This window comes from Zingiber officinale, chromosome 5B (genome assembly GCF_018446385.1).
Source record: "Zingiber officinale cultivar Zhangliang chromosome 5B, Zo_v1.1, whole genome shotgun sequence".
In the NCBI taxonomy this organism is placed as follows: Eukaryota; Viridiplantae; Streptophyta; class Magnoliopsida; order Zingiberales; family Zingiberaceae; genus Zingiber; species Zingiber officinale.
In genome coordinates this window covers 34935311-35005878 of record NC_055995.1, presented here as the reverse complement: position 1 = coordinate 35005878, position 70568 = coordinate 34935311, and the positions used below count along the sequence as shown (strand labels likewise).

Here is a 70568-nt window from a genome sequence, read left to right as displayed (position 1 = left end):
TCGCACGGATCCATGGCATGGGAATTTCGGGGTTTCCGCAACGCAAAAAGCGGTTTTTACGGTCCGAAAAAACCCAACAGTGGTATCAGAGCCACGTTTGAAGCGAGTATGAGTTTTAATTTGTATTTTTTTGAAAATTACAGATCTGTAACTTTCTGTGAATTTATAATTTTTGGTGTTTTTATGGGTATTTTTCTCGTAGAAGCGAAGCATAAGTGTTTAGACACTTGTAGGCTTCGACTACCGAGAAAATATTTCCGAATCGGCATAGTGTCACCCCAAATCATTTTGGGACAGCGGACTAAGGCGCTGTAGGATCGCTTAGGAACACTCGCGATGGTTATATCGTGGGTAGGGGTGCTGCCCCTGACCCTGCAAGGGGATTCGTTATGCGATTGCCCTCAAAAATCGCTAAACGGGACCGCCGGAAATTTTTACTCATAAAAATTGTAAAAAATTATAAGAAAAATTACAGAAATTTATAGAAATTACATAATTTAGAATTATATATTATTTTGTGATGGTCATGGCTCAAAAGACCCAATTAGATTGGAAATTTGTGTTGTAATTCATATTATGGCCTGCGTGCCATTTTCTGTGATGTGCGTGTTGTATATGATACACGACCTGCGCGTCGTGCCTTTCCTATTTTTATATTCCTGTTGTAAATAGTTTAGACTCGAATGTAATTCGAGTTTCACCTTTGTAATGTACAAATTGGAGCGGTGGAAGATCCACTCTAGACGGAGTTACGAGGAGGGCGCGAGCAACACAAGGTGGTCAAGGAAGGAGCTTGAGAAGCTGTTGACCTTAGGTTGACCATCCGATCTTCTCATTGGCTTGAGAAGATTGTAGTAGGGCCATGACTAATCACAAAATATTTAATTAATTGCTTGTGTGTGTATATGTGATGCATGCTAGAATAGTAATTAATTAGCGCCTTAACGATTAGGTTGGATCTAAATCGCGTACATGATGTGCCCTAACGATTAGATTAGATCTAAATCGCGTATATGATACACCTCGTCAATTAGATTAGATCTCAATCGCGTCAACTCGTAATGCCTATCATGCCGTGATACCTATCACTACCTCGATCACATGTTGTTGTTGAATCTGCCAAAGCAGAGCAACACATATTATCTTGGTAGGGTACGGAGGGATAATTTTGGTCCCACCTATCAACGCATGGGTGAGTACAACTCAATTAGATTGAGTAACTAGTTAACTCAATTGGATCGAGTTTAACTATAGGCATTTTTCCAATGGTTGATAGATAGGTCAAAATCACGTTTATATTAACTCTTGGGTGTATTAGCCAAAGCTAACTTGAGTTTTAATATAAATGTGGATCTTGATCATATAAACAAGAGTTGCATAGAGATGTAATCGGTAATTAGTTACCTATCGATCATACTAAGTCTTGGGCGATTTAGCCAAAGCTAACTCAAGGCATAGTATGATGTGGATCTTGTCCCACATGAATTATAGAATTTAGTGGGAGCATCATTTAATTAAAAGGCCTAATTAAATGATTAATAGAATATGATATTTATTTATTCTATATTTTTCTGTTGTAGATAACCATGATGTCAAATACGAACTCTTTCTCCATGCGTTCCGTCCTTGAGAAGGACAAGCTCAACGGAGTAAATTTCCTAGACTGGTACAGGAATTTGAGAATCGTTCTCACACAAGAACGTAAATTGTACGTTTTGGAGCAGCCCATTCCGGAGGCACCTCCTGTCACTGCCACGCGAGCTGACCGTGATGCTTACAAGAAACATCAAGATGACGCATTAGATGTGTCATGTCTTATGCTTGCGACCATGAACTCTGAGCTTCAGAAGCAACACGAGTTGATGGGTGCTTATGATATGGTTAAACATCTTCGTCAACTATATCAAGGACAAGCGAGGCACGAGAGATTTGAGATCTCTAAGGCACTGTTTCAGTGCAAGATGCAAGATGAGACTCCCGTAGGCCCATATGTACTCAAAATGATTGGGTACATAGAAAACCTACAGAGGTTGGGATTCCCACTTGGCCAAGAGCTGGCCACTGATCTGATCTTGTAATTCTTGCCAGATAGCTATAGTCAATTCGTTCTAAATTATAACATGAACGAAATTGACAAGCCACTGCCTAAGCTGCTTAGCATGTTAAGAACTGCTGAGCTCAACCTTAAGAAGGTTGAGCCTAACTCCATTTTGATGGTGCAAAAGGGCAAAGGCAAGGGAAAGCCTAAAGGTAAGGGAAAGTCCCAAGCCAAGGGCAAAGGCAAGGCATTGAAACCCAAAGGAGGGGTCGCCAAGGATGCTACCTGCTTCCACTGCGGTCAGACCGGGCACTGGAAGAGGAACTGCAAAATGTACTTGGAAGATCTTAAGAAGAAGAGAAGTGAGACTTCCACTTTAGGTATCTATGTTATAGAAGTTAATCTATCTATTTCTTCATCATGGATATTAGATACCGGATGTGCTTCTCACATTTGTACTAATGTGCAGGTGCTGAGAAATAGCAGGGCATTGACGAAGGGCGAGGTGGACCTACGAGTAGGAAATGGAGCACGGGTTGCTGTTGCTGTAGGAACTTATCATCTATCTCTGCCTTCTGGGCTTATATTAGAATTAGATGAATGTTGTTATGTGCCTGCTTTAACTAAGAACATAATTTCAGTCTCTTGTTTGGACAAGAAAGGTTTTTTATTTATAATAAAGAACAAATGTTGTTCAATTTATTTAAATGATATGTTCTATTGTAGTGCACCTCTGATGAACGGACTCTATATTCTAGACCTTGAGAACCCTATCTATAACATAAGTACCAAGAGGTTCAAGTCAAATGACATGAACCAAACCTATCTCTGGCACTGTCGCTTAGGTCATATAAATGACAAACGCTTATCCTAGCTCCATAAAGATGGTTTGCTGGACGATTTTGAATCATATGAGACATGCGAGTCATGCCTTCTAGGCAAGATGACCAAGACTCCCTTTAGTGGACATAGTGAAAGAGCGACTGACTTGTTAGGTCTTATACATAGTGATGTATGTGGCCCTTTCAATGTCACTACTAGAGGTGGTTATAGGTACTTCATTACATTTACTGATGACTTTAGTAGATATCGTTATGTATACCTAATGACACATAAGTCAGAATCCTTTGAAAAGTTCAAAGAATTCAAGAATGAAGTACAAAAATAGCTTAGCAAAAGTATTAAGATACTTCGATCATATCGAGGTGATGAATACCTTAGTCATGAGTTTCGTGACTATCTAGCTGAGTGTGAGATTCTATCTCAACTCACTCCTCCTGGAACACCACAGTGGAATGGTGTATCCGAAAGGAGGAATCGTACCTTATTAGATATGGTACGATCTATGATGAGTCGCACAGATCTTCCTATGTATCTTTGGGGCTATGCTCTAGACACAGTAGCCTTCATTCTTAACCGAGTTCCATCTAAGGCTGTAATAAAGACACCATATAAGATATGGACTGGGAGAGATGTCCAGGTGTCTTTTATGAGGATTTGGGGTTGTGAGGCTTACGTTCGACGTCAAGTCTCGGACAAATTGGGACCCAAATCCGACAAATGCTATTTCATTGGATATCCCAAGGAAACGAAGGGATATTACTTCTATATTCCCAGTCAACACAAGATAGTTGTGGCTAAGACTGGGGTTTTTCTAGAAAGGGATTTTATTTCTAGAAAGATTAGTGGGAGTACGTTCGATCTTGAAAAAGTTCAAGATGTGGACCATAGCACTAAAGCCTCGATGGAAGTTGAACTGGAACCACAAAGTGTTGTGGATGATGTTTTTTCACAAGGAGTTGAGGAACAACAACCAGTTCAAGTAGACCTACCTCTTCGCAGGTCTGATAGGGTACGTCGTCAACCTGAGAAATATTCATTTCTCTTGTCTGACCATGATGACGTTGTGCTCATTGAGGATGAGCCTACCTCCTATCAGGAAGCTGTGATGAGACCAGATTCCGAGAAATGGCTAGAGGCCATGAGATTCAAGATGGAATCCATGTATACTAACCAAGTATGGACTTTGGTTGATCCACCTAAAGGGGTCAAACCCATTGGGTATAAGTGGGTCTTTAAGAGAAAGACTGACATGGATGGACTTATTTATAAGGGTCTCTTGGTAGCTAAAGGTTTCAAGTAAATTCATGGTATTGACTATGATGAAACCTTTTCTCTAGTAGCGATGTTTAAATCTATTCGGATCATGCTTGCTATTGCAGCGTACCACGATTATGAGATCTGGCAGATGGATGTCAAAACCACGTTTCTGAATGGAAACTTGCTCGAGGATGTGTACATGACACAACCTGAGGGTTTTGTAGATCCACAGCATACTAGCAGAGTATGCAAGCTGCATAGGCCCATTTATGGACTAAAGCAAGCTTCTCGTAGCTGGAATCTTCGATTCGATGATGCAATCAAATAGTTTGGTTTCATCAAGAATGAAGATGAACCTTGTGTCTACAAGAAGGTTGTTGGGAGCACAGTTGTCTTCCTTATATTGTATGTGGATGATATACTACTTATTGGGAAAGACATCCCTTTGCTGTAGTCTGTCAAGACTTGTCTAGGGACTTGTTTCTCAATGAAGGACTTAGGTGAAGTATCCCGCATTCTAGGCATACAGATCTATAGAGATAGATCTAAGAGATTGCTTGGCCTAAGCCAGAGTACATACATTGACAAGGTACTCCTACGGTTTGCCATGCAGAACTCCAAGAAGGGATTTCTGCCGATGTCACATGGTGTGAGTCTTTCGAAGACTCAAGGTCCCTCTTCTAGAGAGGAGAGAGACCGCATGGATCAGATCCCTTATGCCTCAGCCATAGGATCTATCATGTACGCCATGCTATGTATTCGTCCTGATGTCTTGTATGCTTTGAGCATGACGAGCAGAAACCAGTCAGATCCAGGTGAAAGTCACTGGATAGCGGTCAAGAATATTTTTAAGTACTTAAGAAGGACTAAAGAATATTTCTTGATATATGGAGGTGATGACGAGCTAGCTGTAAAGGGTTACAATGATGCCAGCTTCCAGACCGACCAGGATGATTATCGATCGCAGTCAGGGTTTGTGTTTTGCATAAATGGTGGTGCTGTGAGCTAGAAGAGTTCAAAGTAGGACACAGTAGCTGATTCTACGACAAAGGCCGAGTATATTGTTGCATCAGAAGCAACAAAGAAGGCAGTTTGGATCCGTAAGTTCATTGCCGAGCTTGGGGTGGTTCCTAGCATAGCTGATCCCATAGAGCTCTATTGTGACAACAATGGAGCAATAGCACAAGCTAAGGAACCTCGCTCACACCAGCAGACTAAACACATACTACGGCACTTCCATCTCATTCGAGAGATTATCGAGAGAGGAGATGTGAAGATTTGCAGAGTACCCACAGAGGCTAACATCGCAGATCCCTTGACCAAGGCTTTGGCACAGAGAAAGCATGATGGTCACACTAGGTCATTAGGCCTTAGAGCCTACACTGATTGACACTAGTGCTAGTGGGAGATTGTCAGTTAGAGCCCTAGAGCCAATCATTTGATGATTGTTGTTTGGACTCGTTGTATCATATTCTTGTATATAAATAAAGACATTTGTTTTGGTTATTATACTTACTTGTATTGGTGCCAAACAACTAAGTATAATAGCATCCTTGAGTAGAAGGTTCTTACCTATATCAATTGATTGGTTGAATCGATAGTGAGATGATATAGGGAACACTACTCTCAATCATTCCTAGTCAAGTATTAACATTCAGGGACAATGTTAATGTGACGAGACTAGTATGTAGGTCAACTCGATGACTTGATCTCACAAGTCATTGATATGGAGATATCAAGTTGACACATGGTTATACATTGGAGAATGTATACTGAATGACCCACCATGAGAAAGTATCATGGATCGTTATATGAGTGTCATATACTTTCTCATGTGACTATTAGTATGACTACTAGTCCTTGGACCTGAAGTCACCATGGTTCCCTACATAAGGAGTTACGTACTTTGGCTTCGTCAAACGTCACCCATAACTGGGTGGACTATAAAGGCGATTACTGGGTATGTAACAAATTATGCGGAGGGATGTGAGTGATGTAGATGGGATCTATCCCTCCTATATGACGGGAGTGACATCGATATTCTTGATAGAGTGAGACTACTAAGTGCATGGTCATGTCCAAATGAGTCAATATGAGATGTTGAGCTCATTTGATTGAGTGAGTCTACTTGGGATTCAAGATTTAGATTGATTAGAGGATGGCACGGTCTATGCCTCACATTGATCAATCTAGATGTATAGGATAGAAGGACAATGCCATATATTATGAGGAGTCACAATTAGTAGTCACAAGGTGATGTTGGATCTCAACATTCTTATAACTTGGGTAGTAATGATGTGTTGCTAGATACCGCTCATTACTTATACTTCTAAATGGGTTTAGGAGCATTGCCAACATTATAAGAACCTATAGGGTTACACACATAGGGGAATTAGATGGAGATTAGGTTCATTTGATGAACCTAAAGGATTAGGTTCATGTGATGAACCGAATTGGATTAAGAGTAATCCAAATTGAGCTAATTGAGTTGGACTCAATTTGGTTCATGTGTTAAGTGAGTCTAATTTGGACTTAGACTCATTTAATTAATTTAATTCAATGAATAGAGATTCATTAAATTAAAATTGACTTGAACCAATGGTTAGATTAGATCAACCAAGGGAGAGAAGTGGTCAAGTTTGACTTGACTTGAGAGGAAGATGAAGGGTCAAGTTTGACTTGACCATTTGCCACCTCATTAGTGAGTTGACATTAAGTGGGCTTATGATGATATGCCACATCATCAAGACCACTTCATAGTGTGCCACCTCATGAGGGAGATCAAGAGTTTTTGACTCTTGAAATTCCATGGAGTATATAAACACTCACTTGAAGGTGGCCGACCACTTTTTTGTGGAGTTACAAGCTTGAATTGATTTTTCATTCAAGTCATCTTCTTCCTCAAGCTCTTCTCTTCTCTCCCTCTCCTCCCTTGGTCGAACCCTAAAAAGGTGCTAGCACACCTTTTGTTTGGTCTCTCCATCTCTTGCTTGTGTGGATACACATAGAGGAGTGTCTACTTTGACACTCTCGAGATCCGGCGAACTTTGGACGAGCGGGATTAAGCGAAGGGCTTCGCATCAAGGGTAAAGCTCTTCTCCTTTGTAGATCTAGTTTAGATCTAGGTTAGAAAACTCATACTTGAAGTTTTACGAAATTTTAATCTTCGCACGGATATGTGGCATGGGAATTTCGGGGTTTCCGCAACGCAAAAAGCGGTTTTTACGGCCCGAAAAATCCCACAATGTTATCTACGTATAGTACAAGAAATACCACCATGTTTCTGTCACTCTTCTTGTATACACAAGACTCATCCGGACACTAAATGAATCCATAAGACTGGATCACTTCATTAAATCAGATGTTCCAAGATCTCAAAGTTTGCTTCAGTCTATAAATAGACCGGTTGAGCTTACATACAAGATGCTCTTTGCCCTTCGTAATGAATTCCTCTGGTTGCTTCATATGGATGTTTTCTTCAAGACTTCCATTAAGGAAAGCTGTCTTGACATCCATTTGCCAAATCTCATAATCCATATGAGCGACAATAGATAAAAGAATCCGGATAGATTTAAGCATGGCTGCCGACGAAAAGGTTTCCTCATAATCGATTCCCTTTTACTGAGTATACCCTTTTGCTACAAGTCTTGCTTTGATGGTTTCTACCTTCCCATCTGTCTCTCTTTTCCTTTTGTAGACCCATTTACACCCAATGACTTTTACACCATTTGGTGGTTCTACAAGCTCCCAGACCTGATTAGAATACATAGATTCTATTTCAGAGTTCATTGCACTTTGCCAATATGCTGCATCTTTATCTTGGAGTGCTTCATCATATGTGCAGGGATCATGTTCATGTTTACCAGGGATCAAGTTCGAAGACTCTCCAAAAAACATGAATCTATCAGGTTGCCGAACAACCCTCTCACTACGACGTGCCACTGCTTGTAATTGTGCATCATTTGTTACACGTGTTGTAGCTTCTTGTGGTATCTCATCTTGTACCGTTGGTACTAAGGTAGACGTGTATTCTTTTATTTTTTTCAAGAACAATTTTACTCATGGGCTTGTGGTTCATTACATAGTCCTCTTCTAAAAATCGGGCATTGGTGCTAACAATGACCTTTTGATCTTTAGGACTATAAAATAAACTACCTTTCGTTCCTTTAGGATAACCCACAAACAAGCGAACTTCTGTACGTGATTCCAACTTATCAGTGTCTCCCTTCAGCACATGTACTGGACTACCCCAAATCTGAATATGCTTCAGACTAGGCTTACGCCCATTCCACAATTCCGTCGGAGTCGATGATACTGACTTAGAAGATACCAAGTTCAGATTGTATGCTGCCATTTCCAGAGCATATCCCCAAAATGAATTTGGTAATTCTGAATAACTCATCATTGATCTAACCATTTCCATAAGAGTCCTATTCCTTCGTTCCGCTACACCATTCTGTTGGGGTGCACCAGGTGCAGACAGTTGGGATTAAATCCCGACCTCTGATAAGTAACTCCTAAACTCTCCTAAGAGGTACTCGTCACCACGATCAGACCGTAGTGTCTTGATACTTTTACCATGACGTTTCTCCACATCAGCCTTGTATTATTTGAACTTATCAAAGCACTCAGACTTGTGGCGCATTAAGTAAATGCACCCGTATCTCAAATAGTCATATATAAAAGAGACAAAATATTTGAAACCACCTTTTGCCTGGATAGTCATAGGTCCATACAAATCAGAATGAACCAATTCCAACACATCTTTGGCTCTATACCCCTTGGCCTTAAAAGGTCTCTTGGTCATTTTTCCTTTCAAGCAAGATTCGCAAGTTGGAAAATTTTCCACCACTAATGAACCCAAAGTTCCATCAGCTATTAACCTTTGAATTCTACTTAACTTAATATGACCTAGCCTTAGATGCCAAAGATATGTTTGGTTCATTTCCGAAGGTTGCTTTCTCTTATTAGAATTAGAAGATTTGTTATTAATTTTCATTTGTTGTATCGTGGGAGTTATTGGATTTAGAGTATACAAATTGCCAACCAATGTACCAGAATAGATAAGTTCCTTATTTTTCTTGACAACTACTTTGTCATCAAAAGAAACAGAATATCCATCCATAAAGAGTTTAGAAATTAAAATTAAATTTTTTCTAAAACTTGGTACATAAAGACAATTTCTCAAAATCAATCTTTTATTTCAATCAAAAGATAAATAAACATTTCCCACTGCAACAGTCGTCACTCTTGTAGCATTGCCCATGTAGATGGTAATCTCCCCTTCATATAGTCGTCGAGTTTCCTGGAACCACTGCAATGAATTGCAGACATGATCACTGGCTCTCGTATCTACACACCAGGTACCGGTAGATAACACCACTAAATATGTTTCAACTACTAGAGAATAACATATACCTTTATTGTTCTCCTTTCTGCGAGGGTTGTCCACCTTCTAAAGTCCAAATTGCTTGCATGTGAAGTACTTGCCCTTTGGCTTCTTCACACCTGTTTTCGGTCCAGTCCCTAGAGATCGATTCACTTTCATTGCTGAACCAACTTGTCTCTTTTTCTTCTTTCTACCTTTCGGTTTAGAAGTAGAAACGTTTTCAGCAATGTGAATTTGAGAGCTTTGACGAAATAACCCTTTTGCTGCTTGAAGTTCTGTCAGAAGTTCCGCCATCGAATAAACCCTTTTGTTCATGTTGTAGTTCAAGCAGGACTGCTCAAAACTTTTAGGCAAAGATTAGAAAATGATATCGACCTGGGGTTCCCCGTCGATTTCAGCCCCAAGGATTTCTATTTCATTTAAATGAGTCATCATTTTGAGGATATGATCCCTTACGGGTGTCCCCTCAGTCATGGTGGTTGTCATCAAGTTTCTCATAACCTGTTGCCTAGCAGCCCGATTCTAGTGTCCGAAGAGTTCCTTGAGATTGCTCATCATGTCATAAGCAGTAGGCATGACCTGATGTTGATATTGTAGTACATTTGATATAGAAGCCAAAATATAACACCGCGCCATCTCATCCGCCCTGACCCATTTCTTATGACACTCAATCTCCTCTTCACTAGAATCGCTATTAGGCAAGCTTGGACAGATCTCATAAAGTACGAACTTGTAGCTTTTAGTAGTTAAGACAATGTCCAAGTTTCTCTTCCAATCTATATAATTGGGTCCAATAAGTTTTTTCTCTTTCAATATAACAGCAAGTGGATTGAAGGTCATCCTAAGAATCACAAAATAAATTTTGGTCAAAACTTAAGAATTTAAAATAATATTGATTCCTCAAATAATATCATTTAAACTCACCAACACCTCAAAACACCGTAAATTTTGTATGCCACGATAGTGTGGACATATACAAATTCAAACATTTGTAAGAGGAGGTTTTACCCATTAATTTTATTATCTTGTCATGCTAACTTTATGACAAATAAAATTAATAGTTGGTTTTCTTCGGTCACACAAATAATAGCAGTGACTCCGATGGGGAGGATACTATTAAATGCGCCTAAGTGTATATCATTACTTGATACTTAGTCCATTAAATAGGATTGTGCCCCTTCAGATGGAGAAGATCACACAAGCCTAAATAATTTTCTATAATCATCCATAAAGGAAGTTTGATCTAGTGGTCTACAAACAAACCCATCCAATGTGGAGGAAGGCACTTAAAGCCAACGCGCAAGTTTGAGTGCATCACTTACAAACCAGTAATGGAGACCGTGGAATTTGATTAAATTCCTCTCCCACTTAGTTATTTAAGACGAGGAATTTTAACATGCAAACACATCACACATGCACAGCATAAAAGACAATAAATATGAAAAATATTTTTCAACTATTATGGCCTTATCCATAGCTATCCTCCATGTGCCGCCAACCCTAGCCACCAACCCTAGGGTTTATGTTGTCGCGTCTATCGTGTTTCCTTCTCCACTGCGCCTCTAGTCCTCAACTAGTACCACACCTTGCAAGGATACGATCCGCGATAAAAATAAAATTTTACATTTATCGATCCTATATTCCACAAGAGAATGTACATGCAACCATAATAGGGTCATAATAGTTGGATTTAGAATGCCTGCAACCACAGAGTTAGTCTATTTGCACATCCTACTATTATCTTGCCTAAATTATGTATGACTTGTGCATAATTTAACTGAAAACCAAACACACAGAGGCAGAAACCTTGCTCTGATACCACTTGTTGGATGCTATTCGGAATTCTGTTCTGCTTCCCCTGTACAAAAATTTGTACAATCATAGAACTTTCCTTACAACCTATGTGTTCCTCATGAGTTAAACTTAAATTATAAACGGAACTTAATATTTTTACTTCAAGTTCAACTCATGTGTTCTTCAGTAGTTAAAACTTAGATTGCAAACGATACTTAACATTATTAATCCAAGTTCATCCTATGTTACAAAAGCTGATTAAATATATATTTCAAGGATTGACTTCCAGGTTAAACATGGCGAGACCAACTGAGAGTCTGAGTGAATGAGGACTTTTGTGGCTCCAACATGTCACGTTGCCTATAAGTTGGTTGTCAAGGCTTCATACTCAGCTTCATTATTGGTGGCCTGATAATCCAGTTGAACGGAAAGTTACATTCGATCTTCTCGTGGTGAAATGAGTAAAATGTGGATCCTGCTCCCTTGTCGAGTGGATGAACCATTGACATATATTCTCCAAGTTGTTGTTGGCTTAGCGTTCTGGACCTCTGTGGTGAAATCAGTCAAGGCTTGAGCTTTGATCGCCGTTTGGGGTTGAATATCAAACTCGCTTAGTTTGGTTGTCCATTTGATTAGCCGCTCGGATGCCTCTGGGTTGAGGAGGACTCTTCCCAAGGTACTGTTGGTCATGAAGATGATCGAATGAGTGAGGAAGTACGGGTGGAGTCTCCGAGCGGTAAGCACCAAAGCGTAAGCTAATTTTCCATACCAGTGTAGCGGGATTCAGCGCCTTTCAATATATGGCTTAAAAAATACACGGGTTGCTATTCATGGTCATTCTTCTTGACTAATACTGAGCCGACCACATACTCGGTGGACGACAAATAGATCCAAAGCGGCTCCCCAACGCTCGACTTAGCTAATATAGGCAAGGAGTTAAGATACTCCTTGAGCTCTTCCAATGCCCGGTCGCCCTCTCACTAGAATCTTGTCGCTTGGCACAATACCTTGAAGAATGATAGACTCCGATCAGATGACCTGGATATGAATTTGGATAATGCTATGATCCGTCCGGTCAACCGTTGGGCCTCTTTCAAACTACGAGGCGGGGGCATGTCTTGCAGTGCCTTTACCTTGCTCGGATTCGCCTCGATCCCTCGCTCGGTGACTATGTAACCCAAGAATTGCCTGCTTCTCATGCCAAACAAGTACTTTTTTGGATTCAGTTTTATTCCATAGGCCCTAAGAGTTTGGCAGGTCTCGTCGAAATTTCCATAGAGGTCGACAGCTCGAAGGGATTTTATTAAAATATCATTCACATATACCTCCATATTACGACCGATCTACTGTCGGAACACCTTGTTTATCAGTCTTTAATAGGTGGCGTCGGAGTTCTTCAGTCCGAATGGCATGATATTGTAGCAGTACATCCCATCAGCCGTAATGAAGCTGACCTTCTCTTAATCTTCTCGAGCAAGTGACACTTGGTGGTATCCTTGATATGTGTCGAGCATGCAGATTAGCTTGTAGCTTACCGTAGAGTCTACCATTTGATCTATCCTGGGTAGCGGATAAAAGTCCTTCAGGCATGCCTTATTCAAATCGAGGAAGTCGATACAGACTCGCCACTTATTGCTTGGCTTGGAGACCAGCACGACATTAGCCAGCCAACTTGGGAACTAGACTTTTCGAATGTGGTCGACCTCCAGCAGTTTCTCTATTTCTGCACAGATGATCAGGTTCTGCTCCGTGCTAAAATCCCTTTTCCGATGCTTAACGAGTCGGGCATCTGGTCGGATATGAAGCTCATGTTGGACGACGTTCGACAAGATTCCGGGGAGCTCGTGGGTCGACCAGGTAAACATGTCATGATTCCGCCTAAGGCAGCTCTGCCTGTCTCTCACTCTCTAGATCGGCGGCAATGAAGGTAGTCGCTTCTGACCGACTTGGGTGAAACTGGACCTCTTCCTTTTCTTCATAAACCATCGCAGGGCGCTTCTCAATGATGGCGTTCACCTCCAAGCGCGGATTTTTTCGAGCGGCACTTTAGACTTGACCATCTCGACGTAGCATCGTCGAGCAGCCATCTGGTCTCCTTTGACTTACACTACCTTATCGTCCACTGAGAATTTAATCTTCTGGTAATAGGTGGACACCATCACTCTAAACTCATTGAGTGCCGGTCGACCCAAGATGACGTTGTAGGTCGAAGGTGCATCCACCACAATGAAGTTTGTGATCCTTGTCCTCTTCAAGGGCTCTTCTCCAAGCGAGATAGACAGCTTGGTCTGTATGATCTGCAACACTTCGTTGCCCATGAAACCATAGAGCGAGGTCGTCATTGGCAGCAGCTCACCCTGTCAATTTATAGCTGATCGAACGCCTTTTTAAATATGATGTTCGCCGAGCTCCCTGTATCAACAAAAGTTTGATGGATTGTATAATTGGCGATTACTGCTTGGATAATTAGTGCATCGTCGTGAGGAGTTTCCACTCCCTCTAAATCTCTTGGGCCAAAGCTGATTTCGGGTTCTTCAGCTTTCTCCTTGCTGCATCCAACAATGTGGATCTCGAGCTGCCAAGTGTGCGACTTCCTTGCTCGATTAGAATCTTCGCTGGTCGGCCCACCGACGATCATTCCTATCTCTCCTCGAGCAGCGTTACTCCGGTTCTCTTCCTTCCATGCCGATGGTTTGTTCTGCTCGGCAGAGACTCGGGCGAGACTTGGATTGCTCCCACGCTGATGCCGATGGTGGTGTGGTTCGGTTGTTGTCCTTTCTTCTTCCTTTCAGATAGTTGATCAGTGCCTTTGTTGCAGATCAGGTGATAGGGAATAACAACGATATCCTGGCAGGGCCAGCCTGTTAGCTGTTAGGTCATAGCAGTCCCAAGTGTTGTGCGTTGTCGACTAGTGGAAGGAGCAGAACATCGGCGTCCACATCTTGCCTTTTATAGCCTTTGGACGAGCGCCCGCCATATGCTGCACGACATGTGTCCTGGGCTCGTGTGGTGGGGCTCCTCCTGATCGAGGCCTCTTGGGGGGTTGATGACTGCTCAGCTGCCACCGTTCAGACGCTCCTGCGGGCTCGACAGGCGTCTCCTTCTTCCTTGCCGCCCGGGCTTCTTCCACGTTGATGTATTCATTGCCCTTCTTTTGTAGGTGGACAAAGTCCCTCGGTGACCTCTGAATGAGCAACCGGAAGAATTCTCCTTCTGTGAGCCCTTGGGTAAAGGCGTTCACTAATACGTCTGAGGAGACCGCCGGGATATCCATCGTCACCTAATTGAAGCGCTAGATATAGGCCCTTAATGCCTCTCGGGGCCCCTGCTTCAACGAGAATAGATTCACACTCGTCTTCTGGTGGCACCGACTGCTAGCGATGTGATGTAGGAAGGCCGCTCGGAAGTGTTTGAAGCTATGGTCGAGCTACTCAGCAATCGTTTGAACCAATGTTGCGCCGATCCAGATAACGTGGTGAGGAAGACTCGGAATTTCACCCCCTTCGTGTATTGGTGAAGTGTGACCGTGTTATCAAACTTGGCCAAGTGGTCGTCGGGGTTGGTCACTCCATTATATTCCCCAATCGTCAGTGGGGTGTAATGCTTTGGCAGAGGATCATGTAGAATCCCCTCCGAAAATTGCTGATTGATCGGCTCGAGCAAATCATCCTCTCTGGGTGCCTTCCTTTTCCTTGTGTCTCGAGTGGGTGCCTTATCCGAGGAAGTTCCCTGATCTCTGTCCGCTCGGCCCCTCCTTTTTGCTGGAGTCCATAACAACGCTTGGTGGAATGGGACCGGTGCATTAGAGGCTTCCCCATAGGTGTCGTTTGGCCTATTGTTCTGTTCCCGAGTGGAGAGTTGTTTTGCTCGGTCCCCTTGCTTAGGCTAGCATCTCGCCGTTGAGGCTGCAGGCTCTTGCGCTTGGCAGTCGGTCAACGCATGTTGTTGCTGTTGTTGGTTGCTACTCGGAAAACCTAATGGTTCCACTGTACAAAAATTTTGTACAAAGGTCTGAACCTTTTCCTAGCTACCATGTGTTCTTTTAAATTAAACTCGGATCGCCTGCGGAACTTAACACGTTTGATCCTAAGTTTAATTTATTTGTTCTTTTAGGTTTAGACTTGGATCTCCTGCGAAACTTAACACGTTCGATCCAAATCACCTAGGTTATTAATTCCATTAAATATTAATTTCCAAAATTGGCTTCCAGGACTGCATGGTGAGGCACATGGCCTTCTTGGATATGGGAACAACCACCACCGCCTAGACAAAGCCCTTTAAGGAAAGCTAATATTTAATTTCCTAAAATAACTTTAGGTCAACAAAAAAGAACAATCAAATCACAAGGAAAAGAAAAATAAAAGAACACAACATCGAAAACTAATTCGAAATACTAAAATCGCATGCCTCTTGTATTTGGTATTTTTACAAAGAAATAAAACTAGTATGATGCGGAAAATAATTACTAGTTATACCTTTCTTTGTGAACTTTCAATGACCTCTTGATCTTCTACCGTATTCCTCTTCTAACCTCGGACATTGTGTGGGCAATGATCTTCCGAGATGAGAACCACCAAGGCACCTTCTTCTTCCTTCCTTCAAGTTTCGGCCAAGCAAAAACTTCCAAAGGATGAAGAACTTTTTCCACCAACCAAGCTCCAAGGGATGTAAGAAACAAGCCTCCTTTCTCTCCTTTTCTCCAAGCTAGATCCGGCCACATCTATGTCTCCAAGAGGTGATGAAGTCTCAGCCACAAGAAGGAGAAGAGAGAAGGGGAAGGGGAAACTCTAGGGGCCGGCCACACCTAGGAAGAAAAGAGAGGAAGAAAAAGAATAGAGTCGTTCACCATGAAGGCACCTCTACCCCCTCTTTTATAATCCTTGGCCTTGGCAAATAAGGAAATTTTAATAAAAACTTCCTTAATTCTTTTGCTATGAAAAAGAAAAATTATTTTAATTAAAACAATTTTCTTTTTTCAATTACAATGGCCGACCACCTCTTTCCCTAAAACAAGGAGAGTTTTAATTAAAACAAAAATTAAAACTTCCTAATTTGTTTCCAGAAATTTATAAAAATTTCTTCAATAAATTTTATCCCTTCATGATTGGTTAATAAAAAGGAAATTTTATAAATTAAAATCTTTCTTTTAAACATGTGGATAATATCCAAAAAGGAAAGTTATCTCTAAAAATTAAAATCTCCTTTCAATCTACAAATAAGGAAAGATATTAAATCTTTTCTTAATCTTTTGTAGAAACTAATAAAAGAGAATTTTTAATTTTAAACTTTCTTTTAAATCATGAACATGATTAATAGGAAAGTTTTTACCAAAATTAAAATCAACCTTTTAATCTACAAATAAGGAAAGAGATTTAGCTCTTCTCTTAATCTTTTGTAGAATCTTATAAAAGGAAAGATTTAAATTTTTAAACTCTCTTTTAAATCATGTTATCCACATAAGAAAAATTTTTAAAATTAAAAATTCCTTTTTATTTTAATAGGGCCGGCCACCTAAGCTTGAGTTCAAGCTAGGGCCACATGAATTCACCCATGAACCAAGCCATGGCCGACCCTAGCTTGGTCTCCAAGCTAGCTTGGTCGGCCCCTATAGGATGGGTAAGACGGTGGGTATAGGTGGGTATAGTACTCTATAATTAAGAGCTACGATAGGGACCGAGAGGAGGAATTAGTTTTGGTCTCCCGATAAAATTAAGCATCCCGTGTTCGCCCCGAACACACAACTTAATTTTATCAATAATAATTCATTCCACTAGAGAACTATTATTGAACTACCGCACCAATCCCAAATTACATTTTGGGCTCCTTCTTATTATGAGTGTGTTAGTCTCCCTGTGTTTAAGATGTCGAATGTCCACTAATTAAGTGAGTTACTGACAACTCATTTAATTAATATCTTAGTCCAAGAGTAGTACCACTCAACCTTGTCGTCATGTCGGACTAAGTCCACCTGCAGGGTTTAACATGACAATCCTTATGAGCTCCTCTTGGGGACATTCTCAACCTAGATTACTAGGACACAGTTTCCTTCTATAATCAACACACACTATAAGTGATATCATTTCCCAACTTATCGGGCTTATTGATTTATCGAACTAAATCTCACCCATTGATAAATTAAAGAAATAAATATCAAATATATGTGCTTGTTATTATATTAGGATTAAGAGCACACACTTCCATAATAACTGAGGTCTTTGTTCCTTTATAAAGTCAGTATAAAAGAAACGACCTCTAATGGTCCTACTCAATACACTCTAAGTGTACTAGTGTAATTATATAGTTAAGATAAACTAATACCTAATTACACTACGACCTTCCAATGGTTTGTTCCTTTCCATCTTGGTCGTGAGCTACTGTTTATAATTTATAAGGTACTGATAACATGATCCTCTGTGTGTGACACCACACACCATGTTATCTACAATATAAATTAATTGAACAACTACATTTATCATAAATGTAGACATTTGACTAATGTGATTCTTATTTCTAGATAAATGTTTATACCAAAAGCTAGGCTTTTAGTATACATCCTAACAATCTCCCACTTATACTAAAAGATTAAGCTGCCATATCTGCTGCCATACATCTGATTCCCAACCCTTCAACATGCCCATCAAAAGCTCTTGCCTTAAGGGCCTTAGTGAAAAGATCTATAGGTCATCATCTGATGTAATCTAGGCAGCAACAACTTCTCCTCATTTATACGATTTCTCGTATTGGGTAGTACTTGCGCTCTATTGTGTTTACTTGCCTTATAGACTCATAGTTTCTTCGAGTTTGCTACTGCACCACTATTATTACAATAAATTGTAATAATCTTTGGATAAACCAGAAATCACATCTAAGTATATCTTGAGGTTATTGAGTCATTCAGCTTTTATGGCTACCTCAAAGGCTTGTCATATACTCAGCTTCTATGGTGGAGTCCAGAAAAACACCTATGCTTATCACTCTTCCATAGTTATGACTTTACCTCCTAAAGTGAACACAAAACCCCGAGGTTGACTTAATATTGTCCCTATCCGATTGGAAGTCAAAATCCATGCAACCCACAGGGATCAAATTAACTGCCTTGTAAACTAGCATATAATCTTTAGTGCCTCTAAGGTACTTCAATATATGCTTTACTGCAGTCCAATGTCCTTGTCCAGGGTTACTTTGATATTTGCTAACTATGCCTTTGGCAAAACAGATTTCTGATCTCGTGCATAGCATACATTAGGCTTCCGACAGCCGAAGCATAAAGAACTGCCTTCATTTCCTCTATCTCCTTTGATGTCTTCGGAGACATCTCTTTAGATAAAGCTACTCCAAGCCCAAAAGGTAAGAATCCTTTCTTGGAGTTCTGCATGCTTAAAACGAGCAAGGATTTTTTCGATATATGAAGTTTGGGATAAGTAAAATATGCTTTTCTTGTGATCTCTTATTACTTTGATCCCAAGAATATATACATTCTCCCAAGTCCTTCATATCGAATTGTTTAGACAACCATACCCTTACTTCTGACAACACTTTGATATTGTTTCCAACTACTAAAAAATGTTATCTACGTATAGTACAAGAAATACCACCACGTTTCCATCACACTTTTTGTATACAAGACTTATCCGATTACTAAATAAATCCATAGGTCTGGATTACTTTGATAAACCAGATGTTCCAAGACCTTGAAGCTTTGCCTCAGTCTATAGACTGATTGAGCTTGCACATAAGATGCTCTTTGCCCTTTACAATGAACCCTTCTGGTTGCTTTATATGGATGCTTTCTTCAAGACTTCCATTAAGGAATACTGTCTTGACATTCACTTGCCAAATAGATAAAAGAATCCGAATAGACTTAAGCATGGCTACCAGTGAAAAAGTTTCCTTTTTCATCAAGCCTTGCTTTGAAAGTTTCCACCTTCCTGTCTATCCATCTTTTTCTATTGTAGACCTATTTTCACCCAATGGCTTTTACACCATCTGGTGGTTCTACAAGCTTCCAGATTTGATTAGAATACATATATTCTAATTCTGTATTCATTGCTCTTTGCCAAGATGCTGCATCTTTATCTTGGAGTGCTTCATCATATGTCCGGGATCAGGCTCATGTTTATTTGGGATCAAGTCCAAAGATTTTTCCAAAACATGAATCTTTTAGGTTGTTTGACAACCCTCCCACTACAATGATGCACTGTCTATAATTGTATATCAATTGTGATACATGTTGCAGTTTCTTGTGATATTTCATCTTATACAGTTGGTACTAGATTAGACGTGTCTTTTATTAAGAACAAATTTACTTATGGGCTTGTGGTTCATTATATAGTCCTCTTCTAAAAATCAGTCATTGATGCTAACAATGACCTTTTGATTTATAAGACTATAAACCTACTTTCGTTTCTCTAGGATAACCTATAAACAAGTGAATTCCTATCCAACTTATCATTATCTCTCTTTAGCATATGTGCTGGACTACCCGAATCCGAATATGCTTCAAAATAGGCTTACACCTATTCAATAATTCTATATGAGTAGAGAGTTTTGACTTTGGAAGGTACTATGTTCACTTTCTTTTTCAGAGTATATCCTTAAAACGAACATGGTAATTTTCTGAATAACTCATCATCAGTCTAATTATTTCCATAAGAGTCCTATACCTTCTTTCTACTACACCATTCTGTTGAGGTGTACCAGGTGAAGTTAGTTGGGATTGAATCCCTACTTTTGATAAGTGACTCCTAAATTGTCCCAAGAGGTACTTGCCACTACGATCTTACCATAGTGACTTAATACTTTTACTTTAACGTTTCTCCGCATCAGCCTTGTACTCTTTGAACTAATCAAAGCATTTAGTCTTGCGGCACATTAAGTAAATGTATTTGTATCTTGAATAGCTGTCTATAAAATAGACGAAATATTCAATACTACCTCTTGTCTGGATAGTCATAGGATCACACAAATCAGAATGAACCAATTCCAATGTATCTTTGGCTCCATACCCCTTATACTTAAAAGCTTCTCGATTATTTTTCCTTCCAAGTAAGACTCGCAGGTTGGAAAGATTTCCACTACCAATGAACCCAAAAGTTCATCAGCTACCAATGAATTCTACTCAAGTTAATATAACCTAGCCTTAGATGCCAAAGATATAATTAGTTCATTTCTGAAGGTTGCTTTCTCTTAAAGTTAGAAGATGTGTTACTAATTTCCATTTGTTGCATCGTGAGAGTTATTGGATTTATAAATTGTCAACCAACGTACCAGAATAGATAACTTCCCTCTTTTTCTTGATAACAACTTTATTAAAAGAGGAAGAATATCAAGTTCTTTGAATAGTTTAGAAACTTAAAACTAGTTCTTTCTAAACTTGATACGTAAAGACAATTACTCAAAATCCATGTTTTATTCTTATCAAAGGATAATCATCTCCCACTGCAACAGCTGCCACTTTTACAACAGTGCACATGTGGACGGTGTTTTTATTTTCATTTAGTTGTCAGGTTTCCTGGAACCCTGCAATGAATTGCGGACATGATTAATGGCATCTGTATCTACACTCTAGGTTCTGATAGATAACACGACTAAACATGTTTCAACTAATGAATTAAATACACATATATTGTTCTTAGTTCTAAGAAGACAGTCTACCTTAATGTCCAAGTCCTATTTTCAATCATTACAATTGGGACTACTAAGTCTTTTATATAGTATAACAACTAGGGAATTAACAAACATTTTAAATCCTAAGAATCATAAAAATATTTGGTCAAGATCAATTCTTTAAAATCCCCATGAATTTTGTATGCCACGATAGTGTGGACATATACAAAATCAAAGAGGAGATTTTATCCATTAATTTTATTATCTCGTCAACTTTACTTTATAACGAATAAAATTAATAGTTGATCAGTCTTTGATCAAATATTTGGTCAAAACTTTTTGAATTTAAAATAACATTGATTCCTCAAACAATATTATTTAAATTCACCAACACCTCAAACACCGTGAATTTTGCATGCCACGATAGTGTGGACGTATACAAAATTTAAACATTTGTAAGAGGGGGGTTTTACCCATTAATTATCTTGTCAATAAATCTTTATGACAAAATAAAATTACCTCAAACATCGTGAATTTTGTATGCCACGATAGTGTGGACGTATACAAAATCAAACATTTGTAAGAGGGGTTTTTTAATTTTATTATCTTGTCAACCTATTTATTTGACAAATTAATAGTTGGTTTTCTTCGGTCACACAAATAATAGCAGTGACTCCGATGGGGAGGATACTATTAGACGTGTCTAAGTGTATACTATTACTTGACACTAAGTCCATTAATAAGATTGTGCCCCTTCCGATGGGGGAAGATCACACGCTCTTAATTAACTTCCTATAGTCATCCAAAATGGAAGTTTAAGCTAGTGATCCGCAAACAAGCTCATCCGATATGGAGAAAGGCACTCAGAGCCAACGCACAAGCTTGTTGCATCACTTATAAACCAGTAATGGAGACCGTGGAATTTATTTAAAAAATAAATCCCTCTCCCACTTAGTTATTTAAAGTGAGGAATTTTGACTATGCTAGCCTACTTAGCATGCATACTAACAAGCACACATAACACAGCATAAAAAGCAATAAATAGAAAAACTAATTTTCAACTATTATGACTTTTATCTATTGCTGTCCTCCGTGTGTCGCCAACCCTAGCTACTGCCATCTTTGGCCACCGCCACCGGGTCTAGTTGTCGCATCCATCTTGCTCCTTGTTCCGCTGCGCCTCTGGTCCTCAAAAGGTTCCACACCTTGCAAGATTCGATCCGTGACATAAATAGAATTTTACATTTTTCGATCCTATATTCCTCGAAGGAATATACATGTAAACTAGATCGAACATAAAATAAAATTTACATCCATCGATCATATATTCCATAAAAGAAATGTACATGTAACTAGATCAAAAAATAAAATCCTAATAAAACTAAATACAGCTCCTGCTGTATTTTATAATATAATCATCCACACACAATAAAATGCCCTTGACATGTCCAAGGGTCCAATCACATACACAATATCTATAAGCCATAATAGTTGGATCCTGCATCCACAAAGTTAGCACATCCTACTATTATCTTGCCTAAATTATGTATGACATGTGCATAATTAAACTAATACCAAATACACAGAGGCAAAACCCTAGCTCTGATACCAATTGTTGGTTGCTACTCGGAAAACCTAATGATTCCACTGTACAAAAATTTTGTACAAAGGTTTGAACCTTTTCCTAGCTACCATGTGTTCTTTTAAATTAAACTCGGATCGCCTGCGGAACTTAACACGTTTGATCCTAAGTTTAATTTATTTGTTCTTTTAGGTTTAGACTTGGATCTCCTGCGAAACTTAACACGTTCGATCCAAATCACCTAGGTTATTAATTCCATTAAATATTAATTTCCAAAATTGGCTTCCAGGACTGCATGGTGAGGCACATGGCCTTCTTGGATATGGGAACAACCACCACCGCCTAGACAAAGCCCTTTAAGGAAAGCTAATATTTAATTTCCTAAAATAACTTTAGGTCAACAAAAAAGAACAATCAAATCACAAGGAAAAGAAAAATAAAAGAACACAACATCGAAAACTAATTCGAAATACTAAAATCGCATGCCTCTTGTATTTGGTATTTTTACAAAGAAATAAAACTAGTATGATGCGGAAAATAATTACTAGTTATACCTTTCTTTGTGAACTTTCAATGACCTCTTGATCTTCTACCGTATTCCTCTTCTAACCTCGGACATTGTGTGGGCAATGATCTTCCGAGATGAGAACCACCAAGGCACCTTCTTCTTCCTTCCTTCAAGTTTCGGCCAAGCAAAAACTTCCAAAGGATGAAGAACTTTTTCCACCAACCAAGCTCCAAGGGATGTAAGAAACAAGCCTCCTTTCTCTCCTTTTCTCCAAGCTAGATCCGGCCACTTCTATGTCTCCAAGAGGTGATGAAGTCTCAGCCACAAGAAGGAGAAGAGAGAAGGGGAAGGGGAAACTCTAGGGGCCGACCACACCTAGGAAGAAAAGAGAGGAAGAAAAAGAATAGAGTCGTTCACCATGAAGGCACCTCTACCCCCTCTTTTATAATCCTTGGCCTTGGCAAATAAGGAAATTTTAATAAAAACTTCCTTAATTCTTTTGCTATGAAAAAGAAAAATTATTTTAATTAAAACAATTTTCTTTTTTCAATTACAATGGTCGACCACCTCTTTCCCTAAAACAAGGAGAGTTTTAATTAAAATAAAAATTAAAACTTCCTAATTTTTTCCAGAAATTTATAAAAAATTTTTCAATAAATTTTATCCCTTCATGATTGGTTAATAAAAAGGAAATTTTATAAATTAAAATCTTTCTTTTAAACATGTGGATAATATCCAAAAAGGAAAGTTATCTCTAAAAATTAAAATCTCCTTTCAATCTACAAATAAGGAAAGATATTAAATCTTTTCTTAATCTTTTGTAGAAACAAATAAAAGAGAATTTTTAATTTTAAACTTTCTTTTAAATCATGAACATGATTAATAGGAAAGTTTTTACCAAAATTAAAATCAACCTTTTAATCTACAAATAAGGAAAGAGATTTAGCTCTTCTCTTAATCTTTTGTAGAATCTTATAAAAGGAAAGATTTAAATTTTTAAACTCTCTTTTAAATCATGTTATCCACATAAGAAAAATTTTTAAAATTAAAAATTCCTTTTTATTTTAATAGGGCCGGCCACCTAAGCTTGAGTTCAAGCTAGGGCTGGCCACATGAATTCACCCATGAACCAAGCCATGGCCGACCCTAGCTTGGTCTCCAAGCTAGCTTGGTCGGCCCCTATAGGATGGGTAAGACGGTGGGTATAGGTGGGTATAGTACTCTATAATTAAGAGCTACGATAGGGACCGAGAGGAGGAATTAGTTTTGGTCTCCCGATAAAATTAAGCATCCCGTGTTCGCCCCGAACACACAACTTAATTTTATCAATAATAATTCATTCCACTAGAGAACTATTATTGAACTACCGCACCAATCCCAAATTATATTTTGGGCTCCTTCTTATTATGAGTGTGTTAGTCTCCCTGTGTTTAAGATGTCGAATGTCCACTAATTAAGTAAGTTACTGACAACTCATTTAATTAATATCTTAGTCCAAGAGTAGTACCACTCAACCTTGTCGTCATGTCGGACTAAGTCCACCTGCAGGGTTTAACATGACAATCCTTATGAGCTCCTCTTGGGGACATTCTCAACCTAGATTACTAGGACACAGTTTCCTTCTATAATCAACAGCACACACTATAAGTGATATCATTTCCCAACTTATCGGGCTTATTGATTTATCGAACTAAATCTCACCCATTGATAAATTAAAGAAATAAATATCAAATATATGTGCTTGTTATTATATTAGGATTAAGAGCACATACTTCCATAATAACTGAGGTCTTTGTTTCTTTATAAAGTCAGTATAAAAGAAACGACCTCTAATGGTCCTACTCAATACACTCTAAGTGTACTAGTGTAATTATATAGTTAAGATAAACTAATACCTAATTACACTACGACCTTCCAATGGTTTGTTCCTTTCCATCTTGGTCGTGAGCTACTGTTTATAATTTATAAGGTACTGATAACATGATCCTCTGTGTGTGACACCACACACCATGTTATCTACAATATAAATTAATTGAACAACTACATTTATCATAAATATAGACATTTGACCAATGTGATTCTTATTTCTAGATAAATGTTTATACCAAAAGCTAGGCTTTTAGTATACATCCTAACAGTTGTTGCTCCACTATCTTCGCCGCTCTGGCCTATATCAGTATGTCGAGATCCCCTTGCGTCAGCGTCACCGTTGTGAGTGGTCTAGCGTCTTTCATCTTCTCGTTTGGATGCAAGTTATGTTCCCACAAACGGTGCCAAAATGATCTTATCCAAAAGCATGAAGCTAGAAAGCAGGGGATGTGGCAACTCTGCTAACTGGACGAAGACCTCTCTCCTCTATGCAAAACAAACCAAACTAGGGAAGGGGCCCTTGGTGTTAGCCCTCCAATGCTTAAGTTAGAAATAGAATGAGAAGAGAAATAAAAAATAATAGGGACGGAGATCTATCTTCCCTTTCTTCATACCTAGCATATCCTTTTATACTTTTCTTAGTGACTTTCCATCTTCCCCTGTTTAATGATATTAATTACCGACAATGCATTTTTGTCTTGGCTTTTTCGCATTCAATGATAGAAGAAGTGTTCTCTTTTGTTTTCTCTTCCCCTTATTAAATATCTCAGTCTTTTCCTTTTTTTATTATTTTATCGGTTCATTACCGATATATACAATGCCAATGCCATACTCCGAGCCAGACGGGTGGCCCGCTCGGCCTGTTCTCCTACCGACCGAGCAGATCAGATACTGGTTCATCCAGACGGTCGACCAGATAGTGGTTCCTCCGATCGGCCGATGTAGCCACTTCCCTCTCGAGTCATGCGGACGAGCCTTGCTTAAGCCCTAGTATTGACCGCCTTGACTTTGACCTACACTGTGGTAATTGACCCATGCTAGGTAGGCTCCTCCTTATTGCCGCATCACTCTGAATTCACTTTCCTATCATCTCAGTGCCTAGTGATTTCTTCTTCCAAGCTGAAGTTTTAATGAATTAAACTGAAGTTACATTGAAATTTCCATTTGAAACTAAATACTAAAGCTTCAAATTTATGATAAGTGAGAAGTTCAAAAATCAGAGTTGCTTGGATGTGAATTTTGAAATTGCCAGATTCATTTGTGCTGGAATAAATTCCAAATTGGTATTAATACTTGCAATTTGTTGGATTCAAAAGAACTTCAAGTGAAATCTGAAGGCAATTAGAACAAGTTGGTCACTGAGTTAACAGGCTTATCTCAGCAATAACAGTAGAAAAAGAAATAGAACCATGTTCAGAAGTCAGCAATATTAGTGTAGCTGAATTGAGAATGTTCAATTTTAAATTGTTGCTGCTGGGCTACGTGGAGTTTGATTTGTAACTTCACCAATACAATGGTGGTCATTGCATTATTAAAAGTTCTTCAGTGACTCACAATTCCTGCACTGAAGTCTGTAGAAAACAGATTATAGAAACCAGTTTCCATTGTGAATCTCTGGAATTGGATTATGATTTCTGAAATTGGATGTTGTGAAATTTCAGGAGCTGGTGAACAGCTGAATCCGACGAGCAGAGCTTGTTTTTGTGCCAATTACCGATGATGATTCTTATCAGTATTGTTTAGAATTCAACTTCCTATCTGAAATTGCATTTCCAGAATTTCAGAATTGCTAAGATGGGATTCTTGTTGCTGATCTCTAGGGGATGCTAGGAAATTGAATTAATTTTAATGTCCCTCCATCCTTGTACTGTTGGGCTGGAATTCAAAGAAAAAAAATGGGAAAAAAATGCAGAAGCCAGAAGTTGCAACGAGAAATAAAAAATCTATGCCTCTTGCAATTGTGTGCCAACTTTATCTTGCAATTAACGGATCAGTGAAATACCCTAGTCGGAGACTTCTTTAAATCTAAATTGATGTTGAATCAGATTTCTGAAAACCTGGTTGCTGAATCTGAATAGATGCATCTTTGGAGATATATGCGGGAAGAAAACCTGAAAAATGAAATTCTGTTTGGTGCCAAATCCATATGCTACCTTTGAACAACAACAGATAGAAATCAAAATTCTGTCACTCTGGTGCTAAATGATACCTTTTAGTGAGTCCAATTATGTATGACCTAAGCTGGAAGTTTCTAGGATCCCAAATTCTGGAACTGAAGCTGTTAAAAAAAAATAGAATCCAGAAGTCAACTTCATTTCTGAAATTCTTTGGCAGCTTCAAAGATCTGGAATTCAGAAAGAAAAGAAAGCGAGTGTCTTGATTTCTATGTGCTTAACAAATGTTAGGATGGTTATGTTTTCTTAGATAGAATTCAGAATTCAGCCATTAGTTCCTGGAATAGCATTTTGAATGCAGAATTCCGTAGGCAGTCAGTGTAAATCTGAATTTTGAAGGTTTGCTCCCTTGAATTTCAATTTCTGGAATTGGAATATGAGAAATCAGACATCCAGAAATCAGTTAAAATTCTGGAACTAATTTTTTGAATCTAGCCTCTGAAATGTATAATGCAGAGATTGATTGCATGTTGGAGGTTTCTCAACTAAGTTGGCAACACTATTGTAATTCTGAGGAACCAAGAAGCTGCAAGGGAAAAGAAGTTGACAAGAGATCTAAAGGGATTTCAAGGGAATGATGAAGAATCTTCAATGGGTTAGCAAAACAGTAAGGAAGAGAAGTGGAGCATGCTCCATTAGTGGTAGAACAGGTCCAACATTAGTTGCAAACTAACTCGTTAGATTTATTCCTCCAAAAGTCTCACTCATTCATTATTTCCATTTCATTCAATCATTTTAATTACTTCATTTAGTTTCTTCTTGATCTTATTTCAATTCTTGATAAATTCTTTTGATTCACGCACGCTATGTTTTTATAGTGATGGAGAATTAGAAGATGAGCAAGCCTATGTTTTTTCTGGATCTCATTTCAATTCTTGATAAATCCAGTCTAAGAAGTTCGATCCAATCAATTTGTTCGAGTCCATCAACGAACGCAAATTTAAAGACGTCATAATTAAATGATTAACTTAGAAATACAAAAATGAGAATATATGAGAAAGATAATTTTATTATGTAAACAATTTACATAGATACAAATTTCCCACTTATTTATTAAATTCAAGAGTCCTAACTTTGAATCCGGGAGATTATAGGTTTTCTTCAAGTAGGTTGATATCCACTTTAGATAAGAACAACTTTGGTTATAGCATAACAAGTCATTTTAAATGTAGTGGTAGTTATCAAATATACCTATTACATATAACATATATGCAACTATCATATTATGTTATCAACTAATTGATATTTGCACAAATATCGTGTTGTTAACACATTTATAAATATACATTAAATGCATATCACCCAATTTCACTTCTATTCATGTTGATCTTAGATTTGACACAATAAATTAACGTTTCAAGTTAAAATCAATCCGTTAATCAAGAGATTGTATCTCAATGGTTCGAATATGTTTAATTTCAGGTTGAGCTTGGCTTTGACACAACTCAAATAAGTAATCAAATTCTGATTCTTACCATATTAATGGAAGCTGTATATTTTAATATTTGATAAGGGATTTAGTCTTGTCGTCATCATGCATATGATCTACCTAAATGACATCATATTTAAGACATAAATAATGATATGCTACATCATACTCATGACATATAAAATGATATAACACATCACACGCATGACATAAATGACATGACAAATCACATGCATGACAAAATGATGATATACATCTAATGCATCTACATGACATAAAAATATAGCATAAATAGTTTTATAGTTATCATAATAGTATTTGAAAATAAAATATGTTTTAAAATATGATTTCATAAATCAAGATTTTTTAATTAAATTAGGAGATAAAATTTTAAAATTTAATTACATATTTTATTTAGAAAGTAATATTCTATTTTAAAAATCTAATTAATTAAATATAATTTCATAAATTTAAATTTCCTAAAAAATTAGGAAATATATAATTATTAATTAATTAAAAAACTTTTAAATTTAATTTTTTAAATTTATTTTAAATTTTTTATAAAATTAGAAATTTCCTAATAATTAGAAAACTTTTCAAAAATTGAATTTTTCTTAATAAATTTAGAATCTTTCTAAAATTTAAATTTTCTAAATTTATTTTACAGAATATTTCTAAAAATTAAAATTTCTAATTTTTAAAGATTTTTTTTTTAAAATAGAATTTTCTAACAAATTATGAAACTTTCTTAAAATAGAAATTTATAATAAAATTAAAAGAAATTTTAAAATAAACTATGACTAAATTTATTTTACAGAATATTTTTAAAATCAAATTTTTTTAAGAAACTTTTTTAAAATTGGATTTACTAATAAATTGAGAAACTTTTCTAAAAATAAAAATTCATAATAAAAATTTTAAAAATTTAAAAAATAAACTATGACTAAATTTATTTTACATAATATTTTTAAAATCAAAATTTTTAAATTTTTTAAGAAACTTGTCAAAAAATGAAATTTCCTAACAAGTGGGAAAACTTTTTCATAAATGAAAATTCGTAATAAACATTAGAAAATTTTCAGAAAATAAACTATGGCTAAATTTATTTTTATAGAATATTTTTAAAATCAAATTTTAAAATTTTTTAAGAAACTTTTTATAAATAGATTTCTTTAACAAATTAGGAAATTTTATGAAAATAAAAATTCATAATAAAAATAAAAAAATTTAGATAATAAATTATGACCAACTACGATTCGTAAAATATTTTTTATGATTATGTCGAAGCACAGTCAGGCTCTAATATCACTATTGGAGTCCGACGCGGATGCGTGCTTTATATGTTTTCACAAAATGTGTTCAGTGGAAAAATAAAAATATAATAAATTTCTAATTTATTACAATATGCACCCACACATGTAAGATATTGTTGGGTGCTACACTTGGATTTCGTTCTGTTTCCCCTGTACAAAAATTTGTACAAGCAGAGAACTTAACCTAGCTACCCATGTGCTCTACTGAAGTTAAACTTAGATTGTAAACGATACTTAACATTATTAATCCAAGTTGCTCTTCAGAAGTTAAACTTGGATTGGAAACGATACTTAACATTTTTACTCCAAGTTTAACCGATGTGATCTTCCTAAGTTAAACCATATTACAGAAGTTGATTAAATATCTATTTCAAAGATTGACTTCCAGGTTAAACATGGCGAGACACTAGGCCTTCTTGGTTATGGGATCATCCACCACTTTCTAGACAAAGCCTTTCAAAGAAATTGGATATTTAACTTCTTACAATAACCCTAGGTTTAACTACAGAGACCACAATAGAAACACAAGATTGAAACGCTAAATCGAAATACAAAATCGATAGCACAAAATCGAAACATAAAATCACTAGCCTCTTGTGTTGGTGTTTCAGAATCCATGCAAAGAAAACTAACTAATTAATTCGAAGCGGAAACCATTAATTAGTTATATCTTTCTTTGTAACTAAAGACCTCTTGATCTTATGTTGTATTCCTCTCTTCTCTTGGACGTCATGTGGGTTACCAAGATAACTCCACCCGAACCACTTCTTTGCCTCCAAGAAACTCGAGCCACCAAGGGATGCCAAAATAGGAAATTTCCTTCTCTTCTTCTTCCTCTCCAAGCAACCAACCACAAGAAGATGGCAACTTGATGTGCCACCGACCCTTAGGAAGCAAAAGAGAAAGGAAGAAAAGAGAGAAAATCCAGCCACCAACCACCAAGGGATGCTAGGATACAATGCCTCCTTTTATTCTAATTCTTCTCTATACAACCGGCCACCAAGGATGAGGTTCTCTCCTTAATGCCACCGGCCACAAAGAAGAGGGAAGGGAGAAGAGGATGGCCGACCACACCAAGGAAAAGAGAGGAGCTAAGAGAGATTAATTCAATAACCATAAGACAACCTCTACCTCTCTTTTATAATCCTTGGTCATGGCAAAAAAGGAAATTTTAATAACAATTAAAATCTCTCTCTTTTAAATTTCCTATTGTACATGGCAACAAAAGGAAAGTTTTAAAATTAATCTATCTCTTTTAAAACATGTAGACAACTACAAAAAAGGAAAGATTAATTAAAACTTCTCTTTTAAAATCATGGTTACAAAAAAAGAAATTTTTTTCAAAAATTAAAATCTCTCTTTTAAACATTATAGATAACTACAAATAAGGAAAGATTTTAACTAAATTAAAATCTCTCTTTAATCTTTTGTAGATAGCTATAAAAGGAAAGATTTTAAAATTTTAAAATTCTCTTTTAAAACCATGAGGATGACTATAAAAGGAAAGTTTTTAACAAAATTAAAAACTCCCTTTTATTTTACTTTGGTTGGCCCCATGCTTGGTCACCAAGCATAGCTTGGCCGACCCCTACTTGGGCTCCATGAAGGGCTTGGCCGGCCACATTTTGGACATCAAGATGTGCTTGGCCGGCCACAACATGGACTAGAAGATGGACTTAGGGTTGATACAAAGCTTTATAGAGGCTACAACAGGGACCGAGAGGAGGAATTGATTTTGCTCTCCCGATGAGCTTGAGTTTCCCGTATTCGCCCCGAACACCCAACTCAAGTTCATCAATAATAACTTATACCACTAAAGAATTATTATTGCACTACCACACCAATCCCATATTACAATATGGGCTCCTTCTTATCATGAGTGTGTTAGTCTCCCTGTGTTTAAGATATCGAATGCTCACTAATTAAATGTGTTACTGACAATTCATTTAATTAATATCTAGCTCCAAAAGTAGTACCACTCAACTTTATTGTCATGTCGGACTAAGTCCACCTGCAGGGTTTACATGACAATCCTTATGAGCTCCTCAAGGGGGCATCATCAACCTAGATTACTAGGACACAGTTTCCTTTTATAATCAACAACACACCATATAAATAATATCATTTCCCAACTTATCGGGCCTATTGATTTATCGAACTAAATCTCACCCATTGATAAATCAAAGAAATAAATACTAAATATACGTGCTTGTTATTATATCGGGATTAAGAGTACGCACATCCATAATAACAGAGATTTTATTCTTTTATGTAGTCAGTATAAAAAGAAACAACCTCAAATAGTCCTACTTAATACACACATAGTGTACTAGTGTAATTTTATAGTTAAGATAAACTAATACCAAATTATACTACAACGATTCCAATGGTTTGTCCCATTCCATCTTAGTTGTGAGCTACTATTTATAATTTATAAGGAACTGATAACATGATCTTCTATGTAGCACCACACACCATGTTATCTACAATATAAATTAAATGGACAACTGCATTTAACATAAATACAAACATTTGACCAATGTGATTATTATGTTCATATAAAAAGCTAGACTTTTAGTATATATCCCAACAGATACAACATGTGCAGACATAAGTATAAATTAAAATTTTATAAAATAAAAGAATAATAATTATTTTAAGCGTACCTTACGGATGATATGAAGGGAAAGAGCATCAACTTTAGTGATATTCACGAAGATCGCATCTATTCATATCCACACCTAGATCTTCAAAACAACTCCAGTGAGCAACAAGGTTCGCCTCTGATTGGTACTAGCAAAGCGTGGAGGCGATGCGATCCAAGAGGAGATGTAGAAGCGGAGAAGTTTTGGAAAATAAATCTCCCTTGGCTTCTTGGTGGCCGACGGCAAGGAGAGGGAGAGGAGAGAGAGAGTGGCTAGGGTTTTCCAAAAACCTAAACCAATGAACTTACATTAATATGTTTTTCCTCATATAGAAATATTTATAAACCTCTATATGACTTGGGGAGCAAGTCATCTCCTCAACTCAATAAGCAAAACCAAACTGATCTATTACCATTAAGAATAAGTTTACTTCAAAACCAAACCATCTTGATTCATAATTAAACTAAACATATTTGGTTTATTATTAAACTAAATTATTTTATAACTAACCAAATTACTTTTGGTTTATTATCACACCATTATAAAGCCATATCTTCTACAATAGTCATGGTTCATCTGTACTTTCATTTCGATAAATATTTTTCCATATTTGTCTTTTGTTTGATTCAACTAAACATCTTATCTCTTGATTTGAGAATCAAATTTTCAAACTTGTTTTACATCTTTCAGATACTCATAGTGTGTGTGACCCACTTGGTTCAGGACATGGTCTATGTGTCTGCCTCCACTAGGATGACTACGTCACACCAAGCCTAAGTAATATTTACTTATCCCATGGATTCAAATTACTCCAATCATGTGTCTAAGAGTTTCATACTCTTAACATGTGATGCTTTGCAAAGGCTTTGAGTAATAACGCTGACAAGTGGCTATAGGATGTACGTTTCCCTGTAGGGAGTGATGAATCTGAATCCTCTGTGGGCTATTCAAACACCTTCGGGTACTTTGAGTTATATCTAATCATCTCGGATCCACATATATGAGGAGATGCTTTTCTTAAGATATCAAAGTATAAGTCTCCATGACCAAGCTAACTTGAATACATCAAGTCTAAGGAAACTTACACTCAAGTTGTAGTAAGAATTTCATAGACATATTCATATATGTAGAGAATCATATGAAGTCTTACAGCAGGTCACTCCAATGAACTAATTACTATAACTAGCGTTCACGTTTTACTTTCGACATTCCAATATCTCTAGTTAGTGAGTAACAGCTGCTTGGTCATACCAAGGAGTATAATCCGTACTATTCTCACAGAATTGATGATGTCCAGATACATTAATTAATTGACTAAAGAATACTCGAATACTTTTATAAATACATATATAGAGACGCTCACTGATTGTGATTCAATCACAAATTCTCTCATGCTATGAATCGTATTGCGGACATTAGTAAGTGAGTTCAAGACCATTCAAACACAAACAATGTGCACTCAAATAGTGATTTTTTTTAATCAAAATGAATAGTATAAATCATAAGGTGATTTTCTTAAGACACCTCTCAAACATAACACAAATCACATTCCACTACAAGAAAAAAGCTAAACAACAACGCTTTTTTGGCGTTGTCGTATGTACTTAAAAAGTGATGTTGTAGATGGTGTTGTAGAAAGTCATATCAAAGACAACGCTTTAAAAGCGTTGTGGTTGGTCACAAAGACAACGCTTTTTAAGCGTTGTCTTTTCGTTCTTAAAAAGCGTTGTTATAGATGTTGTTGTAAAAATGCACATATCAAAGACAACGCTTTAAAAGCGTTGTGGTTGGTCTCAAAGACATTGTTTTTTAAGCGTTGTCTTTTATTACCTAAAAACGTTGTCTTTTTAAATTTATAAAAAATAGTGTTTTTCTTAATTAAATAGCAAAAATTATAAAAAATACTCAAAATTTACATATAATTGAATATCCACAACCACAATCATTTTTATAATAAGACTATTTAACAAATAAATAAAACTTTATATTATACAAACAAAATGTATACATATTGATCCACTAATTAATTTTGTATCATACAAGTTATCCTTAACTTCATGACAATAATTTTTCAAACACACAAGTTTTACAAAACCTCATCATTGACTCTTCTTTAAGATTGCTGGACTTAATCTTAAAGGATCCATATCCAGTAGAGAGCAACCTATACATCACATTGAAACAAAATGATCAAAAGTTACAAGCTAATAGTGTGAAGTGCTACATAATAGAACAAGTTTCTATGCTTCCTCAAAATGGAGAGAAATCAATTGTGTGCTTTCCTTAAAGAAGAGAAGAACCATTCCTGTCTTATTGAAACAGAAAGATAAAGCATGATTAATAGTCTTGCTGCTATTATTCGAGAAGGATGGTCGCTTGATTAGAAGAATTATACATAGGGAATGGCAATCATAAGCTCTTCTACAATATTTAATGCCAAGATCAGCACAGCAGTTCAATAAATCGTAACTGCTTTATCAGCTGATACTGATTTTTCTGGCAATTGCCAGAGATGAAAGAAGGCTATTTCAGTATTGGGTGTTAATGAAATTGGGAGGCTGCAATTTTCACGTTTACTCACCTTCCAATGTGTGCTTCCACGGTGCAGATCGACCCTAACACAATAAGCAAAGGATGAATCATAAGTAAATCGTCAAAAAAAAAAATCCAATTCTATATTTTGCAGTAATCACTAAAGGGATCTATGAATATCACCTCTGGCACAATCCGATTCAGAAATGTTTCAGTGTCGCTCTGAACATCAGAGTCATAATTCTCATTTATGGTGAGAGAAGCACTTGTATGCTGCACTGAACAAGTATTTAACCTTCTGATCAGAAGAACAGCAGCAAAATGCAACGGACAATTTGTTTTTAATAAAATTGTAATCGCAGTCAACGAAAACTCACGGAAAAGATGAGCAAGGCCGCATTTGAAGCCCGACAAATCTTGTTGTATCTCTTCAACAATCTGGCACAACACCAGAAGCATACGAGTTATGTTTCATCACATTTTCCTATACATCGAGCGTCCATCAGTAAGAAATATAAGAGATCAAGTACAACCAAACGCATCTATCGATTGACCAGTGGATCATTTTCCAAACACAACAGGAAAAAAATTGCTTTTTACTGATTAATAAGGGAGATAAAATCAAGAAATGATCGGAAGAAAAAGAGACAGATTTGGGGGCGATTGAACCTTGGGGGTGATGAGATGGCATCCGCGCCTCTGAGCAGGGACGACGACGGTCTTCTGTGCCCACTTGGCGGCCATGGCCTCAGAGACAGCACTAGAAATGCCGGCGGCGGCCACGACAAGTGTACGAGGGCCCTTCTGGGATCTCAAACGGGGGATCGCATGGAATTGCTTCTTTAAGTCCAGCAATCTCTTCTTCTGAAAGGCTTTCAGCTATCACTCTTAGAGCCATCTTCTTCAACTTGTCATCAGCACACCTGGGTTGTAGGCAATCAAGAAATTTTGTATGAAAACTTTCATACATGTAAATCTCGTACTAAATAATATGTCAATGTTATATATACATGTAATTCATACCGTAAGTGTGTTTATATCGTAACTGACAAGTTTTCTTTAGGGCCAACTTCTACTCAAGCTCTTTAAACACTGCATCAAAATAAAAAAATTGGCATTAGTTCTGTGCTAAATGAAAATCATATTTAGAGGAAAAAGCGGGAGTGTTGTAGATGGATATATTAACCAAGCATATTAATGTTTGACCTGTCTTTACAAGTTCTAAGCATATATATTAACCAAGCATATAACCTAAGAGGAATAAGTTACAAAATGCTACTTGATGTTTGACCTGTCTTTATTGGATTTTGCGGCCCCGGTCTTCTTGTAGCCAGGCACAATGTAATACTTGATGTTGACTCTACCTTTGCAGTTGTTTCGGCTTGAGGAGTGGCAAAGAATGGTGGAGTAGAGGATGGATTTCAGGTATTCATCCGTGCCATCGAGGAAATGACTCCAGTAGGTGACTAGCATGTTGACCAGGGCATGCTTGGAGAAGATGACTTGTTTCAGAAGCTTTTTAGATCAAAGATACGAAGTGCATTGTTATAAAACTAGATGCACGAACACTTGCTTATACGGTTCTTGAAATAAAATACATTCGTAACCGTCACTAGCCCAAGCTCAATAAGGAAAATTCACGGTAAATGTGCATAGTATACCTCAGATACTGCAGATGATAGGGAAGGCCAGAAGACAGTTTGACGCAAATATTGAGATTGCCCAAGCCAATCCATGGTACTAATCCTGACAGCTCCTCCAAATCAAGGGATTCACTTCAACTTTCCTAAACCAAAGAAGAAACAGATGGATTACAAAAGAAAACAATTTGCACCATCAAACTGAAACTTATAATAAGCCTTAATAAATTAATGAAAAAAGAATTGTTTAGAAGTTCACTGAGAAACATATGAAAATACAACAAATGCAACTGCAAAAAAAAAATAAAAAACTAGTATCCAATTAACTTTTTTTTATACTTTCAGATCAAAAGGTCAAATTTATATACTTTGGTTCATGTTCAAGCAAGAGGATAACAATCTCATCGACAGTTAGTATTTCCTTTTAATATAGAACACTAAAAAGAAGGAATATCAATGATGAAACAAACCTGAAAATGCGAGCTACTGAGGCAGCGAGCAATCTGCTTGAACAAGGTAATCATGCAGCGTTGGAACTCTGTCGTGAGCATCAAAGACCAAATATTACCAAATATTAAGATCACTGAATTGTCTGGACCACCACATAATTGAAGCTAATTGTCTGGAGTTGCAGGAAAGAATAATCAAAAGTAAAGTTGTTCCCAACCTCTCAAGTTCCGATTCATGAATCTTATGCTTTAATTCAAACTAAAACAGCACAAAGAGAATGCTCAAGGAGACAAGGAGCTTTATTTGTCACCAATCAAGTGGGAAAACATAATAGAAGCTTCAGAGCAGTGGTCTGGGGAACAACTTTACTGGCCCTTGGGTTACTGAAGCTTACAAATTGCTTACTGCCAAGAACGTTTCAAACCTGGTTGATTTATCTGCATCTGTTCTATAGAAACTCTAGCTATCACCTCTAAGTTCTCAATGCATTCACCATTAATTGATTGCAGCAAAAGGAAACCACTGCATGTAATAGACTTTTCGACTTGATCTCTTCTCCAAGTAAGAACATTTCAAACCTAGATACCTAGTAAATCCACATCTGTTCTATATAAACCCGTCACCTCTAAGCTCTCAATGCATTCATTCACCATTTACTTCCTCAATACATGCTCTAGTACTGAGAATTCAAGCTATGCAAGGAATGGCTGTTAAACTCCTCATTGCACTGCTTGCCTTGGCTTCCTCACGCAAAGGGTATGCATGCATGCAACTTTACTCTCGAAAACTAGAAGATATATTGAAGTCATTATCAGAAGAACATGAAAATTTACTTACAATCTTGTGTACTGTGTTCACCAAATCTTCACCTTCAAACTCTCCTCCTTTGTTGGCGCGTCCTTTCTTCCACATAATAGCTCTATTGATGTCATTATCATCACATAATTCAGTCCCCTACAACAAAGAAAAATCAAATAACAAATGTGAAATAATTTAATGTGAATCAATTAGAGGGTTCTTAGAGGAAATATATTTTAAAAATACTTACAGGAGGAAAGAAGGCACTACAAATTAGCTTAAGGGGATCACACTCTGGTTTAAATTAGCTCCTTATTTTATCATGTTAGAAGCAAGCTTATTAACTGAGCTTGATTAATGAGTATACCTATGCCCCTGACCCTGAATGAGGGGAATATTACAATATAGAGAAAGGATAGGCATGGAGTATGACAGGTTGTGTGGCTAGATTGATGCTTATTGAGCATGTGCATGCTTTAAATGTTTGTGCCACTAGCTAAAAGAGTAAATTTTATTGCTTAAAAGAATAACAAAATGTAAAATTGAATAGTAAAAATTCCTAGTACCAACCAAGAATAAAGGTATATATGAAGCATTAAATATAATCCTAAGTTAGGTTCAAATGCGCAAGAAATCACAAAGATTATGCTGAAAAACAGATCATTTTTAAGCAGGACATAATTTTGGAAGTCTAATTAAATCCGATATGTAATTATACACTAAAGCATTATATTTGCCCATGTAGAAAATCGCATGCAAAAATTGTAATCTGCAAACTAAATTGATAAGATTTTAACAACAAGATAAAACTTCATTATTGGAAAAAAGAAAGAAAGAAAGAAAGTTCGTTCTTTTGTTGTTAATTCCAACAAAGGAAAAATGAAATGAAAGGCAACGATGAGAACAACACTTGTTAGATGTTACCCCCAACCAGAACCAGCTAGCCAACCAGATGAGATCGTTGGAACATTAAAACTCTGGTCAACTCCAAGATCCAGCAGCTCTATTCTCTCTACAATGAAAGCAGGACCCTTTGCCGACCTAATATAACAACGAACAGAGGTAAGTAACTACTGCTTTCTAACATTACTTTCTGTCAAAAATTGACCAACCAGATCAGCAAGAAGGGTGTTGAAGAGAAGGAAATGGTTGAGAGGTTTACCTTGGCTTAGTTTACGAATTGGGATGGAAGTCTCTGCCCTGTGCAAAACCCTAGCAGGAAGGCCTGCACGGTACAAAATTATTTATGATAGATAGGTTACAAAATCGAAAATGGGGCCAGCACAAAAAGGTAGACCACGCTCGTCCCCCCGTGCGATCCCTTTACTACACCATAACTGATCCCATCTCTCTCGACTTGGAGGAGTTGGGCCGGCGTGAGGAGTTTTGCGTGAGGAGTTTGGGTCGAGATTAGGGTTCAGAGGAGATCACGCGGCAAGGAGAGGAGAAGGCGCTCGTGGAGAGGAGAAGGCGCTCGTGGAGAGGAGTGGAGAGGAGAAGGCGCTCGTGGAGAGGAGAAGGAGAGGAGAAGGCACTCGTGGAGAGGAGAACTCGTGGAGAGGAGTGGTGAGGAGAAGGCGCGCGCGCGTTGAGGGTTTAGAGTTTAGCAAAGCGAGGGCTGCGAATTTATTTTAAGTGAGTTTAGGGGAAACATACACAACACTTTAAAAAACGTTTTTTAAAAAAATGTTGTCTTTGGCCATAAACAACAACACTAAAGACAACACTTCATTAAAAACCGTTGTCTTTAGTAAAAAGTAAATACCATAGACAACGCTTTTCACTAAAAGCGTTGTAAAACAAAGAACGACAACGTTTTTATTAAAAAGCGTTGTCTATTGGGTGTTGTTGAATGCAAAAATTCTTGTAGTGTTCCCTAAATTAATTAGGATATTCCCAATCGAAACATGATCATTGCTTAACCGCCTAATTAAGGTTTAGGTCCCTCTAATCCCATTCACTGCTTAAATTAGAGTTCTACCAATTTTGACCCTAATTATCCCATCCTCTTCATTAGATTACGTTTAATCCTCAATTAACCCTAACAATTCCATAATTATTTCACATCTAATCTTCTTATGAGTTAATCCATTAAATCATAGCAATTTTTTATGATTAAAACATACTAAATTCATCAACATGATCAATTGGATAATAAGTCTATCCTTAACCTACTGATTAATCCAAGTTTTATTCAAATCAACATATCACAACTAAATTCCAACTTCTAACTAGAGCCAACATAGGTCAACAAAGCTTAGGTTAAGAGATTTGTTACCTTTCGGCCTCTTCCTTGCAGATGTTCCCTACCCTAACAATGTCTCACGATGTAAGATACGGAAAATTAAATAATAAGTGACATTGGAGAATTAACCACATTGGATTTTTTTTGGATTTAAACAGAGATCATATGATGCGTTTGAAGGGGATGAATCTATTGGATTATGAAAAGTCTATTTAGAATATCTACTAAGTGGGAGCTGATGGAATTAATTAACCTAAGGTTATATATTTATACCTATGTTTTAATTCATTTCCCTAATCCCGTTTTGTCTTCTTCTTCCCCCGATTCTGATCATTTCCTTGCACACACGCGATGCTGCCACCGCCCTGATCGCTCACGAGCTCACCGCTGGCAGTAGTCTTCTCCTCCAGTGTGCCTCACCACCATCAAGCCCTCATGGCTACCAGGCCGCCCGAACTCTTCCCATTTCCCTCGAGTTCTTCTCCTCTACATCCCCGATCTCGCCGTCATCGGGAGAAGGAGAATTGACGAAGGGATTAGGGCAATCCTTTCCCCTTGCTCGTGGAGTCGGGAAGAGCTGCAGATCATGCATTAGAGAGGTCCATCGTCTCTTCGTCTTCACCGGATCTTGCTTCAGGGAGGTCCATCGCCTCTTCCTCCCCATGCATATCGATCAGTGCCGCTTTGGCAGTGCCATAGTCGTTGACCGGGTAGGAGCTGCCAATGCCCGACCCATCGCCTCTTCCTCTTCGCCAGATCTTTGATCAGGGGAGGTCCATCGCTGCCTCCTATTCACCCTTCATATTTTTATTATGTTTTTAATCTCCTTTCCTATCGTCGGTGTATATCACAACAAATTGTGTCTTTCGTCGCCGATCTCCTTCATCCCGTGCCTTAGCTTCAACCATTGGTTTCGGCAGCAGCTGCCTTATTGTCACCTTGGAGGTAATCAACTAACCCTAGTACGTGATTTGAGTGATTGATCTATGATCAACATTGATTTAGGGTTATTTAATTTAGAGGGCATCACCTTCACCTAGCTCTGGTAATCTCTGTGCATGGGAGATCCACAACTCCGACCATCCCTGTATATGTGTGATCGATACCTTGGGCCACCATTTCCGACAGCAAGATCTTCAGTCGTGAGATAGCAGGGGAGCAACCGGATTAAGGTAAGCTATGTTTGGAGTTTTACTTACATTTGTGTGATGGATGGGTGGATATGGATTTGTATCATATTATGTTGGAGATTTTGTAATCTGTTGTTGTTTGGATAATTAGTGATTAGTGGATATAGAAGGATTTATGATGGAATTTGATTAGTGATTGATTGGTGAGAATTAAGGAGTTGATCTGTGGATTAAGGTTGGACTTATTATTTAACTGGATTAGGATCATTAGGTGGAATTAAACATAGTTACCTAATCAAATTAGGATTGGATTTTGGGTTTAGCTAATTGTTGTATATGTGATTAGCTAAACTATATATCATGTGATTTGCAGGACATTGATTTAAGACGAGTGTCTCGACGTGGGATTATTTATCATGATTGACATATTAAGGCGGGTATTTCTTCCTTGGTCACTTTAGTTTATTGAACTTAGTGCATGGTTATTTTTAATTGATGACTTAGGTTGCTTTATCTTAAATCTATTCATTTGATATCCTGTTTGAGACTTATCTGCTTGATCTTAGAGATAATCTAATTATTTCATATACAGTCTTGGCTTTTGGATATCTTTACTCTATTGTGTATATACATGTAGAGTATGTACGGTAGGGGATTTCTTATTGACTGTGTTAACATGTTAATTATACATATATTGTTGAGCGTACACATGTTGGGTATAAATTATAGGAGTCACCTTGTTGACTATTCATTTGCATATTGTGTGTGTACACTCGTCCGGTGTTTACTATTGGCGGAACCATATTGACTGTATCTGCATTGTGTGTATATATCTGATGTGTACTATTTGAGGAACTATGTCGATTATACCTATGTGGTTGTGTGCATATATGTCTAGTAAGACTATTAGAGATATCATGTTGATTATACCTATATTGTAGGGTGAATACGTGTATGATGTGTATGTGTTTGGTATTACTACTTATTGTATTTGTTATTTAGTAGGCACCTGTTGGATCTACTCATATCTATAGATATATATGTTTGATGGATCATGTACTGGAGGTATTTATGCTGATTATGTTGTTGCATTGATGATGACTATGCCTGTATCATGATTATTTTCATCATGCCCATATGCTGACAACCAAAGTCTCTCTTATGGTTGAGAGAGTTGTTAGTCATTTATAGTTGTCCATTCGACCACTGTGGGAGAGTGGTAGCTAGGAGTGGAGCTAGTCCTATCGTACTCACTTGGCCACTAAGTGTTACACTCTATCTGCGTTGATCACTCGAGAGTAGCGGGTCTGGATGGTACAATAGTCAAGGGCTAGAGATGTGAGTGGTCACATACCCTGATGCTATATAGTTAGATAACTACTTAGCGAACTATCTGCCTCTACCACTATATAGTGGTAGTTGGAGGGTAGTATAGTTATCACTGATCCAACCTCTCAACCATACAGGGGTTGTGGTTTTACGAGAGGTGGTCAGGAGTGACCATGATGCATGCATGGATATGCATATGATGTGCATTGCATCTTTTGGAGATATATCTGCATTTGTTTGGGATTGTTGCACATGCTTGATATATGATTGTTGCATATGGTTGTCATGCTTGATACATGTTTATTTATCATATATATATATATATATCTTGTTAGTTATGTTGCTAAGGTATTACGAGCAGATCTGTTGCTGATCTCTAGTGAATTTATTGATCACTATACCGTATGTGTTGGTTCTAGATTGGGTATGTGCATTTATTATGTCAGTTATGGTTATGGGCAGTATTTATGTCGTATATGACCATGTTCTTTATTCCCTACTGAGACTGTATACATTGATCTCCATGTTTTATATAGACCATTGTTGATCTCCGCAAGTGTATGGAAATGTCGTAAAAAATAATAAAAGATATCGTATCCACAGGGATTGGAATAAGCACTAAAGATGTCTCAATACGAATTAGTTAAACAACTAATCAATTGGTTTTCAAGAAGCTAAGTATGACTATGAAATGTAAACAAAGAAATAAAAGAATAAGAGACAAGAATAAGGGCAATGATAAAGGTATCTTCTAGGAGTTTTGGTTTCTTTGTAATGTTATTTAATATAATGATCTACCAAATTGTATTCCTCAATTGTCTGTTATTTATAGAAGGTTGCCGGTTCCCTCTTGCAATAGACAATCGGTGTAGGACTGAAATATATCTAAATATGATCAATTAGGAATGAACCCTATATTATTCTTACACGGGCTTGTCTGTCACGTGCGCCCCTCGGAAAATCAACATAGAAATCCACTACTTCTCAACCTTATTAAGATATAAACATTAATACATCCAATCTATCCTATCCTCTTGAAATACCTAATTTCTCTCTCAAGATTACCTCTCAAACGTCCTTACACGGGCATGTTCCTGTCACGAACGCCTCTCGGAAAATCAAATGAGAAGCAATTCATACAAGATCCACAAGATATTCAAACATTCAATCAAGCATGGTAATTAAGCCCTAATCACAACAATCCACACAAGAAATAGATATAAAACAGGGCAAAATCATAGAAATAGGAATTTTGACAAATCCATAAGGGTGCGTTTGGTTTGGGGTTATTCTTGATAACCTTGGTTATCCATCCAAGGTTATCAACAAAAACCTTGTTTGGTTTAGGTATTCGATGATTCCCAAGTAATGTTCCATGCCCGACACGTCAGCAAAAGGGTCATGCAGTCCGGAATCGGAAAACCTCAGAAAACTAAGGTTTTTGTTAATTCCGAGGTTAACGAATTTTTTTTACCAAAAATACCCTCCGATAAGAAAAAACATGAAAAAAAGAGAAAAAATGTAAAAAAATATTAAAAAATGTAAAAAAATAAAAAAATGTTTAAAATTTTTTTTTTTTAAAATAAATAAAATAAAAATTTTAAAAATGTTAAAAAATTTAAAAATTTAAAATTTTTTAAAAATTTTAAAAATTTAAAATTTTAAAAATTTTAAAAAATTAAAAAAATTTAAAAATAAAAATAAAATAAATAAATAAAAATTAAAATTTAAAAAATGTAAAAAAATAAAAAAAAATATAAATATAAATAATATAAAAATATAAAAACATTAAAAAATAAAAAAACACATAAAAAAGTAAAAAAATATACAGGAAAAAGAAAAATAAAAAAAATATTAATAAATAAATAAATAATAATAATAATATTATGTATAGTTGGTTTTGTAACTGAGGGTAATACGGTAAAATATTAAAGTAGGATATTCATTAAAACCTTCAAACAAACAAGTTTTTGTTGCATTACCTAAGTTGAACCAAACAACATTTGGTTATGTTTTATTTCCTATAACCTTGGTTATGTGATTACCAGGTAATCACATAACCAAGGTTATACATGATAACTTGAACCAAACGCACCCTAAGAGTTTACATCAAATCTCTATTACAAATACTCCCTCCATCATAGAACAAGAGATCTAATCCATGGAACAAGGAAAGAATCCCAAAGAATAGGAAAAGACAAACATCTTGATCCCCAAATCCAAGAAAGAAAGGGAAGAAAAACTTATTTACGATGAAGAACCGTCTTCGGATCCAATCCTCCCAGAGTCGAAGCGTTGAAGATCCACCCTTGATCGCCGAAAATCCTTCCAAGAAGGTAGAGGAACGCCCAAATCTTGAATGGCCCCCAACAAAAAAAAGGGAGAAGATCCCTTTCTAAATGAGGAAGAAACCCTTATATAGAGGTGAGGTTTGGGCGCCACACGGCCGCGAGGCACAGCCGTGTGAGGTTCACACGACCAAAGTCATTCCCTTCTCTGCCATCCTTACATGGTCGTGTGGTGCACATGGCCATGTCATGCTCTGCCTCTGTCATCCTTGCACGGCCGTGTGGATTCACACGGCCATGTCATTCTTCTCCTCTGGAAACATTACACGGCCGTGTGGCTCACACGGCCATGACCCATGTGGCTCACACGGCCATGGGCCATGTGGCTCACACGGCCGTGTGGAGCTCACACCCCCTTGCATGACATGGCCATGTGGCTCACACACCCCTTGATTGGCCCTACATAGCTATGTATTATTGCAACGTCTTTTACTCCATCAAGATGGGATTTTCTCTAGTTGATGTCTTCATCAAAGTTGTAGATCCTGAAGTTATCTACAAACTGGTCAAAAGAACAACCCAAAAATCCAACGGGGAAAAAAAGTTATGCCTATTTTACTCTTGGTGTGTAGTGTAGGGAATCCACACGGCCCTGTGCTAAGGCCGTGTCACATAGAAACACATTTTATACCTTCAAGACGTGGTTTTATCTGGTTGAAGTCTTCATAAGAGTTGTATATCTTGAAGTTATCTACATTTATATCTAGAACGGCTCATAACTTTAACCGAGCACAAAGTTATAACCATTTTACTTTTGGTCTGCAGTGCTGAAAGTTCCACATGGCCTTCGCACGGCCGTGTGAGGTTCACACGGCCTTTACACGCCCCCCACACGTCCTTGACATGACCGTGTGGGTGCCACACAGCCAGAACATGAAGAAAACTTAGTTTTGCATGCCCGTGTCACTCTAGAAGCTCTCGACTTCATTTAAACTCCATTTTTGCTCCAAATCATGTCCTATCAATCAAAACAAGCAAAGAGTAGATCTCCAAACAAAATATAATGGAAGTATGACATTATAATGAAAATAGGGTGCAATAAACATAGATTATGTTAGTTAGAGCCCTAGAGCCAATCATTTCATGATTGTATTATGGACTTGTTGTATCATATTCTTATATAAATAAAGGCATTTATTTTTGGTTATTATACTTACTTGTATTGGTGCCAAATAAACTAAGTATAATAGCGTCCTTGAGTAGAAGGTTCTCACCTATATCAATCGGTTAGTTGAACCGATAGTGAGATGATATAGGGAACACTACTCTTAATCATTCCTAGTCGAGTATTAACATTCAGGGACAATGTTAATGCAATAAGACTAGCATGTAGGTCAATTCGATGACTTGATCTCACAAGTCATGGATATAGAGATATCAAGTTGACACATGGGTATGCATTGGAGAATGTATACTGAATGACCCGCCATGAGAAAGTATCATGGATCGTTATATGAGTGTCATATACTTTCTCATGTGGCTATTAGTATGACTACTAGTCCTTAGACCTGAAGTCACCATGGATCCCTACATAAGGAGTTATGTACTTTGGTTTCGTCAAACGTCACCCGTAACTGGGTGGACTATAAAGGCGATTACTGGGTATGTAACAAATTCTGCGGAGGGATGTGAGTGATGTAGATGGGATCTATCCCTCCTATATGATGGGAGTGACATCGATATTCTTGATAGAGTGAGACCACGAAGTCCATGGCCATGCCCAAATGAGTCAATATGAGATATTGAGCTCATTTGATTTAGTGAGTCTACTTGGAGATCAAGATTTAGATTGGTCAGAGGATGACACGGTCTATGCCTCACATTGATCAATCTAGATGTCTAGGATAGAAGGACACTTGTCATATTTTGTGAGGAGTCACAATTAGTAGTCACAAGGTGATGTTGGATCTCAACATTCTTGTAACTTGGATAGTAATGATGTGTTTCTAGATACCGCTCATTACTTATGTTCCTAAATGAGTTTAGGGGCATTGCCAATGTTACAAGAACCTATAGGGTCACACACTAAGGATAATTAGATGGAGATTAGGTTCATATGATGAACCAAGAGGATTAGATTCATGTGATGAATCAAATTGGATTAAGAGTAATCCTAATTGGGCTAATTGAGTTGGACTCATGTTGATTCATGTGTTCAATGAGTCTAATTTAGATTATGACTCATTGAATTAATTTAATTATATGAATTAGATTCATTATATTAAATTGGCTTGAATTAAATGGTTGGATTAGATCAACCATGAGAGAGATTAAGTCAAGTTTGACTTGACTTGAGAGGAAGAGTCAAGTTTGACTTGACTTTATGCCACATCATTTGTGACTTGGCATCAAGTGGCCAATGATGATGTGCCACATCATCAAGGCTATCACATGTGTGTGCCACCTCATGGAGGTTACAACTCTCCTTTAATGGCTACATTAATTGTGAATGGGGGTTACACTTCCCATTGTGGCCGACCACTTTTGATTGTGAATGGAATTCTTTTTTCATTCAAGGCTCATTCACATCATCTTCTTCCTCAAGCTCTCCTTCTCCTCTCCCTCTTCTCCTTGGCCGAACCATCTAGGTGCTAGCACACCTATTGTTTGGTCTTCTCCACCTAATTAGTTCGTGTGGATACGCATAGAGAGTTGTCTACCTTGACAACTTGAGATCCGACATCTCCTTGGACAAGCGGGACTTGCGAAGGGCACGCATCAAGGGTAAAAGGTTTTCTCCTTGTAAATCTAGTTTAGAACTAGCATAAAACTCGTACTCGTAATGTTTTTCAAAAGTTTTATTTTTCGCACGGATCCGGTGGTGGGGTTTCGGGGTTTTCGCTACCCGAAAAAGCAGTTTTCGCGGCCCGAAAAATCGAACAGTGGTATCAGAGCCACGTGCGAAGACTTGTACGAGTTTAGTTTGTATTTTTATGAAAAATATAGATTCTGTAACATTCTGTAATTTTAAGTATTTTATGGTTTTTATGGGTAATTTTCTCGTAGAAGCGAAGCACAAGTGTTTCGACACTTGTATGCTTCAACTACCGAGAAGATTTTTTCGAAATGGCAAGGTTTCACCCCAAAACATTTTGGGAAAGCGGGCTAAGGCACTGTAGGATCGCTAAGGAACCCTCGCGATGGTTAGATCGCGGGTAGGGGTGCTGCCCCTGGCCCCGCAAGGGGATTCGTTCCGCGATTACGCCCGAAAACCGCTAAACGGGACCGCCGGAAAATTTTACTCGTAAAAATTGTAAAAATTAGTATTAAAATTATAGAAAATTATGAAAATTACATAATTTAGAATTATGTATAATTTGTGATAGTCATGGCCCAAAAAGACCCAATCTGATTGGATTTGTGTTGTAATTCATATTACGGCCTGCGTGCCGTCATTTGTATTGTGTGTGCTGTATATTTGATACGCGACCTGCGCGTCGTGCCTTTCTCCATTTATTCTTGTTGTAAATTGTTTAGACTCGAATGTAACTCGAGTTTCAAAATTGTAATGTACAAAATTGGAGCCGTGGAAGGTCCACTTGAGACGGAGTTACGAGGAGGGCGCGAGCAACACAAGGTGGTCAAAGGGAGGAGCTTGAGAAGATGTTGACCCTAGGTTGACCATCCGATCTTCTCATTGGCTTGAGAAGATCGTAGTAGGGCCATGACTAATCACAAATTAATTTAATTAATTGCTTGTGTGAATGTGATGCATGATTAGTAATTAATTAGTGTCTAACGATTAGATTAGATCTAAATCGTGTACAAGATGCACCCTCTCGATTAGATTAGATCTCAATTGCATTAACTCTAATGCCTACCGTGCCGTGATACCTATCACTACCTCGATCACATGTGTTGTTGAATCTGCCAAAGCAGAGCAACACATATTATCTTGGTAGGGTACGGAGGGACAATCTTGGTCCCGCTTATCAACGCATGGGCAAGTACAAACTCAATTAGATTGAGTATTCCTAGTTAACTCAGTTGGATCGAGTACAACTATAGGCATTCTTCCAACGGTTGGAAAGATAGGACATAAATCACATTTATATTAATTCTTGGGCGTATTTGTGAAAGCTAACTCAAGTTTTAATATAACTGCGGATAATGATCCTATAAACAAGAGTTGCATAGAGATGTAATTGGTAAATCGTTACCTACCGATCATACTAAGTCTTGGGCAATTTAGCCAAAGCTAACTCAAGGCGTAGTATGATGTGGATCTTGTCCCACACGAATTATAGCCAGTTGGTTAGAATCTAGTAAGTGTGGTTTGACCACATCACTCACTTGATTCTACAAAAATTATATAATTCAGTGGGAGCATTATTTAGTTAAAGGCCTAATTAAATGATAAAAGAAATATGATATTTACTTTCTGCTTTAATTTTTGTTGTAGATTACCATGACGTCGAATACGAACTCTTTCTCCCTGCGTTCTGTCCTTAAGAAGAACAAGCTCAACGGAGCTAATTTCCTGGACTGGTATGGGAATCTGAGAATAGTTCTCACACAAGAACGTAAACTGTACGTTCTGGAGCAGTCCATTCTGGAGGCTCCTCCTGCCACTGCCACGCGAGCTAACCGAGGTGCTTACAAGAAGCATCAAGATGATGCATTAGATGTGACCTGTCTTATGCTCGCGGCCATGAACCCTGAGCTTCAGAAGCAACACGAGTTAATGGGCGCTTATGATATGGTTGAACATCTTCGTCAACTGTATCAAGGACAAGCAAGGCACTGGAAGAGGAACTGCATAGGATACCTGGAAGATCTTAAGAAGAAGAGAAATAAGATTTCTACTTCAGGTATAAATGTTATAGAAGTCAACCTCTCTATTTCTTCATCGTGGGTATTAGATACCGGATGTGCTTCTCACATTTGTACTAATGTACAAGCACTGAGAAATAGCAGAGCATTGACGAAGGGCTAGATAGACCTACGAGTAGGCAATGGAGCACGGGTTGCTGCTGTTGCTGTAGGAACTTACTATCTATCTCTACCTCTGGGCTTGTACTAGAATTAGATGAATGTTGTTATGTGCCTGCCTTAACTAAGAACATTATATCAGTTTCTTATTTGGACAAGAAATGGTTCTCTTTTATAATAAAGGACAAATGTTGTTCTGTTTATTTAAAAGATATGTTCTATTGTAGTGCACCTTTGATGAACGGACTCTACATTCTAGACCTTGAAAGCCCTATCTATAACATAAATACCAAGAGGTTCAAGTCAAATGACCTGAAACAAACCTATCTCTGGCACTGTCGCTTAGGTCATATAAATGACAAGCGCTTATCACAACTCCATAAGGATGGTTTGCTGGACTTATTTGATTTTGAATCTTATGAAACGTGCGAGTCATGCCTACTAGGCAAGATGACCAAGACTCCCTTTAGTGGGCACAGCGAAAGAGCGACTGATTTGTTAGGACTTATACATAGTGATGTATGTGGCCCCTTCAATGTCGCTGCTAGAGGCGGTTATAGGTACTTCATCAGATTTACTGATGACTTCAGTAGATATGGTTATGTGTACTTGATGACACATAAATCTGAATCTTTTGAAAAGTTCAAAGAATTCAAGAATGAAGTACAGAACCAGCTTGGCAAGAGTATTAAGATACTTCAATCAGATCGAGGTGGAGAATACCTTAGCCATGAGTTTCGTGACTATCTAGCTGAGTGTGGGATTATATCCCAACTCACTCCTCCTGGAACACCACAGTGGAATGGTGTATCCGAATGGAGGAATCGTACCCTATTAGATATGGTACGATCTATGATGAGTCACACAGATCTTCCGTCATTCCTTTGGGGCTATGCTCTAGATATGACAGCTTTTATACTCAACTGAGTTCCATCCAAGGTCGTGATAAAGACACCATATAGGATATGGACTGGGAGAGATGCCCAGGTGTCTTTTATGAGGATTTGGGGTTGTGAGGCTTACGTACGACGTCAAGTCTCATACAAATTAGGACCCAAATCCGACAAGTGCTACTTTATTGGATATCCCAAGGAAACTAAGGGATATTACTTCTACATTCCCAGTCAGCACAAGGTAGTTGTGGCAAAGACTGGGGTCTTTCTAGAAAGGGACTTTGTTTCTAGAAAGACTAGTGGGAGCACGTTCGATCTTGAAGAAGTTCAAGATGCGAACAATAGCACTGAAGCCTCGATGGAAATTGAACTGGAACCACAAAGTGTTGTGGATGATGTTGTTCCACAAGGAGTTGAGGATCAACAACTAGTTCAAGTAGACATACCTCTTCGCAGGTCTGATAGGGTACGTCGTCAGCCTGAGAGATACTCATTTCTCTTGTCTGACCATGATGACGTTGTGCTCATAGAGGATGAGCCTACCACCTATTAGGAAGCTGTGATGAGACCACATTCCGAGAAATGACTAGAGGCCATGAGATCTGAGATGGAATCCATGTACACCAACCAAGTATGGACTTTGGTTGATCCACCTGAAGGGGTAAAACCCATTGGGTGTAAGTGGGTCTTTAAGAGAAAGACTGACATGGATGGACTTATCTATAAGGGTCGCTTGGTAGCTAAAGGTTTCAAGCAGATTCATGGTATTGACTATGATGAAACCTTTTCTCCAATAGCGATGTTTAAGTCCATTCGGATCATGTTTGCTATTGCAGCATACCATGACTATGAGATATGGCAGATGGATGTCAAAACTGTGTTTCTGAATGGAAACCTGCTCGAGGATGTGTACATGACACAACTTGATGGTTTTGTAGATCCACAGCATATTAGTAGAGTATGCAAGCTGCATAGATCCATTTATGGACTAAAGCAAGCTTCTTGGAGCTGGAATCTTCGATTCGATGATGTAATCAAACAGTTTGGTTTCATCAAGAACGAAGATGAGCCTTGTATCTATAAGAAGGCTGTAGGGGATATAGTTGTCTTCCTCATATTGTATGTGGATGACATACTACTCATTGGGAAGGACATCCCTTTGCTTCAGTCTGTCAAGACCTGGCTAGGGAGTTGCTTCTCAATGAAGGACTTAGGTGAGGCATCCCGCATCCTAGCGATACAGATCTATATAGATAGATCTAAGAGATTGTTTGGCCTAAGTCAGAGTACATATATTGACAAGGTACTCCTTCGGTTTGCCATGCAGAACTCCAAGAAGGGATTTCTGCCGATGTCACATAGCGTGAGTCTTTCGAAGACTCAAGGTCCCTCTTCTAGAGAGGAGAGAGACCGCATGGATCAGATCCCTTATGCCTCAGCCATAGGATCTATCATGTAGACCATGCAATGTACTTGACCTGATGTCTCATATGCTTTGAGCATGACGAGCAGATACCAGTCAGATCCAGGTGAAAGTCACTGGATAGCGGTCAAAAATATTCTTAAGGACTTAAGAAGGACTAAAGAATATTTCTTGATATATGGAGGCAATGATGAGCTAGCTGTAAAGGGTTATAGTGATGCCAGCTTCCAGACCGATCATGATGATTATCGATCGCAGTCAGGGTTCGTATTTAGCATAAATGGTGGTGCTGTGAGCTGGAAGAGTTCAAAGCAGGACACAGTAGCTGATTCTACGACATAGACCGAGTACATTGCTGCATCAGAGGCAGCAAAGGAGGCAGTTTGGATCCGCAAGTTCATCACTGAACTTGGGGTGGTTCCCAGTATCACTGACCCTATTGAGCTCTATTGTGACAACAATGGAGCTATAGCACAGGCGATGAAACCTCACTCACACTAGCGGACCAAACACATACTATGGCGCTTCCATCTCATTCGAGAGATTATCGAGAGAGGAGATGTGAAGATTTGTAGAGTACCTACAGAGGCTAACATCGTAGATCCCTTGACCAAGGCTTTGGCACAGAGGAAGCAAGATGGTCACACTAGGTCATTGGGGCTTAGAGCCTACACTGATTGGCACTAGTGCTAGTGGGAGATTGTTAGTTAGAGCCCTAGAGCCAATCATTTATTTTTGGTTATTATACTTGTATTGGTGCCAAATAAACTAAGTATAATAGCGTCCTTGAGTAGAAGGTTCTCACCTATATGAATCGGTTAGTTGAACCGATAGTGAGATGATATAGGGAACACTACTCTTAATCATTCCTAGTCGAGTCTTAACATTCAGGGACAATGTTAATGCAATAAGACTAGCATGTAGGTCAACTCGATGACTTGATCTCACAAGTCATGGATATAGAGATATCAAGTTGACACATGGGTATGCATTGGAGAATGTATACTGAATGACCCGCCATGAGAAAGTATCATGGATCGTTATATGAGTGTCATATACTTTCTCATGTGGCTATTAGTATGACTACTAGTCCTTAGACCTGAAGTCACCATGGATCCCTACATAAGGAGTTATGTACTTTGGTTTCGTCAAACGTCATCCGTAACTGGGTGGACTATAAAGGCGATTACTGGTATGTAACAAATTCTGCGGAGGGATGTGAGTGATGTAGATGGGATCTATCCCTCCTATATGACGGGAGTGACATCGATATTCTTGATAGAGTGAGACCACGAAGTGCATGGCCATGCCCAAATGAGTCAATATGAGATATTGAGCTCATTTGATTTAGTGAGTCTACTTGGAGATCAAGATTTAGATTGGTCAGAGGATGACATGGTCTATGCCTCACATTGATCAATCTAGATGTCTAGGATAGAAGGACACTTGTCATATTTTGTGAGGAGTCACAATTAGTAGTCACAAGGTGATGTTGGATCTCAACATTCTTGTAACTTGGGTAGTAATGATGTGTTGCTAGATACCGCTCATTACTTATGTTCCTAAATGAGTTTAGGGGCATTGCCAATGTTATAAGAACCTATAGGGTCACACACTAAGGACAATTAGATGGAGATTAGGTTCATATGATGAACCAAGAGGATTAGATTCATGTGATGAATCAAATTGGATTAAGAGTAATCCTATTTGGGCTAATTGAGTTGGACTCATGTTGATTCATGTGTTCAATGAGTCTAATTTAGATTATGACTCATTGAATCAATTTAATTATATGAATTAGATTCATTATATTAAATTGGCTTGAATTAAATGGTTGGATTAGATCAACCATGAGAGAGATTAAGTCAAGTTTGACTTGACTTGAGAGGAAGAGGAAGAGTCAAGTTTGACTTGACTTTATGCCACATCATTTGTGACTTGGCATCAAGTGGCCAATGATGATGTGCCACATCATCAAGGCTAGCACATGTGTGTGCCACCTCATGGAGGTTACAACTCTCCTTTAATGGCTACATTAATTGTGAATGGGGGTTACACTTCCCATTGTGGCCGACCACTTTTGATTGTGAATGGAATTCATTTTTCATTCAAGGCTCATTCACATCATCTTCTTCCTCAAGCTCTCCTTCTCCTCTCCCTCTTCTCCTTGGCCGAACCATCTAGGTGCTAGCACACCTATTGTTTGTTCTTCTCCACCTAATTAGTTCGTGTGGATACGCATAGAGAGTTGTCTACCTTGACAACTTGAGATCCGACATCTCCTTGGACAAGCGGGACTCGCGAAGGGCACACATCAAGGGTAAAAGGTTTTCTCCTTGTAAATCTAGTTTAGAACTAGCATAAAACTCGTACTCGTAATGTTTTTCGAAAGTTTTATTCTTCACACGCATCCGGTGGCGGGGTTTCGGGGTTTCCGCGACGCGAAAAAGCGATTTTCGCGGCCCAAAAAACCCAACAGATTATGCGCATGAAGTACAAGTAGATGCGTGTCAAAGTATGTATAAAAGTGTATATAATTTACACACATCACACCCCCAGACTTAAACCTTTGCTTGTCCTGATCAAGCAAAATGCTGCAATGTAAATTCATATGTTCTACAATGCTCTCATATCCCTAATGCATTCTCCTAACTCTATCAAAAAGTTTGATTAACAAGAATGATCATGGAAACAAGTTAAGCATGGCTCAAGCATAAGTCTCATGTGCATAGTGCAAGGTAACTCAAAAACTCTTCAAGTTTCAATCTATGTCTTAGTCAAGTCGTCATCAAGTTTGAATTCCTAATGTTTCCAGTGATAGACAAGTAATCAGTGATAGACACTTACTTGCCACACACTTGGCTCATCTTTCTCAATCAACCCAAGGTCTCAAAGGCTTGCTCAATCTCAAGAGAAGCTAAGCAGTCATTTCCCCAGTATTTTAACTCGGTCTCAAAGGGGTGACTTGCTAGATTCCACTCACGACAACTGTTTTTATATCCCTTATTCACTTTTTTTTTTTTTCTGTTTTTCACACTCTTTTTTTTTCACAAGTATTTGCATTGTGTAACACTTATTCACAAATGTACTTTTAGCATAAATGCTGGGATATTTTGATTTTTTTCCAAATGAGCTTACATGATTTGAGCCTCGTCCAGTAACCAAAATGAAGTTTGAGAAATCACCATGGAAACCAAGTACTAAACAAACAAGATGAATCATGACTATTTCAATGATATCAACAATCCAAGCATCAAGAATAGGTGTAGTGAAGATAAGATCCTTAAGGTCAAGCCAAAACTAAAACCTTTCTCCATATGATACTTAGCTTATTTCATGCTACTCAAGATAGAGAAAATAAGTACACTAGGTATACTACTAGCATCATTTAAACATCATGAATCTAGATAATGAACATGCTAATATTTTCACTTAAAGATAAGAAAGCATATAAGTGAAGTTTGATGTTCTCAAGATGTATGCCACAAAAAATCAAAACAAAATGCAAGACATAAGCAAAAACAAAAACAAACAAAGCAATTCAAATGCATCTAATACATCCCCCCAGACTTAAACTTTTCATTGTCCCAATGACAACTAAAAACAATGCGGAGGAGATACAAAGTAAGAGAAGTTACTAAATGATGCATGCCAAATGCCCATGTTATTAACTTCTCCATCATGTAGTTATACTCCTAATCTTTGAGTCCTATAAAAAAAGATTGACAACAAAAATTAAGTAGATGATACATGTTTATTATAAAGAATGAAATGAAAGTAGAAAGAACTAAAGACAAATGAAAACAAGGAAAATGAACTTGGGTTGCCTCCCAAGAAGCGCTTGTTTAAGGTCATTAGCTCGACCACCTCATAAGATTCATCTAAATCTCGTTCTTGGAGGGGTAAGATATTTCAACACCCTCCTACCAAGGGCTCTTATTATGGAGAGAGCTCTCAATATAGGAATTACAAAATGAAGTATTGCTCTCTCCATCTTCGTCTTCTTTGAAGTTCTTTCAGGTGGTCGAAGACGGTTCAGTATGTGCTTCCAATTATTAGCCCAAGTGAAATCTGCACATGCAAAGAAAATACAAATCTCCCACAAACATAGTAGATAAGATAGAGCCATAACCATATTAAGATAAGCAGAATAAGAAATAAAAACTGAATCACATCAAACAAAGTTAATGATAGGTACCTCTATAAAATTTTTCAAAAGATCACAAGAAATATTAACCTTGCTTTGCTGAGAGATACCTAATATTTCTAAACATGTGGATGTGACTTCCTCTGAATCAAATGATGGTTCTAGCTCTGGCTCAGGTGTTGGTGATAAAAAAGATGGTGATTCTTGAGACTCAACCATATCTACATGAGTCCCTACACATTGGTCCACAACATGCTCAATCCTTGCAACTCTTACAACATCTAAGGATTGTGTGGACAAAGGAGGTGATTCATGAGATGCTGCTTCCACAATACAGCTCCCTACACATTGTTCCATATCAACATCATCAACACAAACATCAAAAAAACAAACCCACATCAATATCCTCAATAGGAGAATCAACTATAGGAGGATCAATAACTTCACTTGCAGTTTTAAATTGATCTACCACATCACATTCATCATCTAAAAATTTAATATCACTACAACACCCTATAAAATTTGCAGGTAGATCTAAAAACTTATTTACCACTGCTTTATCTTCACAATCCTCATCTGAAGAGTCTTCATCTTTATACTAATTCAAAAATCTGCACTCAACCTTACCAGTGTCACAGAATTTTTTAAAATCATAGTTCTCATTGACCCCCACTAACCTTTATGGAAAAGGAACCCTTAGTAAAGGTCTTGGGAAAGGTACTTCTAATTTCCCATATTCCCTTTTAGCTTGTGGAGGAGATTCAACTTGCTTATCTAGTGTTGGTATGATCAATCGTTGAGGGAAAGGTACTTGTGGCATTTGGGAACCTCCTGGAATAATGGAGCAGAGTTCATGTGGTCTTCTATTATTCTTCTCCTCAATTCTAAACATGTCCTTCTTCATAAGTTCTTCATGATTTTTTTTCAATTCTCAACCCAACATCATCATACTTTTCACTTGATCTTGTCTGCGAAGGAGGGGGATCTTCTTTAAACCAATTTGAAACAATACTTTCAATCTTTGCCCGTAAATGTTTGAACTCCCCATTCTGTGACTTGTGATTTTCAAAACTCATAGATGGTTGAGTTACAATTTGTTTGATAGGATCTATAGCATTTATGGCTTGCACTTCTTGAATGTTTGAGGGAGATTTCATCCAACTTATGTTCGACCATTCATGGAGGTTCAATGTCACTTGATCAATTAACATATATGCTTCATCTACACTTTTGTCCATAAAAGAACCTCCAGCTGATGAATCTAATAAACTCTTGTCTGAGAAAGAAATTTCCCCATAGAATATGTGCAAAATCAACCATTTTTGAAAACCATGATGAGGACACTATCTTTGAAGACTCTTAAATCTATCCCATGCTTCAAATAATGATTCTTCGTATGCCTGAGCAAAATTTGTTATGCAATTCCTCATATACACTATTCTGCTTGGAGGGAAAAAATGATTCAGAAATTGCTTCTCCAATTGTTCCCAACTTGTGATGCTTTGAGGATGGAGAGAATATAACCAAGTCCTTGCTTTATCCTTGATACTAAAAGGAAATGTCATCAATCGAACTGCATCTGCTGACACTCCTTCACATTTCACCATATCACAAATCTCTAAAAATGTTTTAAGATGCAGATAAGGACTTTCTGATACTTCTTCTCCAAATTTGTGACCTTGTATCATGAAAATTAACTCTGGGTCTAGTTGGAAACTTTTTGCTTCAATTTGAGGTTGCACAATGGGAGATAAAAATCTTGCAGAAAAGGGTACAGAAAAATTTCTCATGGGCCTGCTTGACATGTTAGTGCTCATGGATATTCAAGAAAAAAAATTATAAAATGAAGAATCAAAGACAAGAAATAAACTGCAATATGAAAAGCAAGAAAGAAAATGCAGAATTTAAATTGCAAGAAAGAAAGTGCATAATGAAAACAAGAAAGAAAAGATAAAAGGAAAAAAATGTCTAGAATAATTCATATGCAAAAGATTGCAAGATATGTTTACAAAAGAAAAGAAGAAAGAAACTTAATCAAAAGAGAAAACAGAGAAAAGTTAGATTATAGTGCTAGAAATCATGAATACAAAGTTAGAATTAGAATTAGAATTGCAACAAAAAGAATTGTCAAGAATTAGAAAGATATGCAAATGATGAAAATAGAATTCTAAAGATTAGTTTCAATTATGCTAATGAAAAGAAAAGAAGAGTTATGTTTAGTCTAACTCAATTGATAATCCCTAATGTTATAGCGCAGTCCCCGGCAATGGCGCCAAAAACTTGTTGACCTCTGCAAGTGTACGGAAATGTCGCAAGTAATAATAAAAGATATAGTATCTACAGGGATTGGAATAAGCACTAAAGATGTCTCAATACGAATTAGTTAAACAACTAATCAATTGGTTTTCAAGAAGCTAAGTATGACTATGAAATGTAAACAAAGAAATAAAAGAATAAGAGACAAGAATAAGGGCAATGATAAAGGTATCTTCTAGGAGTTTTGGTTTCTTTGTAATGTTATTCAATGTAATGATCTACCAAATTGTATTCCTCAATTGTCTGTTATTTGTAGAAGGTTGCCGGTTCCCTCTTACAATAGACAATCGGTCTAGGACTGAAATATACCTAAATATGATCAATTAGGAATGAACCCTATGTTGTCCTTACACGGGCTTGTCTGTCACGTGCGCCCCTCGGAAAATCAACATAGAAATCCACTACTTCTCAACCTCATTAAGATATAAACATTAATACATCCAATCTATCCTATCCTCTTGAAATACCTAATTTCTCTCTCAAGATTACCTCTCAAACGTCCTTACACGGGCATGTTCCTGTCACGAACGCCCCTCAGAAAATCGAATGAGAAGCAATCCATACAAGATCCACAAGATATTCAAACATTCAATCAAGCATGGTAATTAAGCCCTAATCACAACAATCCACACAAGAAAGAATAGATACAAAATAGGGCAAAATCATAGAAATAGGAATATTGGCAAATCCACAAGAGTTTATATCAAATCTCCATTACAAATACTCCCTCCATCCTAGAACAAGAGATCTAATCCATGGAACAAGGAAATAATCCCAAAGAATAGGAAAAGACAAACATCTTGATCCCCAAATCCAAGAAAGAAAGGGAAGAAAAGCTTATCTATGATGAAGAACCATCTTTGGATCCAATCCTCGTTCACCCGGAGTCGAAGCGTTGAAGATCCGCCGTTGATCGCCGGAAATCCCTCCAAGAAGGTGGAGGAACACCCAAATCTTGAATTGCCCCCCAAAAGGGAGAAGATCCCTTTCCAAATGAGGAAGAAACCCTTATATAGAGGTGAGGTTTGGGCGTCACACGGCCCCGAGGCACAGCCGTGTGAGGTTCACACGGCCATAGCCATTCCCTTCTCTGCCATCCTTACACGACCGTGTGGTGCAGATGGCCATGTCATGTTCTGCCTCTGTCATCCTTGCACGGTCGTGTGGATTCACACGGCCATGTCATTCTTCTCCTCTGGAAACATTACACGGTCATGTGGCTCACACGGCCATGGGCCATGTGGCTCACACGACCGTGTGGAGCTCACACCCCCTTGCATGACATGGCCATGTGGCTCACACACCCCTTGATTGGCCCTACATAGCTATGTCTTATTGCAACATCTTTTACTCCATCAAGATGGGATTTTATCTAGTTGATGTCTTCATCAAAGTTGTAGATCCTAAAGTTATCTACAAATTGGTTCAAATAACAGCCCAAAACTCCAACGGAGCACCAAGTTATTCCCGTTTTACTCTTGGTGTGCAGTGTAGGGATTCCACACGGCCCTATGCTAAGGTTGTGCCACATAGAAACGCATTTTATACCTTCAAGACATGGTTTCTCTGGTTGAAGTTTTCATAAAAGTTGTAGATCTTGAAGTTATCTACATTTTGATATCTGGAACGACTCATAACTCCAACCGAGCACAAAGTTATGACCATTTTACTTTTGGTCTGCAGTGCTGAAAGTTCCACACAACCTTCGCACGGCCGTGTGAGGTTCACACGGCCTTTACATGCCCCCCACACGGCCTTGACTTGGCCGTGTGGGTGCCACACGGCTAGAACATGAAGAAAACCTAGTTTTGCATGCCCCTGTCACTCTTGAAGATCTAGCCTTCATTTAAACTCCGTTTTTGCTCCAAATCATGTCCTATCAATCAAAACAAGCAACGAGTAGATCTCTAAACAAAATATAATGGAAGTATGACATTATAATGAAATAGGGTGCAATAAACAAAGATTATGCGCATGAAGTACAAGTAGATGTGCGTCAAAGTATGTATAAAAGTGTATATAATCTACGCACATCAACCATGTACTATCTTGTCTATTACTCGCTGAGTGACCCGCACTCACCATCGCATTTCGTGTATTATCTTTTTCCTCAAATAGTGAGTAGATGATTGTGGAGTCGCTTGGAGTATCCTATTTGCCAGTCCCACATCACATCCAAGGATGATTTTTGGTTTTGTTTTCTATTTTACTTGTATTATGATTTATGGACTTGGCATTGTATAACTCAAATTTATTTTGGAGTTTTACTATATGGTGTCTTGTATTTATTTTGTTGTGGTTGTGTAAAGCCTAGTCAACTAGCAGTCTTTTATTTTTAGTTTATGGATTTTTCTTTTATTTCTTGTTGTATTTTTAGTATAGTATTGTGGGTTGTTTATTATATAACTACGTGATTGTGGTCATTTTTTTCTAGCAGAGTGGACTGTGTATATAACTGTATGGTTGTGTATATTTCAGCTATGTGGGCTGTTGATTATAGCTTGTGAGTAGCCTTATAGCATTGTATTAATGTTCTATTTGTCACTGTTGAAGGAGAAATGGTGTCCGTTTATCAGGTAGGGACTCCTTTGGGACATGACAATTTATTGATATCAGAGCCACATATTTACGAGACTTATTTCATGTGTTTTAGATTTTGTAATTTGTTTTCTTGATGTGACTTTTTGAGTTTTGGGACCAAACAACTATAGGACATCTTCAAGCTATAGGAGGTATGTTTGTATACTCTTATCATACACTTCTGTTGGTACTTGTCTATTATTTGTAGCATGTATGGCATGTGTGGGTCAACAACTATTTTTATCTATCAAACCCTATTGGAGATCAGGGATTACAGTCTTAGGGGATTTCTCATACCATACCACTAGTAGTACTAGCTTCTCTTACTATCAGTTGGGCAAGAGTTAGAGTCACATACCAACTTCTACTATTATTAGTTGGGTAGTGGATAGTACCTGCATACTCGTGTTGGCTCAGTCAGTAGAGTACCAATTTACTCATATTGGGTTAGTAAAGTACCGATTCATTCTTGATCGATTTACTCTTGTTGGTTTGGTCAGTAGAGGACCTATTTACCCTGTTGACTTGAGCAGTTGTGGATCAATTTACCTTAGTTGGTTTTGTTTGTGGAGGATTGATTTACTCTTATTGAATCAGTTAGTAGATGACCGATTTATTTTTGTTGGTTCGATCAGTAGGGGAACGACTGACTCTATTTTATAGAGATTCTGACCTTTGGGTTACATGTGCTTGGTTAGATAACTAGGAAGACACATTTGAGTACATGACTTGTACAGATGTAGAAAGGACTGAATTAGCCGTATACCATGGTCAGCTCGACCAGTCTATGGAGGATCGATATATCCTATTCCATGGGGACTTTGACTATGGACTATATGTATCTAATTGGATAACTTAGAAGGTACATTTAGGTAGATGTCCCCCACTGATGTGAAAAAGTGTAGAGCTAGTTGCTTAACACTTATGAGATACAACCATTATAGGGTGTATAAATTGGAGAGTACATTCAGTTATATGACTTTTACCGATGTGAAAAGGATGAGGTTAGCTATTTATCCTTTACATGATCTGGCACCATGTAAAAGTGGATGCAGAAGATGATTTTGAGAATAAAGAATCACTTAGTGATTATGTTGAGGTGTTTTGAGAGTGAGTACTTCTCTACATCTTTTGGTGGCATGATAGTTTATAAGGCGATGGTCAGTCGACTCGCCTTACGTTATTCCATTGGAGATCCTGACTCATGGACTAATCGGATATGGTTAGATATCCTCGATGGTACCTAGAGATATATGACTCACAATCATGTAGAGAAGATGATGTTAGTTGGTTAACACCTATGAAATCCAGTTGTTACTGGGTGGAAATTATAGAAGAGGATCTTTGAGGAGTAGAGTGTCAATTGATAGTTATTTTGACTAACTATTTGGTGATAGTTCTCCTCTACCCTTGTGTGCATTTCTCATCACTAGAGGTTACTGAACCTTAGGTAGGCAATTGTAGTCAGATGGTTACAAGACAATGGTTAGACGACTCAACTAACATTGTCTCTATCAAGTAGCTTAAGACCTTGACCACATGACTATTTACACAAAATCTTGAAGTCTATATATTAGATTAGAGTGTTTGACTTTTTGTTGACAGTTGTTGGAGGGCATTTATAGGCACGATTATTAGAGTTATGGAGATACCCACTTGATGGATAGACTCTCTATCAGGAGGTTGAGTGACCCTGTGGACTTTGGATTATCATTCCTTTACTGTGGATACTTAAGTATCTGAAAGGATGAGATTTGACATACTTTTTGGATATATACTGGTTACTATACTCAATGGTCAAGTAAGGGTTAACTAAAGTCTTCATACTCATATCGTATGGATTGATCGTATCTCTACCATTTGGAGAGTTGCTGATCATCGATCAGGAAGTCAAGGGATGTCTCTTGGGCTTCAGTAATCATAAATTTTTGGTAGGATGGTGATATATGACTACGTCGTGATAGTACCCTATGATGAGAGTGGGACGTTGGAAGTTAGATCTGTGAGCACATGACAAGTTTGCTTCATTGAAAATTTTAAACTGCAATGAATTTGCCCATAGGGTGTAATCTATTGTACCCCATGATTGTTTTGATCTGATCAACCAAGTTTAGGTTAGGTCCTGTTTATCTGATCCCTGTGTCTAAGTGTACAGGAGCTTAGGAGCGCAGGAAGTCGAGCGGAAGACGCAGCTAGCGAGAAGGACGGTACGGGAAGGGAGCCGATGGGCTCGGTGCGTCCGAAGGACGAGAGAGCTGCGGAAGAGTACACCGGTGGGCATGAAGAACGTGCGTGGCATTCGAGAGACGTAAAGCCGGGACGGAAGACTGCTCGAGGAGAAGGCCGAGAATTGGGTTCGGGTGAGCCCTATTCCAGTTGGCCGAAATCACCCAAGCAAACCGAACCAGAGCAAGTCAACCGGGAGTTGACTTGACAAGTGTTCGGTTGATCGAACGCCATGATCGGTCGACCGAACCCCTATCTTCAGTAGCCAGCCGTTGCAGCCACGTCAGCCACCAGTCGTTGGTTGATCGGTCGACCGGACCCTCTGATCGGTCGATCGAATCGAAGATAAACCAGAAGACCTAGTCGAGCGTGCTGATCGAGCCAGCTCATGGAGACCGTTGTCTAATCGATCGTCCGACCGAACCTAAGCTCGATCCACAGAGCCTGCATCCAGACAGAAAGTTGGGAGAGTTCATCAGGTTCGGTCGATCGAACCTGGGGATCGGTCGACCGATCCCTCTCGAGTCAAAATCTGATCCCAAAGATCAGGTGATTTGATAAGTTCTGGAACCCCTATATAAAGGGGCCTCGAGCAAGCAACGATAAAGTACAACTTTGTAACTCATTCTCAAGCAACTTGTAAAAGCGTTCAAAGTGTAAAAGGCTTCTCCGCCTTCAGATAAGGAGACTCTTTTAGTGCGCCTTTCTACCGCCTTGGATTAACAACCGTCTTGGTTGTAACCAAGTCAAATCACCGAGTCGCTTCGTTTTTTTTATTAATTACTTTTATTATTCTTGTTGCTTTCTTTGAGAGTTGAAAGTTTGAGGAGGGTATACTTTTTGCTTCCAGGCAATTGACCCTCCCTCTTGCCGGTCCCGCTGCACCAACATAATCCCTTTAGTTGGTTCAACAAAGACATACAATGTTGAACCATAGTGAATATATTTAAATTTGTTGGCAGTAAATGTTGAAGGATGAGTGTTTTCCTTCAATTCTATTAATTCCTCATGTAGTTATTAGGTTTGATTGATGTTGAGGAGGATTTTAAGATTTGTGGATGTTGTGAGATCAGATGTTGTGATATGTGATTTCTGATGATCTATTAGTAGATATTTGACTTGGTGATCTATTATTACTTGCTATTTGATGTTGATAGTGACATGGGGTGTGTCATGTTTGTGATATATATAGATTTGGTGATTTGTAGTTGGTGATCAGATTATAGACTCGTTGTCAGTGATCTTACTATTGAACGGCGACGGCCGGCTAGAAGGGGGGTTGAATAGCCTGAAAATAAAAAATAAACCCTTCTCGAACTCTTAAACTAACACTTGTATAAATTAGCTATACAGAACGTAAATCAGAAAAGACGAGGCACCAGATTTGACTTGGTTACAACCGAGGAGGTTGTTAATCCAAGGAAAATGATCGTATTAAAAGCTCCTTCAGGCGGAGAAGCCTCTTACAACAATAAAGCGCAGAAAATAGAAGCTTAACTACAGAGAGAGCGTACAAGTGTAGAAAGAATGAATTGCTTGAGTTGTTGAAAAGCTTCTGGACCAAGGCTGATTTATAGCCTTGGTCGGGGTGCCCCGAAGGGACTCCGGGCGCCCTGGGCAGATAAAACTTTATCCCCCAACGTTAAAATCACGTTTGACGCGATCTGATAAAAAATTCAACTCCGGACACCCGGAAGGGTTCCGGGCGCCCTGGAGGGGTCCGGCGCCCCGGACAGTTTCGGGCGCCCCGGACTGTTCCGGGCGCCCCGGAGGAAAAGTCAATCCCGTTGACTTTTTTCGGTCCGAGTCTTCTGCTCCGGCTTTGTTTGCCTCAGACCGAGTCTTCCGCTCGCTTGGGTGATCTCTGCCATCCGGAATAGGGCTCACCCGAACCCAACTTCCGGTCTTCTCGAGCAGGCTTCCGCTCCGGCTTCTCGTCCCTTGGAATCACCACGTGCTTCCTTCTTGTCCGCCAGCGTACTCATCCGCGGTCTTCGTCCCTCGGTCGCAACTCGTGCCGACCTTCTCGCTAGTTGCGTCTCTTGCTCCTCGAGCAGTCTTCCGTTCCGACGTCTCATCCCTCGGAACCAGCGTACGCTTCCTTCTCGCCCGCCAGTGTACTATTCCACAGTGCCTCATCCCTCGGATGCACCGCGTGCCGTTCTTCTCACTAGCTGCGTCTTCCGCTCGACGTCCTGTGCTCCAAATCTCCTACACACTTAGACACAAGGTTAAAAACACACAGGACCTAACTTAACTTGTTGATCACACCAAAACAACCTTGGGGTTCTAACAATCTCCCCCTTTTTGATGTGAGCAACCCAAGTTAAGCTAGGGTAAATAGACATAAAAAAATAAACTAACTAATTTTGCAATAAAGTGCAAAAAGATAAAAAAATTTAAATTATGGTCGACCTCCCCTTAGACTTATACTTTTCTTTCTGTCCCTTTGATCATAAAAAGATGGGGGTTCGAAAAAAGTCTAAGGGTAAAAAAAAATTTCTAACTTTCTTAACAAAAAATTCTAAGTTGAATAAATTCTAAGTTAAAGAATTTGTAATAATTTTCAGCAACAATATTCTAAGTTTAAAAAAATTTCCAAGTAAAACTTTAGGTAAGAAAATTTTCTAAGGAAAAACTCTAAGTAAAAAAAAATTTCTAAGTAAAGGTTTTAAGCAGAAATTTTAGAAAAACTTTTAACTTTTATGTAAAAGTTTTGCGCAAAAGAAATTTCTAAGTAAAAAAAATTCTTACTTAAGAAATTTTGAAAAAAATATTTGAAAATTTTTCTAAGTAAATATTTTAAGTAGAAATTTCTAATTTTAGAAAAAATTTTACGCTAAATTTTTTTTTTTTAAAAAATGTTTAAAAAACTTTTCAAAGCATTATTAAATTTTAATCTTAATGCTTTTATTAGAAAGTTAATTAAATATTTTATTTCAATATTTTGGCTTCCAGGTCGTGGTGAGGAACTAAGCCTTCTTGGTTATTGGAGCAACAACCACTTCCTTAGACAAAGCCTCATAAAGAAATTTTAATGTTTAATTTTCTCGCTGAAAGCTCTAAATTCGATTAAAGATTTAAGTTAAACAAGACTTAGGAACCTAATATAGGTTCCGACCTACTGGATTAACTAGGAATTTCTTAGAGACATATTTTCTTGAAATATTCCTAATTTATCCCTGGTGATATCTATAATACCAATTTAAATTATTAAACTTTCTAAAATTTATATTAGATAGGCATGCATGATTTTTCAAGTTATCTACTTGAATTTTTAGATTTTCATTTTCTGATTTCAATTTCTCATTTTTAATTTAGCTTTATCTAATTCTTCTAAAGGGCAAGATTTAGCTAATGTTATTTTTAAATTCTTAATTTCTTTTTCTAACTTGCAGCAGTCTTTAGTTAGCAACTTAACAAACTTAAAAAGTTTATCGGGAGGAAGAGATCGTACCTCACTTACCTTGTCGATCTCGTGTCCGCGTCTCCCCCTGAACTGCTTCTTTCTTCCGACGTAGCTCCCCCTTCATCGATACTCTTGATGCTCATCTCGGAAGAGCTTGAATCACAGTCGTCGTCTTGATGACTCGCCATTAATGCGAGTCCGGAGAACGCCTCGACTTCCGATTCGGACGACGTATCATCCCACGTTGCCTTTAGGACCTTGTGCTTTTGGACAAGCTTCTTACCTTTATCGTTGTCCTTGTTTCTCAGCTTGGGGCAGTTGTCCTTGACGTGCCCTTCTTCGTCGCAGTGGTAGCAGCGGATGATCCTTTTCTTTCTGCCCTGCGGATGGTTAGTAGTTCTAGATTTACAAAGCTTTTTAAACCATCTTACCATCATTACCATTTCCTCGTCGTCGAGAGAAGATTCCGACTCAGGTTCGTCTCTCGATGCTTTGAGGACGACGATGTTCTTGGGCTCCTTCGTACCTGCACATCTTGATTCGTGCACTTCAAATGTCGAGAAAAATTCTTCTAGTGTAATTTTTTCTAAATCTTTCAAAATGTAAAAGGAATCTACTAGTGATGCCCATTTTGAATTTCTCGGAAAAGAATTTAAAGCGTACCTTAGCGAATCTCCGTTACTTATCTTTTCTCTGAGATTTGACAGTCCGGTGATGATTTCTTTGATTCTCGAGTGCAGATGCGCAACTGTCTCGTCTACCCCAAGTCGTAGGCTGGTGAGCTAATTGCGAAGTAGATCCCGTCTAGCGAGCTTGGCTTCGGACATTCCTTCGTGCAGCTCAAGGAACTTCTCCCAAAGTTCCTTTGCCGAGTCATAGTTCCCGATCCGGTTGACTTCTTGTAGTGGAAGAACGCTTAGCAGATGGTATTCTGCTTTGTCGTTCGCCACGTAGTCGGCCTGTTCCTTTTTCGTCCATTGATATTTGTCTTTTCCCTCTGGAGATACAAAGCCAAATTCTATTATTAAAATTAATTCAAAATCAGTTGTAAAGAATACCTGCATTCGCTTTTTCCAGGTAGCGAAATCCCCTTCAAATTTCGACAGGTAGATGCTTGGTCCGACCATTATCTTTGCTTCGATTGGCGGTTAGTCCTCCTGAAGCGCCTCGGATCTGATACCACTTGTTGGACCGCGGTGGCCAGTTAGAAGGGGGGGGGGGGGGGTTGAATAGCCTGAAAATAAAAAACAAACCCTTCTCGAACTCTTAAACTAACACTTGCATAAATTAGCTAAACAGAACGTAAATCAGAAAAGACGAGGCACCAGATTTGACATGGTTACAACCGGGGAGATTGTTAATTCAAGGGAAATGATCGTACTAAAAACTCCTTTAGGCAGAGAAGCCTCTTACAACGATGAAGTGCAGAAAATAGAAGCTTAACTACAGAGAGAGCGTACAAGTATAGAAAGAATGAATTGCTTGAGTTGTTGAAAAGCTTCTGGACCAAGGCTGTATTTATAGCCTTGGTCGGGGTGCCCTGAAGGGACTCCGGGCGCCCTGGGGGGATAAAATTTTATCCACCAACGTTCAGATCGCGTTTGACGCGATCTGGTCAAAAAGTCAATTCCGAGCAGCCGAACCCGGCCAGTTCCGGGCAGCCCGGAGGAAAAGTCAACCCTATTGACTTTTTCCAGTCCGGGTCTTCTGCAACAGCTCCGTTTGCCTCAGACCGAGTCTTCCGCTCGCTTGGGTGATCTCTGCCATCCGGAATAGGGCTCATCCGAACCCAACTTCCGGTTTTCTCGAGCAGGCTTTCGCTCCGGCTTCTCGTCCCTCAGAATCGCCGCGTGCTTCCTTCTCGTCCGCCAGCGTACTCATCGGCAGTCTTCGTCCCTCGGTCGTACCCCTGTCGACCTTCTCGCTAGCTGCGTCTCTTGCTCCTCGAGAAGCCTTCCGCTCCGACTTCTCGTCCCTCGGAACCACCGCACGCTTCCTTCTCGTCCGCCGGTGTACTCTTTCGCAGCGCCTCATCCCTCGGACGCACCATGTACCGTCCTTCTCGCTAGCTACATCTTCCGCTCGACTACCTGTGCTCCTAAGCTCCTGCACACTTAGACACAAGGTTAAAAACACACAGGACCTAACTTAACTTATTGATCACGCCAAAACAACCTTGGGGTTCCAACACTTACGGTTGAGTGTGCTTGTTGTACAGATATTTTGAGTCCTTTGTATTACCATTTGGGCTTACCAATGTTCTAGATGTTTTCATGGACTCGATGTATCTGGTATTCTTAGGGAATTTGGATCAGTTGTAATTGACTTCATTGATAATATTGTGATATATTCCTGATCTGAGGTAGTTCAAGAACACCATCTTCGCATAGTTCTGGAGATGCTTCGACAAGAACATCTCTATACGAAGTTCAGTGGTGTGCATTTTGATTGACTTCTATGGGATTTCTGGGATACATTATCTCTTGTAGAGGTATATCAGTGGACCTACAAAAAGCAGAGGTTGTTACCAGTTGGAAGTAGTTGAAGTCTGTACAGGAGACTCGCATCTTCCTTGATTTGTTGTATATTATCGGGGATTTGTAGAGGGGTTTCTTCAAAATTGTTATGTCATTGACTACACTGCCTATGAAGGGTTTGGAACTTACCTGGATAGACGCTTGTGACACCAGTTGTAGGGTTGGAACTACAACCATCTTAGTTTTACTTTCTAGTGTAGACGGACTTATACTCTATACAATTGTATCGTATCAGGGGTTTGGTGCAGTTTTGTAGCAGCGTGATTGAGTGGTTCCATATGCTACTCAATGGCTAAGAGATCATGAGAAGAATTATCCAACTCATGATTTTAGAGTTAGTAGCTACCAATTTCACGCTAAAAATGTGGTGACATTATTTATATGGGATTCATTATTCCGTGAGAGATTATGTGTATTCCTGAGTCACATCCTGATAGGGAGGAGTTACTGTAGGAAGCACATAGATCTAGATTTACAATATATTCGATGGTACCTGATGTATAAAGGCTTGAAGTATTCCTATGGGTGAAACGACATGAAGAAAGACATCATGAATTTTGTAGCTTGATGTCTAGTATGTCAGCAAGTAGAGGTTGAATATTAGAGGCTAGCAGGATTGTTTCAGTAGATACATATACTGGAACGGAAATGAGAGTATGTCATGATGGACTTTATTGTAAGGCTACCCAGGACATGGTGAAGATATGATAGGATTTGGGTAATCATTGTTTAGTTGACTAAATTGTTCCTTTTCTATCGATCCATAGGACAAATTCTTTGGATCGATTAACAGGGTTATACTATAGAGAGAGTATCAAACCTCATGTTATATCTCTGAGTATTGTATTGGATGGAGATTCACGATTCACATTACGATTCTGGCAGATTTTATAGCAAACCATGTGTAATGAGTTTTGATTTAGTATAACTGTCTACCTTCAGACAGATGGACAATCTGGGTGCACTATACAAATGTTAGAGGATCTGCTGATAGTGTGCATTATAGATTAAAGAGGTAGTTGATTTACCCACAATTGGCTAGGTATCAATGTGGGAGTAGTGGAAGCATGGCGAGTTAATAACCTATAGAGTCATCTCATCTACTTAGAAGTGAATCATCTTGTAGTTCTAAGAGAGAATCTTTAATCCCTCACGGTTAAGGATTTGTTGATGACACTAGTATGGA

The 70568-nt window shown here is 38.2% G+C and overlaps 1 protein-coding gene and 1 non-coding gene across 2 annotated transcripts; one reads left to right on the top strand and one right to left on the bottom strand.

Annotated features, from left to right (window-relative positions):
- Positions 1-34910: 34910 nt before the first annotated feature.
- LOC121987341 (UPF0047 protein YjbQ-like) lies at positions 34911-35815 on the bottom strand. The gene is made up of 4 exons (XM_042541186.1): positions 35649-35815; positions 35357-35417; positions 35163-35257; positions 34911-35062 (listed from the first exon to the last, which is right to left on the bottom strand). Exons 1-4 carry the CDS (start codon positions 35721-35723, stop codon positions 35021-35023), a joined length of 273 nt encoding a protein of 90 aa, XP_042397120.1. The 5' UTR covers positions 35724-35815; the 3' UTR covers positions 34911-35020.
- Positions 35816-57640: 21825 nt separating this feature from the next.
- On the top strand, positions 57641-57746 carry LOC121988098. The gene has a single exon (XR_006113858.1). It is a non-coding gene; the product is annotated as a small nucleolar RNA R71 (small nucleolar RNA).
- The last annotated feature ends 12822 nt before the right edge of the window (positions 57747-70568 follow it).

What these genes read in the sequence shown, in the direction of transcription:
- LOC121987341 (XM_042541186.1), bottom strand. Translation starts at nt 35,723, where the DNA reads ATGGCCGCCAAGTGGGCACAGAAGACCGTCGTCGTCCCTGCTCAGAGG. An exon ending in GCCATCTCATCACCCCCAAG is followed by an intron (nt 35,418 to 35,648) that starts GTTCAATCGCCC and finishes GTGTTGTGCCAG; the next exon opens with ATTGTTGAAGAGATACAACA. An exon ending in TGAATCGGATTGTGCCAGAG is followed by an intron (nt 35,063 to 35,162) that starts GTGATATTCATA and finishes TTATTGTGTTAG; the next exon opens with GGTCGATCTGCACCGTGGAA.